Here is a 71617-nt window from a genome sequence, read left to right as displayed (position 1 = left end):
AGTTATTTCTCGACCTCTAATACCCATGACTAAACAAACATGAGATATAAATCCAATTCAACCAAATAGTCTGGAAACAATGTATCCCAAAATTAACAGTACAGTGAATATCAATCCCTCCTTATCCAATCCGTCCAAACAAACAAACCATTATATGAATATTAGTCCAATTGGACTATCAATCCCTCCAAAAGGTGGGATTAGCATATCCATTGCAAAGTTGGGATTGGTAATCTAGTCCCCTTGAATTAAAATATTTTAATTTTTTTTCAAATAATTTATTTGTGAAATAAAAATTTTAAAAACATTATTACCGAAGATTAAGTATATTATTTTTTTTTACTAAAAAAAATATGATCCTTTTTTTAAAAAAATATTTAATGAATTTTCAAATAATTTTTAAGCAAAATTTGTATTTTTGAGTGTCACTAAATTAAGTGTACTTAAAAAGTATTTAAAAAGTAATTATAATATTTAAAAAAATATTAATTTTATATATTAATGCTATTTATATATTATCAATCCAGTTATGTATAAACAAACACTTCTATTTATATTATTACTAATTCGCTTACATATAAATAACTTCTATTTATATTATTATTAATCCGCTTACATATAAAAAAATATTTTTTATCTTATTTATTCAATTTAATACTACTATAAGGAATCGTTTGGTAATGTTGGTTTTTTTTATTTTTTTAGCCTGAAATTTTTTTGTTTATTTGATTTTCTTATTTGACTTTTTTGCATTGCAATGACAAAATTGCCCTCAACTTGAAAATGATACTTTTTTAACTTTTTATTTGTATATAGGCTAGTTTAGTAATTTTGTATCCTAAATTAAGTGTTTTATTATTTTGTAATTTTTTGACTTTTTTTTTTTTTTTTTGTCTTTATATATGTTTATTTAGTCCTAATATGAAAATCAAACTAAGGCGCTTTAAAAAAATAGTTAAAGGTTACATTTTAATTTTTTTATTTATTTATAAGAGAGTGAAGTGAGTTAAAAAGCTTACGAAGCCAAACAAACTTCATTATTTCTCTGGCATCGGATCCTCTGCCGCCTCACCCCTCCCTTTCTCTCTCTCTCTCTCTCTCTCTCTCTCAACTGTGTTAAAGCAAGCAGCAGTGACAGTTCTCACATACCCTATCCGCCATGGCACGTCCATTCCTTGTCTTGCTATTCCTCTCATCTCTCTCCTCATTCCTCACTCCCTCACACTCCCAACAACAACAACAACAACTCACTCTCAACTACTACCAAAACTCATGCCCCAAATTTGATCAAATCATGCAAGACACCATCACCACCAAGCAGATCACTTCCCCCACCACAGCCGCCGCCACTCTTCGCCTCTTCTTCCACGATTGCTTCATCGGCGGCTGCGACGCCTCCGTTCTCGTCTCCTCCACCCCTTTCAACAAGGCCGAGCGTGACGCCGACATCAACCTCTCCCTCCCCGGCGACGCCTTCGACCTCGTCGTCCGCGCCAAGACCGCCCTTGAGCTCTCTTGCCCCTCCGTCGTCTCTTGCTCCGACATCCTCGCCGTCGCTGCTCGCGATCTCGTCACCATGATGGGTGGCCCTTATTACACCGTCAAGTTAGGCCGCAGAGATGGGTTGCTCTCCAAATCTTCTCTAGTTGAAGGTAATCTTCCCAGACCCACCATGTCCATGACTCATCTTATCAAGCTTTTCGCCTCCAATGGCTTCACTCTCTCTGAAATGGTGGCCTTAAGTGGCGCTCATACAATTGGGTTTTCGCACTGCAATGAATTTAGCGCCAACATCTACAATTACAGCAAGAATTCGCAGTCCGATCACAGTTACAACCCTCGATACGCTGACGGATTGAGAAAAGCTTGTGCCGATTACCACAAAAACCCAACATTGTCGGTGTCTAATGATATCATGACTCCGAACAAATTCGACAACATGTATTTCCAGAACTTGCCAAAGGGGTTGGGGCTTCTGTCTTCAGATCGCGGATTGTATTCGGATCCGAGGACTAGGCCTTATGTGGAGATGTACGCAGCGAACCAAAATGCGTTCTTTGAGGCATTTAATCGAGCAATGGAGAAGCTAAGCCTTCACGGTGTCAAGACTGGGCGGGAAGGAGAGATTAGACGCAGGTGTGATGCATTTAATTAGATTACAACTTTCATGGGTTGATGATGATTAGATCGATTGCTTTTAATTATATTTTTTTCTGAGTTGATAATTTGTATACAATAATATAATTATATGTCTCATCAAGCTTGAAATTGAGCTTAGTATACTTAATTATTTCTTATATTCTAAAATACGTTATGGTGGTTCAATTCCATATGTAGAGCTTTGTTCTTTATCCTCTCTCTAATGGTCCCGATGTCTTTCTTGGGTTTTGTTGGAAATTGAAGTAATTAAGTTAAGAGGTGATTTTTCTTTATAGTAATGATTATAGATGTTATGGGAAAGTGAGTTTTGTATTTTGTTATAAGTTGAAATAAAATTAAAAGAGAAAAAGTAAGGTTAGAGATCTCAAATATTCTATAAAAATTTTATCAAATGTCTCACATGAGTGTGGGACTCACACAATATGAGTCTCATGTAAGTCCCACACCCATGTGAGACATTTGATAAAATTTTTAATAGAATTTTTGAGGCCTCTAGTATTTTTAAAAGAGAAATTTATGGAAAAGGATTGAAAAGATGCTTTGGGTTTTGGATTTTTCATATGGGAACCGTGTATCTTTTCATTTACTGATGATAATAGATGAATTGTTAATGGTGTCACTTGAAATTTTGTCCCTTGTTTTGGAGAGTCTTTGTCAATGAATAGGACGAGACCTTTCCAGTGGCATGGCAACCTCCAACTCATGCCACATTATCACTTCCAGCTGAAAAGCTCACAGATTTTTTTAAAAAAAATTCTACTTATCATATGCTTCAATTTTTTTAAAATTTAATTAAATAAGGTCTAAATTTGATATTTTAGTCTAAGATTAAACCGCTATTAATCACTTAACATGCTAACATTAATGTGTTATTTTATAATAATAACAATAAATGTTATTAGCCCTCTATTTTTTGTTATTCCCAATGCACAGTCTTAAAAGATAGGGCAAATTACATATACACCCCTCGAGGTTTGGTTAAATTACAGATACCTCCCTGAAGTTTCAGAAATTACATCCCGCCACCTGAGGTTTGTATTTTCATAACAATTTACCCCCTGAGGTTTATATTTCATAACAAATTACCCCCTAATTTCTTATGCAAATATAGCATTCAGGGGGGAATTCGTAATTTCTCAAACCTCAGGGGGTATCTGTAATTTAGTCAAACCTCGAGGGGTGTATATGTAATTTGCCCTAAAAGATAACGAGATATAAAGTACACAGGTAACATTTTTGTTTTTTTCATCACATTATTGTATTTTAGAAAAAAGGCAAGATAAGAAGTGCATGTAACATAAATAGTAAATTTGAGTGTCTTAAATTTTCATATTTTTTGATGTTACATAGTTTGTGAGTAATCGTAAAATTATTAATGACTAATGCAAGATAAACAAAAAACAAAAAAAAAAAATCACCATAGCAGGATGCTGCCAGATTGTATCAATGTCATCAGTCTCCAACAAGACTAAATTCACTGTCAAACTGACCGACCTAGGCCCCATCCACCAGAGCTTCTGAAATAATATTCTTGCTGGAGCGCAGCAGCATGGATGATGATTTGTAATTATTATGCAAAATAATAGAGTGTTTCAGATGAATTAAATTTACTCTGTACTTGGTTGATTCATATACAAATTAACATCTATTTTTCATAGGTAACTCTATAACTGGACTATTGTATGATATGTTAATCAAGACTGATACAAAATCAGATTTGTAAAGGAGGGTGTTCAAGAGATTTTACTAACCAATGTAGGATCATAACAAAGATGCAGGGACTTAAAAAATGATAAAGGAAATGAATATTAAGCACTACTTACAGGCGTTGGCATCTGGAGTAGTACTAGTTGTTCAGCAACTGCTTCACCGATCCTGGAGGGTATATTTCATTATCTGCAAATCAGCTGATTTGAATGCCACATCCTTTGCCAAGTGATCGATACATGATGCAGACTCCACTCCCAATCTCTGGCCAAAGCCATTTGAATCCCCAAAATCACATCATAGTTCGGATGATGTGCCACAGGTCCCTCCAGCAATTGACACCATGATCGAACTAGAATATGTAACGCATTACATAGAATATTAGAAACCATGCTGAGATTTCTCATTTTGCACCAATTTTCTTCTGCCCAAAAAAAAAGGCGCCCCAAACAAAACCTTTTCTGAGGCCTTGGTGCCAACAACTCCCCAACTTAACACTCCTATAGCTTCTTGTCCTATCTTCCTAAGCAGGTAAAAGTCATTGTGAATGTTTTGTTGTGCTTCATTAAAATAAGTTTCCAAACTACTATAAAAATTGAAAGTTCTGCTCACTACTTGAGCAAGAATTGCAGAGGTTTGAGAAAGGGGCAAACACAAAAAATACACATTGACATAAAAAGCCAGTCACTTTACTTTTATTTTATTTTATTTTTATTTTCCTGGGTAAGTAACAGAAAAATGCAACAGTTAGTGAATTAAAATGCCATGAACTGAAGAGAAACGGCAACTATGCAAGCTCCAAACAAAGCATTTCTTCTTGTTTGAGAAAAGAAAATCAAACCATCCGATTTAAGCTTTAATCAAAAGGTAACTCTCCCAAAATCATCCATATTTACATTGTCACGAGACCAAACTTCATTACCCAACAATAAGCCCATTGTGTCATTAGTGAACATGAGACAAGAACAACCCTAACGAGAAAACAACGAAAATAAGCCAAACCAACAACGCATTTATGTAAAACCCACCACAAGCCCAACTAATTTAAACGAGCAAGGATCCTCTAGAGTGATTTTTTCCTAAAGTTTTCTAGAGTGCTGCATTGTGCCAGTAAATCTCAACCACACAATGTAACACTCTAAGAAACTTTAGGAAAATTTCACTCTAGAGGATCCTTGGTGAATTTAAACAGCTTCAAAATGGCTCAAACTACCGCCGAGTTAAAATGTTCGACTCACCTCCCCCGAGTTGAGTAACTCTTCCCAATCCACCTCCTCCTCTCCATCCCTCCCTTTCATCGTTTCCAAAATCCGCCCCGCCTTCTCCCTTGCCCGCTCACTCCCCACTTGCTCCACCCTCCTCAACACCTCCTCCGCCCCAGCCTCCTTTGCCAGCCCCTTGAACCTCAACCCTCCGAGACTCAACCCATACAATGCTGCCACACAACTATCCCTAGTTGACTCGGATTCAAACTTGTCCCGACTCAACAGCCCCACAAAACACTCCACCGCACCCGAATCCAGCATGGCCGCTCTTCCATCCCCACACAGGGCCAAATTACATAGTATCAACATAGCCCGGCCCGTCATATGACCCGATCTCACCATACCCAGTAAAGCCTGAACCGACCCGAGTTTGACCATCTTAGACCGGTTACTCCGAACGATTGAGAGGTGGTACAAGGCCAGGGCCGAGTCTTGCCTGGCTCGCTCTGAGTCCGATCGGAGCGCGTGGAGAAGCGGTGGCAACGCGCCGAGCACTCCGATGGCGGTCTTGTTCTGATCATCAAGGGCTAGGCTGAAGAGTGCACCGGCAGCGTGATCCTGCGCCTCAGGGAATCCCCCCTTCAGAACGTCGATCAAGGGTGGGACTATCCCCGACCGTACGATCTTCACCTTGTTTTGATTCTCTAAGGACAGGTTCACCAAAACAGCTACGGCATTCACCTGAAGGGTCGAGTATCTGGATACGATGAGAGATCGGAGGGCTGAGAGCAACCGAGGAGAGCAGAGTTGAACCCTGGAGTCTTCTCTGGTTCTCGAGATCCTTCGCAGTGACATCACAGCCTCCTCTTGTTCAAACACCTGTGAACTGTTTAGCCTACTGATAAGATCGTCCTCTTCGGCCAAATTAGGGATTAGGGTTTCGATATCGGAGGAGGACGACGATGAATAGCAAGAGAGGCGGACGGTGAGAGGGACGGGAGTGGTGGGACCGGAGGTTGCGGCTGGGGGGGCCACCGATTGCTCCGAACTCGAACTGAGTTGACTCGGAGGCCGAGTCAACCCGGACTTGACAGCATTGTTTTCTTGGGATTGAGAGGCCATTAGAGTGCGGATGATCTTCTCTGCAGAGATGGAATCAATGGGTTTGGGGTGGTCTACGAGGTAGGAGTTGCACCAGTTGAGAATGGTGGATTTGAGAGCGAGATTGGGGATAAGGGTGGAGAAATCGGGGGTAGAGCCGTCGGAGAGAATGGGTTTGAATCGAAGAGTCTTGCACGCATGAACGCAATTGCGATCGAAGGTATGGCCAGAGGAGACGATAACAGGATCGGCCATGAGAGAGCCAGAAAGTGGGCAAGTGAACTCAGTTGGGGGTTTCTTTTTGATGAGGGATGGAAACCGGTGAAAGGAAATCTTCTTCCACCTGTGTTTGCCAGTGCCCATGTATTTTTTAATTGTCTGTTTTCTATCCCAAAACCTTTGAAATACTAGGCTCGAGCTTTAACGTAGAAAGGGTTTATGGGGATTCTGATGAACTCCATAAGTTGAGGATAGATTGGAGATGTGGTGTTGTTGGGAGCAACGGAAAACATGACCAAGTATCGGCGAACAAAATGTGAGTTGGTTATAGTAGTAGTAGTAGCAGCAGCAGCAGTAGTAGGGCAAGTGAGAGAATGTGGTTGATGAACAAATGCTCGTCACCATAGACCAGGTCCTCTCCGAGGGGAGAGAGAGAGACAGAGAGAGATATGATGAAACGATTTTGGTAGTGTGAGAATCTGAGTAAAGGTTGTTTGGGAAATAGATTGGTTTTTTGATTTTTTAATTATTTTTATTTGGGATTAAAAAATTTGAATTGGGAAAATTTTTTGATTTTTTTAAAAGAAAGTATGTAATGATTATGAATTAGATATAATATTTTATTTTATTAAGTTAAAAAATTTATTTTATATTTTATGACTAAAATAACAAAAAAAAAATGTTGTTTGGTAACGTTTACGTTTTCAGATTATATTTACAAAAATTTTATAAATTGGTTTTTGTTTATTTTTAGAAAAACATAAACTATAAATGCGTTTGATAATTGACAAAATATTTTTAAAAAATTTAAAATATAAAAAAGAGTGAGAAATGACAAGTAGTGGCAAGTGGCAACGAAAGACGGTGGTGGAAAGTGGTAACGGTGGATGGTGGGTAGCTGGGGGTGGTGGGTGGTGGCGAGGGATAGGTTGTGGTGGTGAGTGGGTGGTGGCGAGTGGGTGGTGGCTGGCGGGTGGTGGTGGCAGGTGGGTGGTGAGTGGTGGTGGCAGGTGGGGGTGGGTGGTGGGTGGTGGTGGTGGCGGAAGACGGTGGTGGAAAATGGTGGCGGGTAGTGACTAGTGTTGGTAGTAAAAAAAAAAAAAACTAAAAATTCAAAATGAAAACACATTTTTTATGTTTTTATTTTTGAGACCACTGATTTATAAATTAAAAATTTTACCAAACAAATTTTTATTTAAATTTTTTAAAATTTTATAAATATAAATAAAAAATTAAAAACGTAGTATTAACAAACGACACTTTAGTTTTTGGCTTCCGGCTTCCTTCTCAAACGAAGCCTAAGTAGCGATTGCTGATATTCGCTCGGTTGTGATTTTTCGAGCTCTTCAAGGTGGCTTCCGCAAAGGAAGATATGGCGCTTTTTATTTATTTATTTATCTTTATGGAAAATGTCTCGTAACTCAAATTTTGTGACTCAAAAGTGGCTCAAATGGCCAAAACGACGTCGTTTTGGCCATTTTTATGTTGTTCTGTACTCAAAACGACGTCGTTTTGGTCATTTGAACTACTTTTGAGCCACAAAATTTGAGCTACGTAGCATTGTCGTATCTTTATTTATATTAGCAGTTGGATACAATTTAAATAAATAAAAATAAAATAAGATATTTATTATATATTATGAATTAATTATGCGATAAGAGTTTTTTTCATTAAACATGATGATGCAGTTCGTCCTAGGTGGATGGGTCGGGCTAGTCCAAGCACTTCGAGTTCCGATCCAGGGGGATGGTTCCACCAGATGACCTGCAAGCAAGTCCAAAGGGGAACGGGGTAGTCCCCCAGTGAACCCTCCGGCGAGCAAATCAGTAGTGGAAGAAAGAAAAGTATAGAGAGAGAAAGAGATAGAAAAGCTTAACCTTTCTCTTGTCTTTGATTCTTGCTTATATCCTTTGGTAATCATTTCACTGTCCTTTGCGACGTGCCCCCTTCCGCCGAAAGCCTATGCCGTAGCTTACCTAGTTCAGGGTGAGGGGGCTCTGTTCCGATGGGAAGGTGTTGTCGTAATAAATGCTGTGATGGGCTGCATTAATGGTGATGTGTTGTGGCAATAACTCTACAGATCTTTGTCTGCTGATGTGGCCTGTGTTTCACCTACCATGTGCCCGAATGTCATTGGCCCTCCATGCCCAGATGGCCTCCAGCTGTCTTGGGCTTTACCAACTGGGTTATGCTATGGGTTCCAAGCGATGGGTTTGGGGTTGTTTGTTGTGGGCTGTAAGCCTTATGGGCCTATCCATGTCAGTAGTCCCCCATTTCCGAGTGCAGCTTTAGTCCAATGAAGGGAATAGTAATAAGGAAGAAAAGTGCAAACCAAGTGGAGAGGCCGACCGTTAGGCGTGCTGACCGCGAGGCGTGCCGACCGCAAGGGTGGCCGAGCGGGGGGAGCTGACCGTGAGGGTGGCCGAGCGGGAGGGGTCGACCGTTAGGCATGCCGACCGCAAGGGTGGCCGAGCAGGAAGGATCGACCGTTAGGCGTGCCGACTGCAACGGTGGCCGAGCGGGAGGGGTCGGCCGTTAGGCGAGCCGACTGCAAGGGTGGCCGAGCAGGGGGAGCCGACCGTGAAGGTGGCCGAGCGGGAGGGGTCGACCGTTAGGCGTGCCGACTGCAAGGGTGGCCGAGCGGGGAGAGCCGACCGTGAGGGTGGCCGAGCGGGAGGGGTCGACCGTTAGACGTGCCGACCGCAAGGGTGGCCGAGCGGGAAGGGTCGACCGTGAGACGTGCCGACCAGGACGGCGCGGGGCTCAAAAAATGGGGGGCGTGCCATGTAATGATGTGAAATGGAAAGGACAAGGTAAGGGGAGGGGACAGTGCATCGTGGCCATACACGTGGCAATATCGTGGGGGAAGTGAAGCGTTGGAGCAGAAATGAAACGATAGGTCACGAGGGGGGTTTTGAAAAGGTGGTTTTGGCGGTTGATTTGAAAGGTTTTTAAACGGGCGAAAATTAATGTGGATCCATGGAATACGGGTAAACCGTGGGTTTTTGGTATAATTCGTTTCACCTACCTTTTTACAAAACTCAAAATACCCAAGTGTTAATTCCTTTATTGCGCACGACACACCTATGTAACATTTTCTCAACTTCCTTTCTCCTGCGTCAGAAGTGATTCGTAAGCAAACCCTAGAAATGGCACAAGAAGAAGTGGTGAATGTGAGGGTGGACCCTCTAGGAGACAATGATGCAGAGAAGCTAGCAGCGCGATATAGGACGGAGACACGAATGGTGGGGGTGGGGGAACCGGTGGGACAAGCGCGGGCGTTGGCCCTGATATTGGCTCCAAGGCCAATAAGCCAGGTAGAACCGGATCAGTGGCACACTAAGGCTGACAAATCCACAATTACTGCGGCGGATTTGGAGGCTATCAGGGAAAAATACCAGATTCCGGCTGAGGTGGAGTTATTGCTGCCAACATCAAGGGAAAAGCCGTCTGATGCCAGGCTAGGGGAGTTTTCCCTTTACGAGGAGGCGCTAAAAGGTGGGTTGAGGTTGCCACTGCCCCAAGTGGTGGTTGACGTACTGAACCGTCTGGCGGTAGCGCCGGGGCAATTGATGCCCAATGCATGGAAGATTCTGCTGGTCTGTGCTAGCGCGTGGCCCAAGGCGAATGGAGGGGAAGCCATGGTGGTAGACGAGTTCTTTTCCTGTTATAAGGCTTCGGGGCAACAAGAGACGTGGGTCACCCTTCAGGCAGTGATGGGGAGGGGATTGGTGGCGGGGCTGTCGACATCGATCAAGGGGTGGCGGCCACGGTGGTTCTACGTGTCTGCCAATGGGGGATTGGGAGTGCGCACCATCTGGAGGTGCCCATTAGGTCGATGGAGTCAAGACTGGGGGCAGCGGCGGAAGAGAGGGTGAAGGAGTGGAGGGAGAGAGAGAAGGCCAAATGGGACGAGCTTATTCAACCGTCCGCATTGTTTGAGGCAAGGTTGGGACCGCAGCCAAGGGGTGGGGACCTCGACCGAGCAGAATTGGAGGCGAGAAGAGAAGTTCAGGAGGCAGAGGATCAGGCCATACTTGCCAAGGCCACGAAGTTGAAGGAAACGCGAGGAGACCGACCACCTCAACCGATCGCGCGGGAAAGGATCCGACCACGCCCAAGGCCGCTGGGGGGGAAGGCCTTAAGCAGTTTTGAGCCACGACCGCCCCTAGTAGATCCTGTAAAAGAACAGGTCAGAAAGAAGGGGGAGGCTCTGAAGAAGAAGAAGAAGAAGAAGATGAGTGTCCCAGAGGGAGCTGCAGATGAGCCTGGGGCCAAGAGGGCTAAGGTGGCCCCAGCTGAGGTGGAGGTCCCTGTGGCCAAGGATAACCCAGAGGTGGTGGAGGTCACCCCAACACTGGAGGTTGTGGAGACTGCCCCAACAGTGCAAGTAGGAGTTGGGTTGACTGAGGTTGCGCCGAGCGGGAGGGAGCAGACCCAAAAGGGCCCTGCCCCCCAAGAAGGAGGGGTCCGTCTGGCCACGGCAATCTATCACGCTCGCGCGGTAGTTGGAAGGTTGGAGGGAGAAGAAGGCCCAGCCAGGGCGGGGACAGACCGCTTGGTGAAGATTGTGGAGGAGACAGCCCTGCGCTCGGCATCGGGATTCAATAAGGCTGACCTGCTGAGGGGGTTATGCTCCGCCCAAATGGAGGTAACCACCTTGGCAGGGGCCCTTCTAAGGAAAGTAGGGGCTGCCAAGCTAAAGGCTGAAGAGGCCAAGGCCCAGTTGGCCAAGTTGAAGAAGGAGAGTGCCGACTGGAAGACTGCCCATGCTGAGCTGCAAGCAGTCAAGTTGGAGCTGGAGGACACACGCCGTAAGGTCGTGTCGCTTGAGTTCCAACTGGCTTGCGAACAGAAAAAGTTGGAGGAGTCTGAAAGAGCCTGCGCCGTTGCGATCGAGCGGCATGAAGAGGCCATGAGCAGCAATGAAGAGCTGGTCAGGCAAAAAGATGAGGCAGATGCCAGAATTGGAGATCTGTTGAAGGAGTTGGAGGATGAGCGCGTCAAAGCAGAGGAGGAGAAGGGAGGCTCGCGAGGGAGTTGGAAACAGAGAAGGCGAAGGCGATGGCGGAGATGGAGAGCCTGAGGAAGGGAATGGAAGAGGAAAGGGCGACGGCGGCTGCTGAAAGGGGGGCCCTGCAGAGAGAGCTGGACGAAGAGAGGGCGAAGGCAGCTTTTGAGAGGGCGGCCTACCCTGATCTGTGCGTTGCAGCAGTGGAGCAATACAAAGGGTCTCCCGAATTTCAGATGGCGGTAGATGCCGCAGTCGCCAGGAATCTGGCTGGGCAAGAATCTGGGGGGGTGGGCCCATCAAGGACGACTGCTGGAGGTAGGACAGAGGCAGAAGTTATTGAGAGCTTCCAGCAGTCAGACTTCTACAAGTACGAAATGGCTGAGTTCTGGGACAGCGGTTGGAAGATGTTCAAACGCAGAGCTGAAGAGCTGTTCACAGACTTGGACTTGAGTAGTGTAACGATTGGTGAAGATGATGTGGCCCAGACCCCCCTGGACGAGGACATTGAAGAAAAAGAGCTTGTATCCAGGAAGGATGAATAACCAAGGGAGATGAAGAGCCCCCTCTCTGTGTTTGTTTTTTTTTTTTTTTTGGTTGTAATGAACTTGTGTACACATTGTAAATGAATAAAATTTCGTTTATGTTGTCAGTTGATTGTGTTAGCCTGTATTGTCTAAAATGAATAAAGTTTTGTCACAAAAACTGGTCATAAAAATTGTGCAATAAAAATTTCGTACAAAGTTAAGTTAAAAGGGGAACGGGGTAGTCCCCCAGTGAACCCTCCGGCGAGCAACTCAATAGTGGAAGAAAAAAAAGTATAGAGAGAGAAAGAGATAGAAAAGCTTAACCTTCCTCTTGTCTTTGATTCTTACTTATATCATTTGGTAATCATTTCACTGTCCCTTGCGACGTGCCCCCTTTCGCCGAAAGCCTGTGCCGTAGCTTACCTTGTTCAGGGTGAGGGGGTTCTGTTCCGACGGAGAGGTGTTGTCGTAATAAATGCTGCGATGGGCTGTATTAATGGTGATGTGTTGTGGCAATAACTCTGCAGATCTTTGTCTGCTGATGTGGCCTATGTTTCACCTGCCATGTGCCCGAATGTCATTGACCCTCCATGCCCAGATGGCCTCCAGCTGTCTTAGGCTTTGCCAACCGGGTTATGCTATGGGTCCCAAGCGATGGGTTTGGGGTTGTTTGCTGTGGGCTGTAAGCCTTATGGGCCTATCCATGTCAAAACATTAATTCAAGATTTAAGTCTCCTCCTTTTATCTATTTAATTTTTTCTTTAAATAAAAAACTAGACACGCGACAACATAAGAAATCAAGACTTCAAGAGACTATAAGAGATGTACAATTTATATATAGTATAAATTATTTATAACTATCACCTTGCTAGTTCAAATTTAAATTTATCTGAATCACTCGAATTTTGATTTATCAATAGTTCGGCTGGTCATATAACAATAAGGTGACAATCGTAATCAATAAAGATAACAACTGTAATAGATAAGTATTGCATTGATCATTCGGACGATCGATTAATATGCACAAATTCAAATGATTCGGTCAAATTCAAAGTCAAACTATCAATATTTTTGTTATAACTAAACGGCTTAGAATTTCTCATTTTAAATTTATAAATTTACTTAGAAGAGCATGGCAAGAGAATTACTCCAGCCGAAATTATTTGGTGATCCCATAATATGGTGAGCGTGAGACTCACCATCTTACCGTAGATGATGGAAAAATAACACAAAGCATAATATTTGATGATAAGTGAGAATATTATCACTTGCCGTCTCAACACCATTTAATAAATTTTCGTTGGCCGAATGTGATTGGATGTGTGAATAAATATGGAGAACTTTTTTTAGTAGTTGGAAACAAATTTTTTATTTTTTTAAAACTTTTAAGATGGTTATGGCCCAATTATTTATTTATTTATTTATTTTTATTTACATTTTTTAATACATTGAATTGGGAAAGTAAGACAAATCAAAAAAATTGACCAAACCAATTGAATCGGATCAAATCGGTTATATTTAGTTTGTTTTTTAATAAGAATCGATTTGTGCGGTTTTAAAATTTGATTTTTTTCGATTTTCGATTCGGTATCGGTTTAAGCACATTTGTATCGATTTAAATCGAAACTGACTGCTTTAACAAATATTGTATTTATAATATATATATAAAATCTAATAATATAATGATATTAATAAGTATAATAAATTATTAATCTTAATTAATTAACCTTATCATCTTTATAACTTAAGTTTGTAAATTCTTATTATATATAATCTTAACTCTAACTCATTATTCTTGAAACCTTATTATTTTTAAACTTTTTTTTGTTTTTATTTTTGTCAATTTAGGAATTGAAAAGTTTGTATTAAATGGATAGATTGGATACGTTTGAAATGGTAGACAAATAACTAATTTAATGTTTTTTGATATATGTTAATGATTATATTTAAAAGTGATTCAAGTTTAAAAAATCTTAAATCTATTAAACCGCACCAAACCGAACTTTTTCTTCGGTTCAATGCGGTTTCATGGGAGAAGCGATCTGTATTGGCGTTTAAAATAATAAAATCGACATTATCAATTTGATGAAATTTTTTACGATACCAATCGTACCGAACCGATTACATCCCTACACTGAATGGAAGAAACATTAAAAAGTTGAATGTACTAACCAAATCAAATCAAATTAAATCAAGTTTTAAGTCTCATCAAATAAGATCGATTACATAAATTATTCTTCTCCACTTAATTCTATTCAAGACCATTTCGTTAGTCAAATTAAAAAAAAAAAAAAAAAAAAAAGCTCATATCCCTATTTATTAGATGAAAAGTTAAATATACTTTTGTGAAAAAATTACTAATCAGTGGAATAGAAAAAATTATTTACAAATAGATAAAAGGAAAATTATAATTCTAATTATTAATATTTATTATTTTTTTATAAATAAAATTTCTGACCTCCACTGATTAGTGATTTTTCTTACTTCGTTTTACCCACCATAAAAATGAGTGCACAAAAATATTTGGCACAGACTTCGTGGGGATGTTGGTTGGGTTGGCTTTTTGGCTTAAGCCTCATTTGGGGTTAATATTTTAATAAAAAAATAAAAAAATTATTAAAATAATTTATTTCCTAATGAGGTCTAAGTCATCAAAAGAAAATAAATTAAAAAATTAATAAAATATTATATTTAAATCATAATATATATATATATATATATATTTGTATAAAAGTAAAAAAAAAACTAATCCAAATAAATTTTTTAGCCAGAACAAAAAGTCGAAAAACTTAACCCACATGCCAAAAGGCATCTATGTTAAAGCATTTTCTTTACTATATTGTGTCTAATAAAGTCCTGTAAAATACTATTGTTTAATGGATTATTTAGACCAAAACCCTTTAATTAACTAACTACTTTTAAACATTCCCAGGGTAATTTTCTCAAATTGATATTTTAGACTGTCAAATTGCATTTTTAAACGTCTTTATTGAAACAAGTTACTCAAATTTATCTTTTCCAGTTACACTTTTAATCACCTTTATAGGCCATACTGTCAAACAGAAAACTTTTCCTTTTTGTGATTGGCATTAGGAACCGGGGTTGAAACTTCACTTCTGCTCACCCTTTTAAGTCCTTTGTTTATCAATAGATTAGATGACATAAAAATAAAAAATCTCAATCATCAGCACATGCCAATACAAATTTGAGATAAACACATTTGCCTTTTTGGTCAAACATCTCACTAATTTTAACACTAAACATTATTTATTTATTTATTTAATTTTTTTTTTTTTTGGTGCAAATGAAAATTATGATCTTGTATCAAAAGCACAAACTCTACTTACATTCTTTTCTTTTTTTTTTTCACAATTTATTTTAAATCTTTTCACTGAAATGTAATTCCCTTTAAAATTGAATGTAATTTGTTAGAATGTTACTAACTTAACATATCATATCTTTTAAAAATGCTAAAAATCTCAAATATTTTATTAAAACTTTTACTAAACACTCGTACACATGTAAATCCCACATGTAAATGTTATGTCAAAATTTTAATACGTAGAATATTTTGTATCTCTAATATTTCTCAATATCTTTTCATAAAAATAGATTTATCACTAATAAAAAAAAATATATATATATATATTTATTGGTTGGTAGAAGGTCATGTGGTTTTATCAAGATCTCCGATGTTGTTGATGTAAGTCCACTCTTAACTGCTTTCTTTTGAGTCCCAGGTTTACTAAAGGTTAAAAGCTAATCTTATCTCCCTTTTTATATGTTTTTAAAATTTTTGTAACTAAAATGTTCCGACTTCTTTTCTTTTGCATGGAATTGGAGAGAAGTAAAACCAATGAGCCACAAACAAGTACATTATTGGTGCGTGGCTTTCTTCAGAGCTAAGTTTGAAAGCACCAGCGAGAAGTCATGGTGTTGAAATGTTGGGGCTGTTCTAGGCTGGAACTGTATGCGTTGTATCATATGTCATCTTATCTCTCTCTCTCTCTCTCTCTCTCTCTCTCTCTCTCTCTCTGCTTTGCTTTGTCAAAAGTGATGATTCCCTTACCTTGTGATGAACACAAAGGGCCCCACCCCCAGCCAATTCCCCCATATTCTCAACCCACTTTTCCCCCTTTCTTTTTAATTTTTATAAATCATTTAATTTTGTGGTACTTTCCTTAGTAAGAGTTCACATTTGGCACTTGTTCCCAAGCTTAGTAAGTATTTTCTTCCTTTTCTTTTATTTAAATCTTGGCTTGAAGTTGGTCAATGTTAGAATGACACATAATCCTTATATGTCTTATCACATTGATCCATTTTAAGCTACCTTTCCATATCATTTTTTGAGCTAATATGTCAATAAATTGAATCTATGCAAATTCAAAAAATTTGTCATTTTGTTCAAATCCTAATCTATCAAATTGATTGGATTAGTAATCCAAATTTTATAGATTTTAAATATCTTATTGAAAATGTGACAAGATCTTATTCAATTTTTTTATTTAAAAAAAAAATTATTTGATTTAAGAGATAATTACACTGACATTGTGTCAATGTAAATTAATTACAAATTAATAAAAAATAATTATAATTATAATTATAATTATTAATTTTAATAATGTATTTCACCAATTTGTAATTAATTTTTCCTAACTCCACAATCAGGTTATTTCCCCTTGATTTAATGATGCAAATAATTTCATATGAAGCATGAAGACCAACCAAAACAATAATTACATATCAGATGCGGGTCTACCGGGTTATTTGGTTGAAGTTACCTAACGGTTTCTGATTTTTGAATCAATCAAATGTTGTTTAATCCAGACCGATTACATATTTGATTTATTATATTCAGATCTATCAAATTGTCAGCCTTACCAGACTTCGATATTTTGGATCAAATTTAGATCAAATTTGATCTGTTAACAGGCCTAAGTGATATAATAAGCTACCAACAACAAAGGTAGGGTAGGGGCCATGCTCTAGCACTCTCCGCGTCGCAAACAATACTTTACAATGGGATGATCTAGACATTTCGTTTGTAGATTAATAGTTGCACTCATTGAATTATGTTGATGTTTTGGTACTCGTTGAATTATGTTGATGTTTTGGTACTCGTTGAATTATGTTGATGTTTTGGCACTTAAACCTTTTTTAATATAGGACCCATTAAACAGCAACACCATGCTTGTGTTCATGCTGTAAATTTTTCGCTTTAGAGAAAGGTATCCAACATGAGCATCAAGAAGGATCTTTGGTTGCAATAATTTCTATGGAAATTGGAAATTAGGAGTTTTTGGCTCAGGAGGTGGCCTCCTTTTTAAGTCTTTACAATAAAGTATATAGTTATGCATTTATGCTTTTAACTTTATGAAAGAAGATTATTCCTGCTTTACAAATTGGCATATATGTACCTTTTTGTTTGCTATAGTCAATGACTCTCAACAAATGACCTCATAACAGCAACTCTAACTGTTACACATTGGAGCTGTTATTGTTATAAAATAATATGAAATTCACCTTTTTCATCTTCAACGGTGAACTATCAGAGCTATTAAATTATATCTTTACTATATTTTTTGTTAAATTTGGCACCCATTTTACTTATAGTTAAAGCTACCAGCGCAACAATTTTAAAAGGCCGGTGGTCAACCAGGTGGATGACCGAATCGTCGACCACTTAGTGGAAGTTGTAGAAGGTGCTAAGCTGAAGAATTTTGAAATCCGTTGGTCGTCCGATCATCCAGTCAGTCGTCTGGTTAAACTAAAAAAATAATTTCATCATTGAAATAACATTGTTATTGTATAACCTTTTTGTACTATTCATTATTAAATTATAATTTTAGCTATCGTTTTTATTAATTAACTGTTGGAGTTGCTATAATTCAATCACCCCTACCAACACTTTGATTTAAAAGGTTGTCAGGTTGAACAAGTTTTAAGAGTGATAAAACAGCACTAATTAACGTCCATCAAACTTGTCAATCATTGCACAAAATACTATTAATTCAACATAATACCAAGAACAATTGACAAGACTACATGAGCATCTTCAGCTTGCTCGCAGTACTTCTTGGACCAACTCGGAACAACTCAAATTGAGCATACTTATCTAGAGGAAAACAAATGTGCAACCATCCTAGCCAATGAAGGGTTTAACAGAAATTTCCGGCTCTCTATCTTTCATTCTATGCCGAATTGTCTTTCTTTTTAACTTTTTGATGATGCTAGGGGTACTAAATAGCCCAGGATTGTTAACTGTTAATTTCTTTTAGTGCTAGGTCTACCCAAAAACAAACAAACAAACAAACAAATATTTGGACAATCCAAAAATCTTTTAACAAGATTTGAATAGATACATAACATTTTCATCTGAGCTATACATCAAGTTTTCACGGGTTTTTCTCACCCTAATAAAAAAGAATTGGGACCACAAATTATGCATATGATTACCATGGACACAAGCTGAAGTATGTAATGACTCATCATGTTGGACTAGTCTAGCTCACTACTGGTCTCATTTTTACGAACTAATCCATTCATTTTGGCTTATGCGTAAATTATTCACACACACAATATATATATATATATATATATCTATATCTAATAAGTTAATTTAATAATCATAATTATTTTATTTTATTTTTAAAAAATAGACTTACATTTTAAAAAATAATGCTTATCATTTTTTTTAAGTGATGAAAGAATATAATTATAATTATGAGACCAATCTCATCTTTTATAGACAATTTACATAGTGGATGAATGGAATCATTACAGTGGTGACTGAACGGTTCGATCGACCTTGATAGACATGTTGAGTATCTACACTATGTGAAATTGGCTTTGAAAGCTAGAGATTTTCTGGAGTTTTTCAACCTAGTTGGTTATATTGATGGCTTGCCATTTATTTTGGTGGTTGGTTATTGGTAGGCAAGTGTAATTGTTAGCTCTCCCGCTTGTGAGAGAGATGTGAGCTGAGTTGATATAAAGATCAGGATTGTGAAGAAAAGAGAGACAGAGAGTTGTGAGAAGTGTATGTGAGATGTAAGTTGAGTTGAGAGAGTGAGAGACTCCTCCTCTTCTGTTTTGTATTTGTTTTTTGTTCATAGTAAAGCTTTCTCTCTTTCTTTCTTGTGGACGTAGGCATTGGGCCGAACCACGTAAATTTTTGTGTCTCATTTGTGATTGTGATTGTTTGTTGATTGATTGTTGGATATGTATAATCCCAACAAGTGAAATTGAAATTTTCAAGTTGCTCGAAATCACATTTTGAGCACACCAGGAGGAAAGTATCAACGAGAGGAGTCTAGACCCAAAAAAATCAACCCAAGAAGATACTGCATGCATCCTTATGTGTTGCCGAAAATTACCGAAGACACGCCATAAAGTACAGTCCGATAAGGAAGCAGAAGTTGAAGACGACCCTTCTATTTTTATATAATAAATATTTATTTGTGAAGACATACAACACAAGCCTTATGTTGGCAATGAAGCTAAAGGTTTGCCTTTGCTCTTGGTGGTTAAGGGTTCAAAACCCATTGGAAGCAAGTTTACAAGTTTTTTTTTGTAGTGCCACGTCAGCAGTGCCACGTCATCAGAGTGGGCCCACTACACCATGTGTCATAGTCACGCCAACGATTTTGCCACGTCAGCAGGCGACACATGTCACCGTTGTGTCAACATCTAGTCAACAGCATAGTCAGTAGGAAACAAAATATTCCCTATAACAGAATATTCCTTCAGATAACAGAATATTCCCTGAAGTTCAAAAAATTGCATTTCAGTTCCTGATCTCTTTGAAATTATAGTTTGGCCCCTTAAGTTGTAAGAAATTTCATTCAAATCCCCGAAGAGGTGGAGAAAGTGCTTTTCTAACTAATTTGACTATTTTGGACTCCATGATGCAATCCTTTTTGTTTTCAAAATTCAGGCTTTCTTTGAAAGCAAAAAGACAATTGAGGAATCAACATCGACATTGGGGTCTATGATAAAGTTTAATGCTTCCAATTATGCAATCTAAAAGCCCAAAATGGAGGGCGTTTTGTACTGCCAAGATTTATTTGATCCTATCGAGCTTAAATGAGTCAAACCAGCAACGGAGAAAGACGAAGACTGGAAATGAACAAATCTGAAAACCATTGGCCAGATCAGACAATAGATTGACCATAGTGTATTCTACCATGTTTCCTAGGAAACTGATACCTATGCTCTCTGGACGAAATTAGAAGGCATGTACCAGTCGAAGACTGCTCAGAATAAAGCCCTCCTAATGAGAAGGTGTGTAAATTTGAAGCTGAAGGTGTCTCTGTAGTTGAACACAACAGTAAGTTTCAAAATCTGGTAAACCGACGAGCAATTATCAAAATGGAGTTAGATGATAAGATGCAGGCCCTATTACTGCTCAGTTACTTACCAGATAGTTGGGAAAAATTAGTAGTATCCTTCACCAACTCTGCACCAGAAAAAGGTAACGATGAGCATGGTCACAGATGCTCTATTCAATAAAGAGGTAATAAAGAAAGACATGGGTAGAAATCAGTCTCATGCCCTCGTCATAGAAAACAGAGAAAAAAGTACAGCCAGAGACAGAAACAACAGAAGAAGCAAAAGCAGAGGACGCAGCAGAGAAAAATCTCAAGACAGAGGGACGTCCAAAGAAGGTAAGAGTCGACCATGGTTTAAGTGTTACCACTATGGTCAGGAGGATCACATAAATAAATATTGCTATGCATTGAAGGGGAAACAGAAACAAGAAAATAGTCAGCCGAAGACGGGAATGCCACAGTTATTATCTCAACGGATATTACATTATTCTCTGTTGGATAAGAAGAATGCCTCCATATGTCAGACAATGATACCAAGTGGGTGGTAGAGGCAACAGCCTCCTACTATGCCACACCTCGGAAAGAGTTTTTCAGTACATATCAAACTGGAGATTTTGGTACAGTAAGGATGAGTAACTCCAGTTTTTTTAAAATTGTGGGAATCAGTGATGTTTGCAACCAAACCAAAGTTGGGTGCACAATGGTATTGAGAGATGTCAGGCATGTTCCCAATTTATGCCTAAAACTTATCTCAGGAATAACCTTACATTGACAAGACTATGAGAACTACTTCAGCAAAGGCATGTGGAAGTTGAATAAGGGACCTCTAGTGGTAACCAGAGGACAAGCAATTGGTATGTTGTACAAAACTCATGTGAAGGTGAGTTCAGACAGCCTCAATGCAGCAGAAGATAAGGCACCACCAAATTTGTGGCACAAAAGGCTAGGTCACATGAGCGAAAAAAGGTTGCATATTCTGGCAAAGAAATCTTTTATTCACTTTGCCACAGATGCAAAGTTGAACACTTGTGATAGTTGTTTATTTGGCAAGCATCACAGAGTTGCTTTCCAAACATCTTTTAGAAGACAATCAGAGTTGTTGAGCAAAGTATACTCTGATGTACGTAGTCCCATAGGAACAAAATCCTTGGGTGGTAGAAAGTATTTCGTGACATTTATTGACGATGCATCACAAAAAATGTGGGTAAATTTCCTCTAAACCAAAGATGAAATGTTTCAGCATTTCTAGATATTCTATGCCATGGTGGAAAATGAGACCGGAAGAAATTGAAGTGTCTCCTAACAGATAATGGAAGTGAGTACACGTCAAATGAGTTTGAAGCCTACTATGCTACTCGCGACATCCAACATGAGAAGACTGTTCTTAGAACTCCACAACACAATGGTGTAGTCGAGAGATGAATTGGACCATTGTGGAGAAGGTCAGATGTATACTCAAAATGGCAAAGCTGCCAAAGCCATTTTGGAAAGAAATTGTTCGTGTTGCTTGCTATCTGATAAATAGATCGCCATCAATTCCACTAAATTTTGAGATTCCAGAAAAGGTGTGGTTTGGAAGGGAGGTTTCTTACTCTCACTTGAGAGTGTTCGGGTGCAAAGCATTTGCATATGCATCCAAGGAACATAGGCAAAAGATGGATGATAAAGTCACTCCATACATTTTTATTGGCTATGGAGATGAAGAATTTGGATACAGATTGTGGGATTCAAAAAACAAAAAGGTCATTTGAAGCCGAGATGTAGTGTTTCAAGAAAGCTAGACCTTAAAAGACTTTAGGCAACCAGCTAAACCCAAAGTTGATGATGTTTTAAAAATTGTTCCAAATCCTACACCATCACAGTATGCCACTAATGAAAAAGTGCTATTGTAGCATGCAGCCAATGATGTAGAGTTGCAGGATGGATTTCCCAAAGAAGAAAATCCAGAAGAAGAGGGTGTTGAGTAGGGAGAGCCACAACCCCCTCCACCAGAGACTGTTGATCCACGGTTACGAAGATCAACAAGAGAACCTAAGCCATCAACAAAATATCATGCTTTTGAGTATATTTTGCTTACTGATAAAGAGGGGCCAAAAAGTTTTCAAGAAGCTCAAAATCATAAGAAGAAGAGTAGTTGGCAACAAGCTATGCAAGAAAAGATGAATTCCTTGCAGAAAAATCAGACTTACGATTTAGTAAAACTTTCCCTAGGCCAGAAAGCACTGAAGAATAAGTGGGTGTTCAAACTAAAGAAAGATGGCATTGGAAAGTTAGTAAAGTATAAGGCTCGATTGGTTATCAAAGGTTTTGGCCAGAAGAAAGGTGTTGATTTTGATGAAATCTTTTCACCAGTTGTAAAGATGACATCCATTCGAGTAGTTTTGGGACTAGCAAACAGTGTGAACTTGGAACTTGAACAAATGGATGTGAAGATGGCATTTCTCCATGGTAATCTGAAGGAAGAAATTTACAAAGCACAACCAGAAGGTTTTGAAGTCAATGGGCAAGAGAATTTGGCCTGCAGATGGAAAAAGAGTCTTTACGGCCTAAAACAAGTGTCAAGACAGTGGTACAAGAAGTTTGAGTCATTCATAGTGAGCCATAAGTACAAGAGAACCGCTGCAGACCAGTGTGTATATGTCAGGAAATTTCCCAAGGGAAACTTCATCATACTCTTGCTCTATGTTGATCACATGTTGATTGTTGGTCAGGATGTTGCGACAATTAGGTCACTGAAAAAGAAGTTGTCATAGTCCTTTGACATGAAGGACCTAGGCCCTGCCCAACAAATTTTGGGCATGAAAATTATGCGTGACAGGAAAGCTAAGAAGTTGTAGTTGTCACAGGATAAATATGTTGAACGAGTGATTGAAAAACTCAACATGAAAGATGCCAAGCTAGTCAATATTTCGTTGGCTAACCATTTCAAGCTGAGAAAGAGGTCTTGTTCCTCCTCTACAAAAGAAAGAGAAGAGATGGAGGCAATTCTCTATTCATCTGTAGTAGGGAGTTTGATGTATGTAATGGTATCCACCTGACCAAATATTGCTCATGTTGTTGGAGTAATGAGCAGATTTCTTTCCAATCTAAGGAAAGAGCATTGAGAAACAATCAAGTGGATTATGAGATATCTTAAGGGTACATCTAAAATGGGTTTGTGCTTTGGAGGAGCTAGTCCAATCTTGGAAGGTTATACAAGTTCAGATATTGCAGGTGATCTTGATGGTAGAAAATCTACATCAGGATTTTTGTTTACTTTTGCAAGGGGAGCTGTGTCTTAGCAGTCCAAGCTACAGAAGTGTGTTGCTTTATACACAACCAAGGTAGAGTATATTGCCACAACGAAAGCTGGAAAAGAGATGTTATGGTTGAAGCGATTTCTCCAAGAACTTAGACTAGAATAGGAAAAGTTCACATTACATTGTGCTAGCCAGAGTGTCATAGACCTGAGCAAGAATTCTATGTATCATTCTCATACAAAGCACATTGATGTTCAGTATCATTGGATACGCGAAGTGATGGAGAAATAGTTATTGGAACTAATCAAGATCCACACAAATAAGAATCCAGCCGACATGCTTACAAAAGTGGTCTCGAGAGACAAACTCGAAATATGCAGAGGCATTTCTGTGATGGACATCCAGTAAGGATACTCACCATGGGTGTAGAGTGAGAGAATTGTTGAGTATCCAAACCATGTGAAGTTGGCTTTGGAAATCAAGAATAGAGACTACAAATTTGGGCTAGAGTTTTTTCAGCCTAGTTACCCTATTGTAGGGTGGCTGTATTGATGGCTTGCCATTTATTTTGGTGGTTGGTAATTGGTAGGCAAGTGTAATTATTAGCTTTTCCATTTGTGTATAAATAGGGAGAGATGTGAGCTGAGTTGATATAGAGATCAGGAGAGTGAAGAAAATAGAGAGAGTTGTGAAAAGTGTATGTGAGTTGAGTTAAGAGAATGAGAGACTCCTTCTCCTCTGTTTTGTATTTATTTTTTATTCATAGTAAAGCTTTCTCTCTTTCTCTCCCATAGACGTAGGCATTAGGTCAAATCACATAAATATTTATGTCTTATTTGTGATTGTGATTGTGTGTTGATTGATTGCTAGATGTGTATAATCCCAACAAGACAGGCGACAACATGCTTCTTAGAATTTTTTATTTATTATTTTTTTCAAGTTCTTGAAAAATATAAGCTTGGAAGCATCCACTACTTCACTAGATATATGAAACAAGGGAAATGCCCTCAAAAAGTGTGTACTATATGCATTATGTTATGTATTTTTATTAGGTATATTACGTATTTTTGTAATAAATATTAATTAATTTATGGTAGAGTTACGATAATTTGTGGTTCAAAAATGATGTTATGTATTTTTGTAGTAATGTTAAGCATTTTTTCATCCAAATATTTTTTGATCAGAAAATGTGTAACAACACCATTATAAAATGCGTAACTTTATTTTTGAATTACAAATTGATGTAACCCTACCAAAAAAAATACGTTACATATATTACAAAAGGGCATAACTAAGAGTGCATGCGCACACATCCCATAACACTACCCTGAAAACGTAACTTATACATATATTGTACAAGGGTATAGGTGGAGTTGGGAATCATCCTCTAGAGAGAGAGAGAGAGAGAGAGAGAGAGAGAGAAACAGATTAAATTAATTCGTTTCAAATAGAAACAAATGGGAGGAACAGAAGCTTTTACCTGATTTAGGAATGCACTTTTTTAGAGTAAACATCCACTCAATGCAATCAACTCGATTTTCTTCCCTTCAAATCCGACTCCTGTCGGAAGGTAATAAAAACATGAATTTAGGTTTTGTTTCTTCAAATCCTTAATCATTCTATTAAAACTTTCAATTCAATTGATATTCAATTTGAATGATTTATGCGCAGGCATTAGGTTTGGAGCACAGATCACAAAAGCAGAAAGGTTGTGGTCCACCGGACACGATGGGGACGACGAGAAGATGATGTTGGAGAAGCATTGTGAGTCTGGGGACTGCCCCTGCCAGTGTCACCCCCAAAGAGTAAGAAGCAAAAGTGCCCTGTGCTGTGAGGCGGTGCAGAGAGGTTTTGAAAACGTTGACATTAATTTCATTATATTACAATGAATTCTTAACAAATAAATAAATAAATAATCTTTGTTATTTCCAATAAACAATTTTCCCTTTTTTTTTTTGGTTATTTTATATATTTGTTTTTTACAAAAGAAAACAAAAGGTAACATTAAAAAATAATAGAAAGAAAAAACAAACAAACAAAAAAAAACATAAAATCATATATAGAATGATGTCATATGAAAAAAGAAAAAGAAAAATTCAAACCAAAATATTACTTAAATACAAATAAGAGAGGCCGCTTGCAAAATACTCTAAATAAAATTATGTAAAAATACAATATTATAACACAAACACAACTTATAAAAGGTTTTGAGAATCAAAATTATATGCACGAATTTAAATTGCACAAACTGTGATAGATAAAAATTAATTTTTACATATAGATCACAAAAAATAGATAAAATTGGTGGTGCATCTCCTTACCTCCGTTCTATGAATTATTAAATTTTTTGTTGTTTTTGGCGTATCTAAACTTTCTCATAATTCTAGAAATATGACCTGGATAAATTATAGTAGAAACAGTTTCACTTTCACATCCTGCTAGTGCACATTATGCAACTCCCGGATGCAGACAAACAAAATAGCAGAATTTACAATGATTGGATCTCAAAGATTCAAAACATACCTACATTTCAGCTCATATTTTACAATAAGTACGCAATATAATCATTTTCAGAAGGCATTTAAGCACAAAACTACCATATATTTTACATAATATATGTAACCGGGAAAAAAAATCGATACAACATTCATCCACTGCTTGATTATCACGTCATGTCAACCCCCCCACATCCACCCCTCAAAACAATCAAATATTATGAGAATCAAAGTATTACAATGCATTACAATTGCAACAAAATATGCTAGTAACACCCCTCGAGCAATCAACGAGGGTTGTACCTACCACTTTTGCTGTTTAGAACGCGGTAAGAGTGCAAGGAGAATCTTTTTCCTAGGTCCCTGCAAATCAAAAGGTATTTGTAAGTAGCCGTTTCAAATGGAGGCAGACACAACGAAGAACAAACCACAAAACTTGAAGCATGCATATTATTCTTTTCGCAAAAAATTCTTGACGACCATTGCTAAAGCACAACCACCACAAAATTTGGACCTCCTCTAGAGACTACAACATAGAATAACACACATAAATGCCCAAAACACACTTACAATCCTTGGTTCCGGACCCCAACCCAACCACGCACAAAAAGAAAAATAAAATTTAGATACACAATTCAAGAGACACAATAGAAACCAATAGAATTCAGTAAGAAATACAAGCATGGTGCCAAGGGAAGTGTCAAATGATTAAGGGAACATCACTCAGGCCTCGTTTGGGAACAGACTAATTTAGTAATTTTTTGGTTATTTGGCTAAAATATGAGCTAAAAAAAATTAGTATGTTTGGGATAACTTTTTGACTTTTTACGAAAAGATGTGCAAAAAGTAGAGAGAAAAGAGAATCTTTGACTTTTTGGTATAGGTTGTTGGCTTTTTGGCTAATTTAGTAATTTTTTGATTTTTTGACTAAAAGGGAGGGTTCCCAAACGAGGCCTCAATTACCAAACAAGATTAAGTAGTATGGAACTAGCAGGCAGGCCAATGAGTTGACTGTTGGTGCACAGAGTTCAACCCAAAGACAAGCTTCCAGGGGTTACTGAATTCAAAACACTTTTAACTGAAATCAGAAGACTTTTTCACCTATTTTCACTACATTTTTTACTCCAATCTCAATACTAAACAATGCCACAGGAGCACTCGTTAGCATTTTGCTCTTGTAATGAGATGAAACAAAAGCATCTTAGGCTATTTCTTACCTAGTTGCATAAGAAAGAACTGCATTACATTTTAAGCAAGTAAATGCACCATGGGATCTATGAAATTGAAACTGATTGACATCAAGCATGCTATATAAAAGAATAAAATCACTATACCATGGGTATTCCCAACTCTTTCAGGTCTTTGTCCCCCATTTGCTTCAGTGCTGCCATGTCCACCTGCAATTTAGATAAAACATGTTCAAAGTCGGATAGTTTAATACGGCAAAAAATTGCCTAAACATGCGCATAATGTACAAGCTACCCTCAAAAACTCCAAAAGAATTCAATATTTCCTTTTCTGCAGTTTGAAAGTGCACTGTAAATACATCATTCTATTTAGTAAGATTGTAAACCCACAAAGGGCAATGAGTTGTGCCCGTCTTTGCCCTGTAGACCAACCAAAATGGGGAAATCCTGACACGTGCAAGGTCATTGAGATGCCACAGCAGACCTACTTTCCTGCTTCAATATAAATGTTAGAATTTCCCATCTTTACCTTCACCTACTCCACTACACACTCCACTTCACCTACCTCCACTTCACCACACACTCCACTTCACCTAACCCACTATCACCTCCACTACACCTACTACCACATTTTCTTCTATATATAGATTGTATAGGAATTGTAATTAATCAATCTTGTAATACATCAGATATCAATCAATAATATATCATTTTTAACATGGTATCAGAGCAAGGTTGACAATCTAGTAATTCCACTTCACCGGCGGGTGGCAGCCTCACTTTGGCCGCCCGCCGGACCTCAACCTATTCCGCTTATTTTCTACACATACCTTGAATTTTTTTTTTTACTATAACCAAGCACAATTTTATTTATCAGCCACAAGAGGGCCTCCGAAATCACCACCACCTGTTGTCACAGAAACATCACCACAAAATATGATCATAAAACAATTCAAAAACCACCACGGAGACGCAGCATAAGGTGAAGAGTCGATTCCTTCTGGATATTGTAATCGGCTAGGGTTCGGCCGTCCTCAAGCTGTTTCCCGGCGAAGATCAGACGCTGCTGGTCCGGCGGAATACCTTCCTTGGCCTTTACGTTGTCAATCGTGTCGGAGCTTTCGACCTCGAGAGTGATGGTCTTTCCGGTGAGAGTCTTCACGAAGATCTGCATTCCACAATGACCTGAAGATCTCGGACGTACAGCCGGAAATCCTGATGGGCATCCTCAACGTCTATTGCCTCCTCGGTTCCGTCGCCGCGGGCCGAACCTCCGATTGGGTGGGGCGCCAGTATACCATCGTTGTCGCCTCCGCCATCCACTTCTTGGGAGCCATTCTCATGGGCTTCGCCACCAACTACGCCTTCCTCATGGTCGGTCGCTTCGTAGCCGGCATCGGCGATGGCTACGCCATCATGATCGCCCCCGTCTACACCGCCGAGCTCTCCCCCGGTTAAACATTTGGCCAGAACAAAAGCCACGTGCATTATACGCAGCAGGCCTTGTAATCACAAACAACACCCAGTCATCGGCTCTAAGTGGCCCAGACAGTAAAGCTAATGTTCTTGTACTCCACAGTCTCCACGTTAAATCCAATGACGGCCACCCACCGACCTACTCTGTCGCCGGCCTTTTCTTCTTGCCTCCGTCCTGGGCGGCCCTTGCCGGTGTTGCCTCCGTGTTTCCCACTCCACTGGGCATGATCACTCCCCCATACTCCTCCACTGCAGCATATGGAGGACCTCCAAATCGGAACATCACGGTGGCCTTCCGCTTCAGCTCCTTGTTTTCTGCCCTTAGAACGCTTATCTCTGCTCGCGCATCCTTATACATGCGTTGGAGCAGAGCCAGTTGGGCGTTTACATGCTGCACCTCATTTGTCCTACTCTGCAGCCGGTTCGACAAATTTGTGACCGCCGTCATGCTTTCCACACATGCCTTCAAAGTATACTGATTGGCCTCCACATCTGACTGCACCGCCATTTTTTGCTCCACCGACCGCATCGGAAAGTTCAATGGAGCAAAACCAGAGGTGTTTGGTTGAGGTTCACTGGCCACCGCACCAGTTATTTCTCTTGTGGGCTCGTTCAGTTCTGGAAAGAGCGTGAGCAGATTCTGGGTAGCTGGACGGGAAGAAGATGCCATGTTTTGGGTTGCTCAGTGTTTCAGCGCAGGGTTTACAGAGTGTTTCAGACTGCCAAAATTCAGAGGTTTCCAACTGGTTTGCACAGCCTCTGCCTCAACCTTGGTTAAATAGCCAGGGCCGATCCGCGCATCACGCGCCACTTGCCGACAGACGACACACGGGCGCGCAAGCCAAGGCGCCCACGTGCCTCGCCATCATGTCCGGCACACCTTTTGATGAATTGGGCACGCCTTTTGATGGCACGCCTTTTTAAAAAATTGAGCGCACCTTTTGAGGATGCGATTTTTTACAAGGGTCCGACAAGACTCTGTAAACTGTCCCGACATTGATTCCGGTTAGCTCCTTTATGGGTCCGACAAGACTCTGTAAACTGTCCCGACATAGATTCCGGTTAGTTTCTATAAGGGTCCGACAAGACTCTGTAAACTGTCCCGACATTGATTCCGGTTAGTTTCTACAAGGGTCCAGCAAGACTCCGTAAACTGTCACCACAACTGTCACAACATTGTCTGCTACAACGGTCCGACATGACCCCATAAACTGTCTTCTACAACGGTCCGACATGACCCCATAAACTGTCTTCTACATCGGTCTGACACCACCATACCGTGTCCTCTACAACGTTATGACACCCCCATACAGTGTCCTCTACAACGTTATGACACCCCCATACAGTGTCCTCTACAACGTTATGACACCACCATTCAGTGTCTTCACCAACGGTCTAACACGACCATACAGTGTCTCCTATCCTTTTTTATTTTTATGTATTTTCTTGTTTTGTTACTCTCTCCAAACTCAAGTTGGTTAGTTTCTCTCCTCCTTGAGTTTGCGGGGGGCTGTTAGAATTTCCCATCTTTACCTTCACCTACTCCACTACACACTCCACTTCACCTACCTCCACTTCACCACACACTCCACTTCACCTAACCCACTATCACCTCCACTACACCTACTACCACATTTTCTTCTATATATAGATTGTATAGGAATTGTAATTAATCAATCTTGTAATACATCAGATATCAATCAATAATATATCATTTTTAACAATAAATATAAATTTCTCTTTGTATACACCTTGAGGTCAAGTTTTTTCTTTTTTTAAGGCGGCAGATTTTGAGGTCAACTGTTTAAGCTTACAAATGTTTCCCATCAGACTGACATTCCATGTCCAACTCTACAAGGCATTTGTTTTATGAAAAATGCTAAAAACCGACCTGAGGGCTGTTGTCAATGTTGAAAAAGTGTATTGAAATGTGTGAAAGTGTTTTGTGATATGTGAAGAGTGTATTGAGATTACAAATATTTGGCACTTTGTGCTTCTTAGGGCTGTCATTAGCAGAACCCTTGTTTTATTAGCAAAAATTATGATATATAAAGAAGCTTAAGAAAAGCCCGAAGTCAACACCCCTCTAGAGGACGACATATGCCTAGCCTACATAACATAAACCTCTCATAGCCTGAGAGACACAACCCTACAGGGAAAAAAAAACAAGAAACACGTCCAAAGACAACAAAATCTCTTAACCAAGAAGCACATATAGACAACCTAGACCCTAAGGATAAACTATCATAACCGAGAGAATAGGTAATCAAAAGACCCTCTCACAACTTGAGAGACTAGGGCATAAACTATGTAACATTACCACTTCCGTGACCTTGCACTTGAACAATTTCTCTTATTTTGAGTTCTTTGACGGAAAATAATCATTCTAGGCTAGACATTTGCTTGACACAAATAATCAATTTCCCACATTTTATTTGTTCTTTGATGCATCAAAACAACGAAATCCATGACCTCATATATACTATATATTCTCAAAAAACATGGGATATACCCAAAAACTCAACATCAAGAAAACCCTTGCAAGAGAGGGAGGATATTTCTCGTAGAAATAGCACTTTAACTTACCTCCTCAGCCTGAAACCAAATAGCATATTTCCCCAAACCAAGTGAATGCAACAAGCCACTGACAGTGAGAGGTTGGTCACCCTACAAAATCCAACGGGGAGAGAGAGAGAGAGAGAGACAATAATATCAATAAGTAGTCAAAAGACAGAAGGTGATAGTATAAAACATAAATATAGCAGGCCGACACATTTCTAGTAGAATGTGATTAACTTTAAGAGTTAGTGAAGAATCATCAGGTCATCATTTTATAAAACAAATAAAGTATCTGAACTGAGCATAACATATGATAAACAAGCTTATACTTGGTCAAATAGAAAGTTAGCCTACCACTGTTGTTGATTCAACAGAGAAATAACAGAGATCATGTTTACATTATTAGTGATTATCACTAGCAATAAGTCATTGATGTTCAAGATATATTATAAAAAAATATAAGGCAAAAGTATGTACAGTATATGAAGCGTTTGGCAAGGCACTTGCTGGTGGAGGTCCCGTGACTGGCTTGCCAGCGTCGTGGGTAGCTCCCATTGTAACAGATGCAGGGCCAATTATCCTAGATGGGTACAAAACATAGTCCAAATGTTGCCCATTTCTTGAAGTATCACTTGGCCTTCTTGAGGGAAATCGCTGCAGTTCATCAATATGTCTAGGCGGTGAGGTTTCACGAGAAACTTTCAGTACTCTCTCCGGGAATCTAGGTTTTAATGGGTCCCCATTGTAAGAAGGGTAAGGTTTTCTTAATGACTCCGCCTGCAGCATTTCACCTGATCTTTTTATGGGGGAAGTGTGCCTCAATTGTCTCCTATCTGTAGACCAGATTGACATTTTTTCATGTAGGTACATCTTCTTCCGCGCTTCAACCTCACTCTGTATTCGCTTCAATCGTTCTTTACGCATCAATTTCAATCTCAGATCATTTCGCCCAACTCGTGCATCTTTATAAGCCAATACAAGAAAGTAGTTAAGAACTACTGATCAAGAAATCAGAAGTAAGGCTTGTAAAATGTACACAATAAGCCATTACCATGCACTCTATTGTAATCTGGACTGCATGCACCAAAATCCCCTCGCAGCCTGAAAACACACCATTCAATCTGGCATGATCATATTAAGACAAGAACAAATATCCCATGAACTAGTTCAGAATTTCCACTCTGAAATAATTTGGCTATAAAATTAAACCCCCCAAAAAAATGCATTTCCTTTAGACAAATGAGGATTTTCTTTGCAAAGTCAAAATATGGTCCAACTTTCAATAGCATTACTCGAACACTATTTATCCTATAGCTGGATTTTGGGAGGACGCCACTAAAACGGAGTGACATGAATCCGCATAGACATTATTGATTTCAGTTATGGGGTGCACTATACATGGATAGAACCAAGCGTTACAAAAGCAACGAAAATCCCTACCTACCCCAGTCCATCCCTTCACCCAAATAATGAACTATTTAAACACCTAAAACACCAAGATAAAATACTACTCTCATGATTAATGCAAAACAAAATCCACAAAAGTTTGGCATGGGATAACACTAGAAAGTGTACACAATTCAAAACTACATCTGCTCCCCCGACAAAATGAAGGAATAATAATAATAAATAAATAAATAAGCGTAAGATTAGAACCCACTCTTAATTATTTTGTTTCTTTTTCCCTCGTCCTCTCCTCTCCCAGTAACAAATAGGATCTAGCAAAACTCGGGAAATAGTTTAGAGACAGAAAAGGCAAACTACACACCGTTTGTTTGAAGCCAACAAAGAACCACCAGTATTACTCCTGAATCTCTGGCTGGCAGATCGTTTGCCTCCTGATAATGACTGATAGTCAGTCCGTGAGCCACCAGAACCTGTTTGCTGCGTCTTCACCACCTTCTGAACAATGTAGACAAAAAAAGGGTACACATTTCAAAACAGAGCATCAGCTACTTTCTAATATCTAAATTGTTCTTAGCAAGCATTTTACTTTCTTTAATGCGCTTCAGAAGCAAGGAAAACCACTAGTTCAAAAATGCTAAACCAATATTAAATTCCAAACAATTCAGAAAAAAATCGATTGATTCAACAGATACAGAGCCAAATGGAATAAATTATCTCGGTTTTTGAAGCTCGAATGATGGACAATAAAAAAGGAAAGTTTAAACCAAACAAAAATCAAATGATTAAAATTGAAGTTGAAGCTCAAAATACTATTCAAAACCCTAACCGTAGCTTACAAACACACGTTTCATCCATATAAAATTCAAACTGTTAAAAAAAAAATCCATATAAAATACATACAAAAAAAAAAAAGAAAGTGGAGAATGCATATTATACCTGACCAGAGCGCCCCAGGGTGATGATCACGCGGGGCTCTGACATTTCAATCCGAAATCCGAGATGAACCAGAGCTTCAGAACAGAAGCTGCCAGAGAAGCTGTGTGTAGTAAACTTGCCTGGTTAACCAAGGTGGGAGGAGAGGCATCACCGTCTTCACAACATCTCTTTAAAACCCTAATAATTGTGAGAGAAGAGAAGAGAAGAGGAAGGAATCGAAATCGTAGAGGAGAAGAAAAAGGAATCGCGCAAGTGAATTTGTAGTACAAGGGCAGATCAAATCAACCTTACTCGGCCGCGCCACGCGCTTCCTGCTCGATACGATACGACTCTTTTCTCTCCCGTTTCGTTTTCCCTTTTTGCGTTTTTTATTATTACTATAATTATTTATTCTTTAAGCCAATAAATAAATAAACTAATGAAATTTTATTCTGTGACAGATATTAGTATTTATTTATCTCACACAAATAAAATAAAAAAAATATTATTAAAATTAGGTCTTTAGTATTTTTATTTCTATCAATTGCGAATTTTAATGGATGTTTTAATCAGAGTACCCATAGCAAAAAGAAATGAGACCCTTTTTCCAACTCTTTTTATTTTCTCTTTGCTCAACTATCCACTTTTCTAATAGGGGACATAATTTGACAAGGTAAAACAAGAACTGAAAGAGAAAATGACATTTATCCTCCTCTTTATTAACCTTTCACACCTTTTCTAATAAAAATAAGATTGTAATCAAAGAATAAAAATAAAAAAAAAAAAATAGAAAAAGAAAAAGGGCATGCAAGAAACCAAAAAGAGATTGTGAATTAGAGCCTAAACTTAATTTATTTTGTCATAATTATGTCAACATCCATTTTTAAATAAAAAAATGCACAAGTCTTTAGGTCTTTTTCTCCCATTTTTTAGAGCTATAATTTTCTTCTGATATATCCAAAAAATTAAATATTTAAGTATGCAATCGTTTTCAGTATATGAATATTCAACTACACATCTTCCAATTGAGGGGGACAAAAAAAAAACCGTGTGTTCGGTATAGGAATAAAAATTAATTCATCCAAACACACCCCAAGAAACAATAACATACACAAAATAGAGTGCACAAGAAATTAAGCAATAATATTGTACAAGAGGTAGAACAGCACGTTACAAAATAACCCACTCCAAAAATCCTCTTTGTGCCCTCTTCTCCTTAGGCACGGGTATTCAGAATGACCCCAAAACAAAGGTACCAATGCGAATGTCCAGCAGGAGCCACAAAAGCAAGAACCCAGTTGTGGGTCATACACAGAAAATCGGCAAACATGACCCAAGGAAGACAATATTAATAGGAACATAACCAAAATAGTTTCTTACTAAAGTACAAAAATATACATATAAGCAAATTCAAAACACAAGAGCACTACATCTTAGCCTTTGATTCTCTGATTTCTTCCAAGGAAATGGTCTGTATGTCAAGCCAATAGTGAGGATATGAGGAAGTGGTAAAAAACTCCAAAAATAACATGCCTAAGTACACGTACACTGTGTGGGCAAACCACAACAATTAAGTTAGAAGCTCTCTCTCTCTCTCTCTCTCTCTCTCTCTCTCTCTCTCTAGTGTAACTTGAATGCGTAAAGTCTAGCAGTAAAACAGAAAAGTTTGGGAAATGAACAAACTGGATACAGTGTTTACCTGTTCTTTGCCAACAAAATCATTATCAGGGGTGAGAAAAAGCATGCCGTGACACTCCTTGCTAAGCCAAGTTCCCAATTAGATATGGATAACTGGTCACAAGGATAACAACGATGACATTTTGAACCAGAGACAGGAAATAAACTGCAGAAACTCAAAACTTCAATAGCATAATATAATTCTAATTCTCAGACCGTATTCAAGCCACCAAAATGTCATCTTCTACATGTGGGTACTTGTATCAAGCTCAATACGTGGCAAGCCCTACAGGTGCCACATCACCAAAACCCACCAATGTGGCAGACCAATAAGGCACCACGTCTGGCACGTCGTATGTTTGATACATGGCGAGCCCTATAGGCGCCATGTGCCAAGGCAACCAAAACTATATGCTTAGCCTAAGCGGGAGCATATATACAAACCCAAATATATCTAGATATGAAGAGCCCTGCAATAGGCTGCATGGCCCCGCCGGGCCCATGGTCCTTCATACCTAGCTCCAAGGCCAAACAACAATACAATCAGCCCCCGGCTCACTTGTACTTGGATTGATAAACAATGGCTCTCCTAAACATTGAGATAGGCCTGCGGCCCATTCTCTTACTTGATCGCTCAGAAGCAAGCCCCTCTCTTTAACATTGAGCTAAGCCCGCGGCCCATTCTCCTACTTGGTCACTTGGAAGCGAGCCCTTGGCTCTCTTAAACACTAAAGTGGGCCCTGGCCCATTTGTCTACTTGGATGCCTGGGTTGGGAGCAGGACCAAGGCACCACTGCTCGGGATCATCAGAGGATACTGGACTGGCGGCTGAGGTCATGGGATCGTCGAGATAGTTGTCTTCTTGCTAAGACAACTCTATCTCGACCAGGCTTGGAGAAGAGGCAACAATGACCTTACATTCATGTCATCCGATGCATATACGAAACGTTACTTTCTGCCTGCCACGACACGTTGCTCTCCGTCTGCCGGCAAGCCACAGACAGCAGAAGGGCTTATATCACTTCTGGCAGAGTTGAGGAGAACGAGCCACCTGTCCAACAGTTTGCTTGGGCTCCAATACTCCTGCAGCCTATATAACGTATCGTATATGCAGCAAGACATAACAACAACAATACAACCAAGTCTCATGCTAAAACACTCTCTCATACTTTACATTAGTGTTCAAAGGTCTATCACTGCCAACCTCTCCCTTTCCAAGCTTGCCTTGACCTCCTCTCTCCACCTCCGGTGATCCCAAGCCATTGAAGTGCCCACCATCTTCCCGGACTACCTCAAACCACACCTCTCACCCACACTACATAAAAAAAATGGTAATCAATTAAATAGAAAACTAGTAATGCTCCAAATCATAAGAACCATCAAACTCTTAGTTGCAGGAATTGCATACTGAGGGTGACATTTCAGCTCTACAACCACAATTTCGTGGTTCAAAGCAAGAATCGAGTTAGAACCACATTCCTGTCAGAATAGAATCATAGTTCCAACTCAGACGGGACCTCTCAACCATATGAATCCCATATAAACAAAAGAAAAGTTATAATATATGCAGTGAAAAATGATGAATGTATCAATCTAAACAATGGAATAAGGGCACCAAAAAAAAAAAAAAAAAAATCAAAATAGGGACAAGGACAAGAACACATACTAGACAATGCAACAAGAATTTACTATATTTATGTTTTAAAGTGATTACTATGGACATTTAGCATATACATTACAACTAAACGAAAAATACATACTTCTTCAAATATATTTATGTGAGGAAGTGGTTTGGAAATACTCTTCAGATCCTGGGGGACGTTCGTGATCCCCAGCTAGTCAATCATGATATCCATGAAGGCTTGTGTTGGCCAATCATGATATCCACGAAGGGCGTTCCGAATCCGGAGGCTTAATCGGCCCAAAGGTGTCATGCACTGATGGGGCTCCGAATCCGGAGGCTTGTGTTGGCCAATCGTGATATCCATGAAGGGCGTTCCGGATCCGGAGGCTTAATCGGCCCAAAGGTGTCATGCACCGATGGGACTCCGAATCCGGAGACTTGTATTAGCCAATCGTGATATCCACGAAAAGCACTCTGAATCCGGAGGCTTAATCGGCCCAAAGGTGTCATGCACCGATGGGTCTCCAAATCCGGAGGCTTGTGTTGCCCAATCGTGATATCCACGAAGGGCGCTCCGAATCCGAAGGCTTAATTGGCCCAAAGGTGTCATGCTCCAATGGGGCTCCGAATCCAAAGACTTGTATTGGCCAATCATGATATCCACGAAGGGCGCTCCGAATCCAGAGGCTTAATCGGCCCAAAGGTGTCATGCACCGATGGGGCATTGAATCTGGAGGCTTGTGTTGGCCAATCGTGATATCCATGAAGGGCGCTCCGAATCAGGAGGCTTAATCGGCCCAGAGGTGTCATGCACCGATGGGGCTCCGAATCCGGAGACTTTTGTACTAAATTGAGCGATGAGGAAACGGGAAACTTTGCATTGCAAAAGTGGAATATGTACATGGTGAACCATTCAAAACCAGTATCATTCCCCACAGGTCGGGTTTAATGATAGAATTTACGCAAGTGCGTTGAATTTCAAGGCCGTGGCAGACTCTTTCCAGACATGTCCTTCAGCTGATATGCCCTTACTCCCGCGATCGAATCGATCTGATAGGGGCCGTCCCAGTTAGGGCCCAATTTTCCATCAGCCGGTTTCCTGGCAACTGGAAGTACTTTCTTCAGGACCAACTCTCTTGGTGTGTAGCGGCGCAGCTGAACACGTTGATTATACGGCTTAGCAAGCTGCTGCTGATACCGTGCCATGGATGCAAGGTCACGGTCTCTTCGTTCTTCAATCAAAATCAAATCTAAGGCCAGCATCATGTCGTTTTGGCCCATATCAAAAACTTTCGATTTCAAGGTTGGGAGGCCGATCTCCAGGGGTATGATTGCCAAGGTTCCAAAGCATAAAGCAAACAGCGTTTCCCCAGTGGATCACCTCGGCGTAGTTCGATGAGCCCATAACACACTCAGCAATTCTTTGACCCATTTGCCTTTGGCTTTCTCCAGCCTCTTCTTGATGTCGTCCAAGATGGATTTGTTAGAGGCTTCAGCTTAACCATTGCTTTGTGGGTAAGCCGGCGTGGAAAAGTAAGGTCGAATACCATACTTGCTGCATAGCTTTCGGTAGACGCCACAATCAAATTGAGTGTCATTGTTTGAGATAAGTGCTCTTGGAATGCCGAATCATGTTATGATATTTCTCCATACAAAGCGCTTAACATCAACATCTCGAATGTGCGTTAATGCCTCCGCTTCGACTCATTTTGTGAAGTAATCTATTGCGACAATCAAGTGTGACTTGTTCCCTGGGGCCCTTAGCAATGATCCGACGATATCAAGTCCCCACTGGGCGAACGGCCAGGGGCTGGTGATAGAGCTTAACTCTTCAGCAGACAGATGGGTTAAGGGGGAGAACTTCTGGCATTGTTCACATTTTTTCACATAACATTCGACATCTGCTCTCATTGTCGACCAATAATACCTGTGTTACAGCTCGGTGAGCAAAAGAGCGCCCGCCAGAATGTGCGCCACAACTGCCTTCATGTATTTTAGCCAAAAGCTCTTCGACTTTGTCCGGATGCACGCATTCCAGGTATGGACCAGAAAAGGATTTTTTATAAAGCTTTCCTTGCGGATCCAAGTAGTATCGCAGGGTTTTGTTTCGCAGTTTGTGCGCTTCTTTCTTGTCCGCTGGAAGCTGTTCGGAAGACAAGAATGCAGCAATGGGGTCCATCCAACTCCGTCCTGACTCTATGACATTAACTTGGACTTCCTCTGAAGGGCAAATGCTCGGCTTCGGGATGAAACCTACTTCGATGGTTCGTTTAAGCTCTGAGTTAATGGCGGAGGCTAGGCAAGCCAGGACATCTGCATGTGTGTTCTGATCTCGTGTTATTTGATTCAATTCATGATGGTCAAGTTTTGCCAGCAAGGAGTTAGCCGTTTTTATGTAAACCGCCATACGATCATTTTTGGTCGCGTACTCCCCCTTTAACTAATTGATCACCAGTTTTGAATCGCAAAATACAAGCTAACGCCGAGCACCCAGAAGATGTGCATTCCGCAAACCAGTTAGAAGGGCTTCGTATACGGCTTCGTTATTTGATGCATCGAAGCCGAGTTTGACGGGCTGCTCAATTATTGCGCCGTCGGGGGCCATGATTACTACTCCGACTCCACTGCCCCGTTGATTGAATGATCCATCACAGTACAACTACCAAATGTCCCCAACATAAATTCTCCAGTTTGGCTTAGGTCGAATTTCATCAGACTTGAAGTCGGTAAGACCCCCAGTGAATTCGACCACAAAGTCTGCAAGTACCTGTCCCTTGATTGAGGTTCTAGGCAGAAACTGAATATCGTATTGGCCGAGTTCAAGAGCCCACTTTGAAACGCGCCCAGATGCTTCTGCACTACGGAGTACCGACCGGAGGGCGTGGTCCATTAGTACCCCGATGGTATGCCCCTGAAAGTAATACATCAGCTTTCTTGCTGCCATGACGAGGGCCAGAATGAGTTTTTTCAACGAAAGATAGCGTTTTTCGGCGTCAACCATTGCCTTGCTCACATAGTACACTGACCGCTGCTCCCCCAGCTCTTCCTTTATCAGTACGGCGCTGACGGCCCGGTTGGAAACTGCCAGATACAGAATGAGCAGGTCACCTGCCGAAGGTGTTGTCAAGAGTGAAACTGGTCGAAGGTAGGTCTTGAGGCCGTTGAAAGCAACTTCGCACTCGACGGACCATTAAAAAGTCTTGCCTTGCCGTAGTGTATAAAAGAATTGTTGGTAGCGGTCCGTGGAACGACTGATGAATCTGTTGAGTGCGGCGGCCATCCCCATTAACTTCTGAACCTCCTTGACCGATCGAGGGGAGCCGAGTTCCAGGATTGCTGTGATTTGCCTTAGGTTGGCTTCGATTCTTCGGTGGTTGACAATGTAACCCAAGAATTTGCCAGAGCCGGTCCCAAACGCACATTTGAAAGCATTCAGCTTCATTCTATATTTGCGTAGAATGTCGAATGTCTCTTCCAGATCGACTATATGATTCTGCTCTTCCTTAGACTTGACCACCATATCGTCAATGTACACTTCCATAGTGTGGCCGAGTTGCTCCTTGAACATGGCGGTGACTAGTCGCTGGTAAGTTGCCTTGCATTCTTCAGTCCAAAAGACATAACCTTATTGCAATAGGTTCCTCTTGGGGTGAGGAATGTAGTTTTGTCTTAGTCCTCCGGATGCATGGCAATTTGATGGTAGTCTCTGTAGGCATCGAAGAAGCTCATACGCTGATGACGTGCCGTAACATCTACAAGTTGGTCTATCCTGGGGAGGGGAAAACAATCTTTGGGGCAGGCTTTGTTTAGGTCCGTGAAATCAACGCAGACTCGCCAAGTCCCATTTTTCTTCTTCACAACCACAGTATTTGAGAGCCATGTAGGGTAGGCCATTTCCCTGATTGCTCCGGCATCAAGCAACCGGTCAACCTCTTCAACAACAGCAACATCGTGCTCTGCAGCTGACCGCCGGCTTTTTTGAATAATCGGCTTGCATTTAAGGTCAACATTTAAACGGTGCTGCGAAACAAACAGATCTATACCCGGCATCTCATATGGAGTCCACGCAAATACATCAAGATTGCCAAGCAGGAAGGAAATTAGCTACTGTCTGTCGGCTTGATTCAGGAAGGCGCCGACCATAAAGAACCTGTCTGGGTTTCCGTCAATTTCAACTTGATCTAGGACTTCTGTGGCCTTTTCACTTGGGAGCCGCCCAACATCGTCGAGGCTCTCTCGATCCGACACCTCAATAGAATTCACTTGCAACTCTTTTGGCGTCTTTCCAGCAAGGAGATAACATGTTTTCTGGGAGCCACGGATCTGCTCAATGTCGCGTTCTGTCGGGAAGCGTAGCAGCTGATGATAGGTGCTTGGCACGGCCTGCATAGTGTGCAACCAAGTTCGCCCCATGATGAGATTATACGGCGATGGCAGCTTGACGACCAAGAATTCCACTTCCACTGTCCGGGAACCCGCTCGAACGGGTAGTGTGATTTTCCCCAATGGGTATTTTGGATTGGCATTGAAGCCGAATAGTAGATAAGGTGCCCGAGAAAGATCCGGTTCGGAGAAGCCGAGTTTGGTGAATGTCTTGTAATACATAACTTCCGATGTGCTCCCCGGATCAATGAGTACGCGCTCAATGATGAATCGGTTTACGCGTAACTCGATTACCAAGGGATCGATGTGAGGAAGTGTCACTCCGGCCAAATCTGAATCATCAAAAGCAATGCTCGCAGCTTCATGGGGCCGCTTAGCTGGAGTGAGTTGATTTTGAGGGTCAGGATTCGACTGAATTGTATGCACCGCGGATGACATTGACAGGCTGTATATCATGTGGATCACGCCGAGTGGAGGTGAATCTTGTCGTAAGGCTATTGCTTTGGTTGAGTTGCCTTTGCGGACATACTGTTGCAGCTAACCATCTTGTACCAGTTCCTCCAGGTGATCCTTCAATGCGTAACAACTCTTAGTATCATGGCCGTGATCCTTGTGATACTCGCACCGCCTATTCCGCCTTCTTGTTTCGGGAGGGCCCACCATTTTGGACGGCCATTTGAAGAACAGAAGGTGTTGGACATTGGACATAGTGCCTGTTTAGCAGAAATTATAATCAGCTTATTTCAGCTTTCAGCTTAATTTAAGCTATTTTGATGTGTTTGGTTTAGCTTATAGCTTATAGCTTTTTGGAAGTCAGAAATCAGCTTATTCTTTGAGTGGGGCATGAGATACTTTAAGAATAAGTCAGAAATCAGCTTATGTTCATAGTTATAAGCTATAAGCTGTTTAGGCATAAGCTATAAGCACTTTCTCACAGCTCTACCAAACAGGGCTATGACCGCGTTGATCGACTCTGACAACTCCGTGTATTTCTTGTCTGAGCGCCTTGTGCGCCTGCCATCGACTTGCAGTTGTTCATTTGCTCGGTGGGGGCATTGGTCGCTTGAGGGGCGAGAATCCCGTCTCTTGTCTCGTTTAGCCCGATGCCGTGGTTCAGGGCTCTGTGGTGGTACAGAATTTAACGGCTGAGCAATTTCAGAAGGAGCTGTCTTGTTGGTCACGTTTCCGGCTTTAACCCGCAAGGCATCATCTTCCACTTTGCAGTATTCCTCAACTTTCTTCATCAACGACCAGACTGTTTTGGAGGGTCTTCTAGTCAAAGAGCTGCGGAGAGCACTGTCAGGATGCAAACCCATTTTAAAGGCAGTGACGGCCATGGAATCGTTGCAAGCGTCATCAACAAGATTGAAGCACTCCCAATAGCGCGCCAAATACACTCTTAGTGTTTCTCCTGGCTGGATCTGCATTGCCTAGAGAGAGTCGGCTTGTTTCGGCTGGACCTCGTTGGTGATGAATCTTGCCCTGAAGGATTTTTGTAATTGATGAAAATTCTTAATCGACGTCAGCTCTAACTTATAATACCATCTGACTGCCAACGGTCCCAAACTGCTCGAAAATATTCTGCATATGAGAGCTTCGTAGTCTGCTTGCAACGTCATGGCTTGTTTATAGTGACGGATATGATCCGTGGGATCCGATTTCCCGTCGTACAAGGTGAACGACGGGGCTTTAAACTTCTTGGGTAATACTGCCTTTGCGATCCGTTGCACAAAGGGATCGTGCTGGTCCTCTTCGTCTGAACCATTTCGTCTTCGCTTATGTCTTGTACGTGGACTCTCTTCAGAGGAACTAGTAGTTACGGGTCGTCCCTTCTTTCTGGGCTCCGGGGATAATGAGTCGGAGTCGCTGTCAGTGTCTTGTTGTCGGGCTCGAGGTCGTCGCCCAACTGCCCTCAGAGGTCGTTCCGGATCTTGGCGTACAACTTATTTGGACTTCGCCACTTCCAAGGCCAAATCCTGACGGAGACGTTCGTTTTGCTTTGTTTTGCTTGTTCCATGATCGCTTGCATTGTCTCATGCGCTGAAGTTGAGGGTGAGGCGAAGTTCAAGGTGCATCTTGCGGCGATAGTCTCCGATCCAAGAATGTTTGTTGGAGTGAGGTCGTCTCTCTGTGTGGTCTCATCAGTGACTATCGGAGGGTCTTTCGTTACGCCCGCCATAGATGAATTTGAGTATTCCCACAGATGGCGCCAATTGTGGGGAAGTGGTTTTGAAATACTCTTCAGATCTTGGGGGACGTTCGTGATCCTCAGCTAGTCACCTGAAAGGGAATGAACACTTCGATCGGGGGTGCCGGGATTAGCACTCCGACGTATAAGTCAGTGTATACTCTCTTGATCGCTTGTATCTTAAGTTAAGCACACTAATTCTCACATATCTCTTTCTGACTGGTGTTCTTTTATTTATATCTTTTCTTTCTTGGGCCTCCGGGCTGGGACCACTTTCAATTCGCCGTATAACTATTTACTCGGCTTCTTTTGTTACAAACCGCTTTTCACTCAGCCCCTTACTCAACCGGCTATTTGGCCGAAAAGGGTAGGATTTGAATGTGCAAAACGGAGCCGAATGCGATGTATATATTTCGACTCTCCGGGTCCAATTATTCGGCCTCTCTACGACTCATGATATTCGGCCCCCACAATTTATATAATTATATACAAAATATATAAAAACACTCCCCTAGGTGGTCCCAACCTTAGTCTCTTTTATGCTCCCTCACTCCCCTGCTCCCACTTTGTGCAACTAAGGTATACTTCACATTCCTAAAATTTACCAAGAACAATATGCCTTTTTACTCGAAAAATAATAATATTGATAAAACAATAGAGCTTGAATTCATTCCAACTAACATGGTACGTAGTAGTTGCAGCTAAAGAATTGATGGGGACACCTGCATGCAGTGATCATTACCACACTGTTTATCCCTTTGTTTGCAATTATTTTGCATTCTCTCTTTTAGTTTCTTCCACTTATCAGAATTCATCTAAGTTGCAATATGGCAGCATTAAAAAAAACTAAAAAGACAAGCAAGCAAACAAACAAACCGAAAGAGATCCTGCTAGATATGATAGGATAGATTAAACATTTATTATGGTCAAATTATTGTGGGTATAAAAAATCCTACTTGATACATTATCTCAAACCATAGAGCTCAGCAACAAAAATTGTTTTCAGCAGTTCAGGTTTCAAGTGAATTTTTTCAGCAGTTGTCAATAAGACAATAAGATTTATGAAGATGACCCACATCCTGGATTCGACAGGCAATATGCTGCTACTAGCTTCAAATGGTACAAAGTGTCCTAGGTTCCTAGCCTTGACAATTACTTTATCTATTTCTTACAATTTCCACAACCCACAATATCAAACCCACAAATGTTCCAACTACAAAGCCTGAATATAGTTGTTTCTAAGATTTGAATACAGAAGACAAATGAAAGTAGGTAATAAATAGATTTGTTATGACAAAACCTGGAAGGAAAATATCTCCATCATTTTCATTTTTTTATCTCCAGAATGTGAAAAGGAACCTTCTACATCCCTACTGTAAGATGCAACTGAATGCTATCTGAATTCAAGGCAATATAGTCCAGAATAATGAAGATACGTTTACCTCTCTCTCATAGGAACACATGGACAGTTCCAAAAGCCTTGCCCTGCCTCAGCAGTTTTGTCATCATAGTGCCTGAAAAAAAATGGCCCCAACATAGGATATTTATATAACATGAGTATACGGCAGAACAAACAAGAATAACAACTTCGATGAGATTTTATTTCACCATCTAGCAGAATAGACTGTCCCGTGCATCAATTCATGCAAGTTCAATTGATCAAGCAATTTAAGGAATCAAAATTCCAATTTATGCAGGTTTAATTAGGATACCCAAAAGTAAAACAACTACATCAATTTAGCGACAGTCATACGATTAAGCTGATGATTAATGATAAGTACTTAAACTATCAATCCATCATGACAAATCCATAGAAACCAGAAACATGTGAAAAGCCTGTGACTATCAAATGCTCCAATTTTCAAATATGTAACCATAGGATAAAAAAAATTCAAAACCCAACCAAAATTGATGCCCTTATCCATATATATCAATTCTATATTTCTATTCCACTTCAGCACTTATTCCATCATGCAAACTTAACTAAGTACTTGTTAAAATCCACCTACTCTCCACCTACTTCACCCACTTAAACCTACTCCACTAAACATAACCCACTACACCACTACCACCTCACCTACTCCACTAAACCTAACCCACTACACCACTACCACCTCACCTACTCCACTAAACCTAACCCACTACACCACTACCACCTCCACTTCACCTACTCCTTACCTACTACACACTCACCCTCTTCTATATATAGGAATCATGAATCATTGTAATTGATATCAATATATCAATCAATAATAATACATACAATTTATTCTCTCTCTTTCTCTATACATTATTTCTTACATGGTATCAGAGCTGGTTTAAAACCTAGTATTTTCGCTTCCCCGGCGGGCGGCAACCTCACCTTAGCCGCCCGCCGGACCTCAACCTATTCCGCTGATAAAATCAACAAAGATTTGTGCAACTGTAGTCATGTGTGAGGCTGATGGAGAAGAATTCTTCACCTCATATGACGAGACAGTCTGGAACTAGAAACACTGCAACATTCTGCTCTGGAATTCTGCAGCAGCTAGATTATAGCTTGGTTGAGTGCCAAGCTTTGGTTCTTCCACCCACTCTTGAACTTGCCCAGCAAAGTGTGAAGGTTCATGCTTGTGTTGGAGGGACTAGTGTGCGCGAAGATCAGCGCATTCTCTCCAGTGGGGTTCATGTTGTTGTTGGTACTCCTGGTCGTGTGTTTGACATGTTGCGGAGACAATCACTTCGCCCTGTTTACATCAAAATGTTTGTCTTGGATGAAGCTGATGAAATGCTGTCACGAGGTTTTTAAAAATCAGATCTATGATATTTTCCAGTTGCTGCCACCCAAAATCCAGGTTGGGGTGTTCTCAGTTGCTGCCACCCAAAATCCAGGTTGGGGTGTTCTCTGCCACAATGCCACCAGAGGCTCTTGAAATCACCAGGAAATTCATGAATAAGCCTGGAAAGAGAAAAAGCTCATGCTAGGATTTGCGAAGTGATTCGCTGCAGGAATTTTGGCTTTGGATGAAACCCTTACCATACTCCACTCATTCTCTCCAACTGTTCTAACTTTTTATTTTTATTATTATTATTATTATTATTATATCAAATAATCAATGCACTCATGTTCCCCACTAACAGTGTCCACTTTTGACCCAAACCATTTTCAATCCATCATTTCTCCTTCACCTTTTGCACCTCACTCACCGACTCTCTCTCCACTTTATCACATGGGTTTGTCCCTCTCTCTCCTCCATTTGATTTCAAAAATCACTTATTTTTATTTATTTTTTCCAAGTCACTTTTCCTCTTTTTTAAATACCCCACTTTATTTTGAAACAATCGCACTGATGTTTTTCATATAATCCATCTATAAATATTTTTTATCTATTTTCTTTCTCCCTTGTTTTCTTTCATTTTATTTTTATTTTTTCAACAAAACACTCCCAAAACAAAAAAAAAAAAAAAACAACATTTTACAAACTTGTCATTTCTTCATGCCGGGGATCAACCCCGATCAGCATTTTACACCATAAAAAAAAAATAAAATAAAAAAAAATAAAAATAAAAAAACACAAAACAAAACAAAACACAACCAACACAAATCGGAACAGTGGGATTTTTCTTCTCGCCTATTCCGCCGGTCTTTTCTTCTTGCCACCGTCTTGGGCGGCCCTTGCCGGTGTTGCCTCCGTGTTTCCCACTCCACTGGGCATGATCACTACTCCCTGCTCCTCCACTGCAGCATATGGCGGCCCTCCAAATCGGAACATAAAACTAGCCTTCCGCTTCAGCTCCTTGTTTTCCGCCTTTAGCACACTTATCTCTGCTCGCGCATCCTTATACATGCGTTGGAGCAGAGCCAGTTGGGCGTTTAACTGCTGCACCTCATTTGTCCTACTCTGCAGCCGGTTCGACAAATTTGTAACCGCAGTCATGGTTTCCACACATGACTTCAAGGTATACTGATTGGCCTCCACATCCGACTGCACCGCCATTTTTTGCTCCACCGACCGCATCGGAAAGTTCAACGGAGCAAAACCAGAGGTGTTTGGTTGAGGTTCACTGGCCACCGCACCAGTTATTTCTCTTGTGGACTCGTTCAGTTCTGGAAAGAGCGTGAGCAGACCACGGGAAGAGGAGGCCATGTTCTGGGTAGCTGGACGGGAAGAAGAGGCCATGTTGCTGAGTGTTTCAGAGACGGGTTGGTTACAGAGTATTACAGAGTTTCTTTCTCAGCAAAGGAAGAATTGTTTTCAGAGGATTTTCAGAAGTTTTTTTGTCTGCCTCAGCCTCAGCATCAACCTTGGTTAAATAGCGAGGCAGCCACGCGTATCGCGCGCCACTTGACGCCAGACGACAAACGGGCGCGCCAGTCAAGGCTCTCACGTGCCTCGCCATCATGTCCGGCACATCTTTTTATGACTTGGGCTCGCCTTTTGATGGCACGTCTTTTTATGGATTGGGCACGCCTTTTGATGGCATGCCTTTTTATGGATTGGGCACGCCTTTTGAAAGATTGGGCACACCTTTTGAGGGTGCGACTTTTTAGGGGTCCGACAAGACTCTGTAAACTGTCCCGACATTTGATTCCGGTTAGCTTTTCCAAGGGTCCGACAAGACTCTGTAAACTGTCCCGACATTGATTCCGGTTAGCTCCTTCATGGGTCCGACAAGACTCTGTAAACTGTCCCGACATTGATTTCGGTTAGTTTCTACAAGGGTCCAGCAAGACCCCGTAAACTGTCCTGCTACAACGGTCCGACATGACCCCATAAACTGTCTTCTACAACGGTCTGACACGACCACACAGTGTCTGCTACAACGGTCCGACATGACCCCGTAAACTGTCTGCTACAACGGTCCGACATGACCCCATAAACTGTCTTCTACATTGGTCTGACACCGCCATCCAGTGTCCTCTACACCGTTATGACACCACCATACAGTGTCCTCTACATGGTTATGACACCCCCATACAGTGTCCTCTACAACATTATGACACCACCATCCAGTGTCTTCACCAATGGTCTGACACGACCATACAGTGTCTCTTATCCTCTTTTATTTTTATGTACTTTCTTGTTTTGTTACTCTCTCCAAACTCAAGTTGGTTAGTTCCTATCCCCCTTGAGTTTGCGGGGGACTGTTAAAATCCACCTACTCTCCACCTACTTCACCCACTTAAACCTACTCCACTAAACATAACCCACTACACCACTACCACCTCACCTACTCCACTAAACCTAACCCACTACACCACTACCACCTCACCTACTCCACTAAACCTAACCCACTACACCACTACCACCTCCACTTCACCTACTCCTTACCTACTACACACTCACCCTCTTCTATATATAGGAATCATGAATCATTGTAATTGATATCAATATATCAATCAATAATAATACATACAATTTATTCTCTCTCTTTCTCTATACATTATTTCTTACAGTACTACTAATATTGACTATTAAGTAGTGCACTACATGCACCTTCAGCTTTCAAGAGCATTTGTTTAGGAGGAAGGAAAAATAAAAAGTATACTTACCTAAATAAAAATAAATAAAACGCAGCCAAATTAAACTATAATTTGTTATTTAACATCTTCAACATTATACTAACATGTCGAGTGCTTCCACATGGATGCATGGATGCTAAAAGGGAAGAAAAATTAAACATGGTACTACAGAAACATAGGCGATTATATGCAGAAAGCCTCCAGCCAACTACATAATATTGAAGATAAGAATCTATTTTTACCATTGCACTATACATGGCCATCACATGTTTCTTCTCCTATCTGAGTCTATATCATTTTCTTTGGTTTTGCCTCTACTCCTTTGATACTTCTATTTGAAACAGACCATTCCTTCCAATGACTGCAAAGGTACCACTAATGACTTCCCCCAATCACACTAATTTATACATATAGCCTTTCTTGCCTTTGAGTTTTTCCCCTCATAATCATGTTTCTGTCAATTACACGCATTTATGGACATGGTACTTCTTAGCAGTTCATAATCAACATATTGGAATCTTGTAATTATATTCTAGGAGATACCCTTCATTTTGTTGAATACTGGTCCATAATTACTGAAGTAGCAAAACTGTCCACCTATGAAGCACGGACACGGACACGCGACCCGACACGGACACGCGAAAATGCAAATTTTCAAAAAAATAGGGGACACAACACACTGGGGACAGGTTCAATATATATAATTAATTTTATTTATTATATGTCATAAAATTATAAAAAAAAATCATTAAAAATTGGTTCCTATAATAAAATTAATAAACATACATTATTAAAATTATATACTCAAATAATAGAAAAGAAAAAATAAAAGAAAAGAAAAAATTAAATTAAATTAAAATCAGAATAAAAGAAAAAAAAATAAAAGAAAAAAATGAAATCAGAATAAAAGAAGGGCGAAAATCGACTGAGGAAAGAAGACAGAGTCTGAGAGAGAGAGAGAGAGCAACTGAAGGAAATCGAAGAAAAATGAAGATCGAAGATCGAAGAAGAAGAGGAGTATCTTAACGACGAAGGGCGAGACACGAGAGACGACTGACGAGAGACGACCGACGAGGAGCGACGACCGACGAGAAGAGAAGACGAACGACGAACGACGAAGTCAGGTCCTCTCTTTCTCACCCTTTCTCTGCTGTTTCTCTTCTATTCGAAGTAGGTTATTTTGATTTGTTTTTACTTATTTACAAATCGACCCCAAAAAAATTTAGTAAATTGTGAAATTACCCCCGAACGTGTCTATAACGTGTCCTGAACGTGTCCGGATGTGAAAAAATTAAAAAAAAAAGGGGACACTCTCTGCTGCGTGTTGGACACGTGTCCACCACGTGTCCGACGCGTGTCCATGTCCGACACGTGTCCAACATTGGTACGGAGCCCTCGGAGAGGTGTCCGTGCTTCATAGCTGTCCACTTCATCCACTCTCACCTACTTCTACTAGCCTTAGTTCCAACAATTTCTAGTACTAGAAGATGTTCATCCACAGTTTATAATTCTCTTGGAATGCAATATTGTTGCTTGTTATCAAACCTCCAAAGCAAATTTGAATTTTCTTGGAACTTGAGATTTTCATTCTCCGAATATGTTGGCCTACTTGTATGAAAGAACCTTTTAGGTTGCCTCCCGTGCATGAAAGAACCTTCTCGGAAAAGTATTTTTAGTGTTTTAGTAACACCATTATTTATAACATTTTGCATCAATTTGATGGCAGCTGTGACTTGTGCATGTAAATGTATTATTTTGCTGACAATGTTCTTGACATCCCAAAGCAGAAGCACCAGGGGGTACATGCCACAGCCATTGTCCCACACCCACACATGTGCTTCTAAGCTATGATCAATTTTCTCCTCAATCTCCTCCAAACGATCTCACCAAGATAAAAGACATGGTTTCTGTTTGGCAGCACCTTGGTCATCAATTTTCACTATTCTCTCATTATCATATAGCCCTAGTTTGGGGTGAATCACATACATCTTGATTCATTCGTGTGTGCATGTGATGTGATTATCTTTTTTGTGCATTTGTTCATTTTTGTGTTTCATGTTTCACTGATCCTAATTAGGTGTTGCAGATTCGTAACATAATAAACTTGAAAGACAACAGTGTTCACATCTCCATGTGTATATTTAGCCATAGCACAAAAACTAAATAATTTTTTTTAAGCAACCCCTCTTTCTGATGCGTTTCTAGTGTGAAAACCATCCACTACAATGGCATGGTAGTGACACTTACAGTAATTCCTTAAAATTCCAATACATGACTTATTAAAATATTTGTTTTAAATAATAAGAAAACCAGGAGTATACATATACAGTATACTAGCTTCCTACTAATTAGAGCTAACATACCAGTGAACAACTGCTAACAGATGTGTGGTATAGTGATTGATGAAAACAATACAGGTAGCCATCAAATTTCTACAGTAACATTAACTTACAATCTAATTTGAACATCAAAACTTAAATCAGATTGGGACAAGGAAAAAAAAAAACAACCATACAAAATCAATCTGAATTACATTGTGAAAAAGGACAATACCTTGATAACAACGGATGTAACTCCCTTGTCTACACAAAAATATGTGCCGGACTTATGAGCATACAGCTCTGAGAACTTCCTCATTATTTCAACAGACTTGTCCGAGGGTTCCACTGAAAGAGAATAGACAAAAAAATGAAATGAAATCAATGCTCACATCAATGAAACAATTCCAACATGTAGTGTAATGTAACTCTTCAATTTGGTCCACGTTACTGCAATTCAAGAGATTAAAGTACAAAATGCCAGCTGATAAGATACTAGTAATTGCAACTTCTGACCTACATAGACGACTAATCTAACAAAGCCGAGGCAGATTAAAATTAAAAAAACATATATAAAAAAAAATAAAAAACAAGTTCGAGGACAAACAAGCATGAAATCAACATTAAACATCAAAAGTGTTAGCAAAAATGCAACCGAAATAGTATTTCATATATAAAACATTGAAGTTAGGGTTAAGAAAGCAGAAATTGAATTATGCGAAATAGAGAGAGGGTGTATGGGGGCGAATAATGTGATTACCTTTTGCTAAGATTACATGGTGGTGACGGAGACGAAGCCGCCGAGGAGCAGCAGAAGCGAAGGAGGAAATGCCGACGCCATATGAGGAGGAGGTTGAGGCCTGAAGTGCTCTCATGGCTATTCGATTCGATTTGAGAGAGAAAGAGAGGGAGATTGCTAGCTAGTATTCCACCAATGCAATTGAAACAGAACCACTGTCTGAGATGGATTTTTCGATTATTTGGTCCTTGTTTGGTTTGTTTTTCCCAAAATTTTTTGGGAAAAATTCTTTGCAAATAAATTTTTAAGGTAATCAAATCAAACAAATTTTTCAAAAAATATTTAAAAAATTTGTTTGGTTACCTGTTTTCCAAAATCACTCTCTCTCTCGTACCCATCAAATCAATAACTTTTTTTAAAACTCTTTCCCAAAAATAATTTTTCAAAATAATTTTTGAAAAAAGACAAATCAAACAAGTTTTCATATTTTTTTACCTCAAAAACTACTCTACAAACATAAACCAAATACACCATTGTTTGACGTGATTTTTAATATTAATTTTTCTGCACAAATTTGATTTCTGTTTTTTTTTTTTGGTAAATTACATTGACACCCCTAAGGTTTATATTTATTACAGTTATCCCCTTTACCTTTTGAAAATTACATTCCCCTCTCTGAGATTTAAAGTTTCATTACAAATTGTCCCCTGAAGTTTAAAGTTTCATAACAGTTTTCCCTCATCGTAATGATCATCATGCATAAAATCAAATTAACAAGGTGGTCAGTGTAATTTTTCAAATGTAAGGGAGTGAATTGTAATAAATATAAACCTTAGGAGGTGTCAGTGTAATTTACCCTCTCTTTTTTTAACGCCTTGGGAGAAAGTTAGGTAAAATAAGATAAAATAGTTAATAAGATAAAATCTTAGGGTTTTTTTTTTTAGGGTCCCTAGTATTAAGACTTTATAGTATAAAGGACATCTAATATTTTCATAATGTCTAAGGTCCCTCAATTTGATCCAGAGGAATTCTGCTCCAGAAAAATTCTGGTCCAAAGAAATTCTGTCCAAAGAAATTTCAACCTAGAGAAATTTCCATCCAGAGAAAATTTCTCTGTTTTGTTCAATTTTTTTGATTTTCTATGTTTTGAAAATTCTCTATGATTGAATTTTCTCTAATTTTCTCACAAATAACTCTGTGATTTGCTACTTTGCTTGCCGTCACTCTTGGTGTCAAGCAAATTATGTGAATTTCTCTGGCCTTTTCCAGAACCAATCCAGAGAAAATCCAGAAAATTCAGTTCAAAAACCAGAGAATTTCTCAAGTTTCAACCTAGAAAAAATTTAGTTAAAAAACCAGAGAATTTCTCTAGTTTCAACCCAGAGAAAATTCAGTTCAGATGATCGTGATTTAGGGGTTGTTTGGAGTGTCCTAAATAAGTGCACTTTTTATCTTTTTGGACAAAAAAGTTGAGGGAAAAAACATGGATGTTTGGGTTAACTTTTTGACTTTTTATGAAAAAACGTGTAACAAAAAATTGTAAAAATTGGTTTGTAGAGAAAAATTAGGATTGGGGGTTGTGCAGCCGTATTTGTTGACTTTTGGTGAATAGTGTTAACTTTTTAACTTTTTGAGTAACTTTTTGACTTTTTGGATTTTTTCATATTACCCGAACTTGGCCTTACCGTTTCTTTCTGATTTTTTTCTTTTTTTTAAACAGCCACCCCCTCCTTCGTCTACCATCAAACTACAAATAAAACTGCAAACTCATTTACTATGATCTTGTAGAAAGCCAGTCTTGCATGGTAAGATATAAGTAATCAGTTGTCTGATTTATATCTTACAAGAAAAGAAGCAAAAAACTATCATAGAATGAATATAAAACCCCACTTTGACTAGTCACCACAACCTCCCAACAATATTAACAAATAGAGCAAGTACAATTGATGGAGCACACACCCTGTTGATATAATTTATTTAAAAAAAAATTATTGCACAACATATAATGGTGACGAAGATGCAATTTCAGTCAATTGATAAAGTCTTTAACTCAATACCTGAACAATAAGCTATTTGTAATTTCAGTCATATAATAAACTGAAGGCATACCTAAACAATACCAGCATCAGACAAATTTACATCCCAAAATTGGCATTCGGTGTTCTCTCTCTTCTTCTTTGACACAAATCTCAACCAAATTTGATCTTCGAACCTACTAGAAAATCCTAATTGCAGAAATCAATCAGAAACTGGACAAAACCGTATCTGTGCAGTTCCCACAGCAGATCTACGAAGCAATGCGCTACTCTATTCTCGCGCCATGCTGCCAAACGTGCTCCTCCGGTGATGCTCCGACGACGACTCCTAAATCGGCTCCTGGTCCTCCGATCGCAAACACGGCTTCGGCGAGAAACACTACGCTAATGGCGATGTCTATGTTGGTTCATGGAGGTCGAATTTGCAGGATGGTGATGGCAGGTATGTTTGAAGGAATGGGAATGAGTAAATTGGGGAGTAGAGGAATGGGGTTATTTCGAGTAAGGGGACTGAATTTCTCTGTGATAGATGGAGAGATCTTAGACATCAAAAAATAATATTGTAGATGTCTTCCATTACTAAAAATGGAAGAGGGACTTTAGACTAATTTTCCCAAAATGTTATATCTAATTCATAATTCTTTTATTTTTTCTCTCACAATTATCAAATCAACTACAAAACACAAACCAATCAACTTTTCAAACATAATTTTTTTAGCCAAATTGAAATAACTAAAAAATCAAATAGTCAACTGAAATAATCAACTTGCCAAACAATACCTTAGGCACATTTTTTGGGAAGTCAAGGTTGTGTTGTGTTTGGACAATTTAAAAAAAAAAAATTGAAAAATGAAAAATAAACTAATGCACATTATTCACCTTGTTCAATTCTAATTTTCTAAAAATCAAATTTTTTTATTTTTAATAATTTTATTTTAATATATTTAAATATTTTTTTAATTTTTAGATACACTTAATATAAATACAATTAAAAAGTATAATATTTTTGAAGAAAAAAAAAGCTATAAAACATTTACTAAATATCAAAAATAAATATATTCAGTGCATTTTTATATTATTGTGTATTTAAATATTTTATTATAAATATTTTACTTTTTAAATATATCTAAAAAGTAAAATATTTGCTTAAAATATTTAAAAAACTAACTAAAAACACACAAAATTAAATTCAAAAAATTAAAACCAAACAAAGTGATTAATTCTTATTATTATCTAGTTCCCTTTCAATTTTATATATTTTCTTCCAGACTTCGTTCTTCTTCTTTTTCTTATTTAAATTTTGTTCTTAATGTGTGTAATATTCTCTAAATATTTAAATAGGATTACAAAACAACAACTTGCCTTCACAATTAAAGCACAACAAGAAACTCAACTTTGCTGGCTTTTATGCATAATTTGCTCAATAATGTTACATAATCCGAAAAAGTGATCAGCTTAATTAAATGGATTGATTATGTTAGTGGATTATATAAATTCCATTCACACACCATCCAAACACTGGCTTAGAGCACATCACAACTGCCACAATTGTGGAAAATGCAAAGGCGACGAATTTAAAGGACATTTGAGACATCCTGTTGCTGTATGATCAATAGTTCTCTACACCATTCTTTGTTATTGTTAAAGAGCGCAAACACAAATCCCTTAAAATACACATAAATAAACAATACTGAGCCCTTCCTCGGCCTCTTATTTGCATGTGTCGTTTATGATTTTCTATTTTCCCAAACAATAGGGCTGGAGAGTTGCATGATACAATTATAAACATACAGAGTAGCCCTGTAAGTGGACCAGAATCAGCATAATCCGATGTAGGCCTGTATTAACAGAGGTATATCATGTGTTTATTAACAAAGGAAAAACACAGGACACCTTCAAGTTCAACACAAGTACATCAGAGGGAGATGGAGTTCAGAAAGGTATTCATGCAGCGAAGGAGAACCTGTTCCTGTAAATGGAAGACACCCATGTGTGGAACAAATAAAAAAATAATGCATCAGGCAACAAGAAATAGGCTGCTTTGAGAAGCACAGTCATGTTTATTCATTCTCAAGGAGAAATTGATAATTACGGAATTACATTCCTTTTGGGATACTCTTTGTTACATGACAACTATATGTGGAGCACTGCTACCAATCTAATACTCACAATTTAGCATGCAGGTACTGATCCACTGTTAGAGGTTTAGGGCCACCAAACCAGTTAATCAAAAATATATCTTCAATTTCTAACTTGAACAACTGAAAATTGTGATCCTTGGGCCAATCTGTCAACCACCAAAAAAATGAAGATAATGAAGGGAAGAAAGAATGGTAGTGTTAGTGAACAAAAGCATACTGAAAAAAGAAAGCTACAGCTAATGTACAAAATATTTGCAATTACCCTTCATCTCGGGATGCTTTGTGAACAAGGAAATTCGAGCAAATTTAGCTTCACTGGAGTTCCCATCAACTACCTTCAACTAAAATATCATGGCGAAAATATTTTACCCAAGTTAGCCATGAATATTGATAGAATTATCAGGTAAACTCAGAAAATCTTATTCCAATTTTTTTTAATATATAGATGAAGCTGCATTGCATGAAAATTTAACGGCATTTTTTGCACATATTTAGAGACAATTTCTGCTTGTCAGACCCAGTAAAATAATAAGATGAAAATCTTGTCTAGTGGCCTCCAAAAACAAATTCATCATGAACTTGCATAATCAGCCAAACCAAAAATCACAAGATGCCTAGAAATAGGTCAAGCAGTGTCGTGTTGGTCTCTCAAACTTGATGCCAGGGAAAGATGTCCTCTTGTACACCAGCTAAACAAGAAGGGACTGCGAGAGATAAGAAAGGGGAAATATGCGCTGGTTACGGGATTCAGGGGTGTCCTCTTGGTAATGACATGCATTTAGCAAAAATTAACCGTATAAAATGCACAAGTGGAATAACCACAGAATCACAAAAGTACTGAGTAAAGAGTGAAAATTGTAAACTTGCAAGTCAAGAGGCCACAAATGCTATGCCCTTGTAGTAACAGCTGATTGTGTAACACACCTTTCCCGTGAGTGTAATTTTTGAACAAGTGGGGTTCTCAGGGTCTATCTTGCCACAAGTTCCAACTGGGTATTCACTGATTGCAAAAGAAGACCTCTCGTCTTTCAATGCATTACTTGCTGTTGGATCAAGAGTTGTCAAATAGAAGTATGGGATTCCATGGCCATGGTCAGGTAGCCCATCACTAAATGAAACCACATTCCTGCACGGAAATTAAATGTTTCTGTTGAGCGAAAAGTATTGTAGCAAGAAAGTAGTAAAATAAATTCTACTAATAGCCTTGAAAACAAGGAGGGGGCTAAAACAGTAAAAAAAATCTGAAGTATATTTAAATGCATGGTCCATGCAGCTCTAAAAATTATGAAGGGAGTAGATTATCAACGTTGCATGAAAATTACATATCTGTCGAATGCAAATTATTGGAGTAAGAGAACAGTAAATCAATTATCCTAATAGCCTTGAAAATAAAGAGAACAGAAAAACTTTGTACTGAATTGTAAGGCAATGAATGGTCGATGCATCTCCCTAAAAAATAAGAAGGGTATGGATGTTCAAGGCTGTGTTTGTAATTGTGTTGCTAACTAGTCTCAGGAACTGTAGTTTTTTTAGTCAATAAGCACAAAAATTTCTGCCTCATTGGCATGCCATGCTTTATGGTACAAATCTCAAGGAATGTGATCCCCAGCATTCCTCTTAAACCTGCAGGCATGGTTTTAAATTGACGTATCAAACACAAAGCGGTAGTGGTAACGGTCAGGGTGAAATGGTATTGGGAGTTTTGAATCGAGAATTGAGTGACGTGATCGTAAATTTTTTAAAATATCAATAACTCTCTAAAACTCATTCATATGCCTTTTTGTCTCTCTCAAGTTTAATTTATCATATTTTATTCAATATTTTAATACATAGAAACATTTTTTACCTTCAAAACTCTTTAAAAAATTACCTGGAACGTTGAAAAAGATAATATTGTATGTTTTCCCGCAACAAAACAGATGTATAAAGTCTTTTGGTATTGTAAATAATCAAAATTATATTGGGATTAAGGAAATATAACAATAACTTGGTTTTGATTAATTTTTCTGGACTCATTTTCACATGATATCTTTTCAGAACCACAGCCATAACAAGATAAAACTTAATTGCCAATACAACTTGTTATATCATTTTTATGATCTAATCATAAATCACAAAGGTAAGTCGACAGAACATGAGAACAGTCATTCCAAAGGCAGCAGGCGGATCAGAAATCAATTAGATGCGGGAAGAGAACGCAAAATAATAAGGTAAAACATACCCAAAAGGTGCTCCTCCCAAATCACTTGAAATGGTACTGCAAAAATAAAAACGACCACATCAGCTTTGTGTTTGAAAATGTTTAAGCTTAAATGCATGCATCTCATCACATATTCAAGATTTTCTAAAGTATTGTAAAGCTTTGAATAAAAATCAGGCAAATTAGTAGGCAACATATAATACAATCCCAAAACCTCTATAATGACATGTTTTTATGAGGGAATAAAAGAATTGAGTAAAAAAATATCAGATTTCCAAATGAGGCAGAATCTAATATGAACCAGTAGTGACACTGGTGGGCATAGTAATCATCCTGATGCATATGACATCGGATTTAAAATGTGAAAAGTTTCCTCTCTCTTCCTTCATTATTCTTTAGAAGTCCCACATACAATCATACGTGATTATGCCTCCTTATTACAAATATTATTTTGTAAAACTTGGGGTGGGTACACCGCTCTTAACCCTATATTATCCGAGCTGCATTTGTTAGTTACAAAGAAGAGTGCTACTAAAAGCATATGATTTGAATGCCCATATTTCTAAGCAAGTTCTATCACCAGCTTATCTAAGTTCTATTTTGATCCTTAAACCTTTCAAATCCCACTGTCCGTTCCACAGTATCTAAATAATGAAGCCTTTGCTCCTTATACCTCTCTCTCTCTCTCTCTCTCAGTAAACATGAGAGATAGTTCAGGAACTTTCATTCATTACCCATCAACCTCAGCAAACAATATAATAAGGGTCATCTTCAAATCAAAACAAATGTTTACACAACCAAATGTTGTCCTCAAAACAAAGAGTGCTCCCAATACAAAAAAGTGGTGAAATGATGACATGAGATGATTCTACATCTATTCCCAGAAAAAGTTTCAGTTGAAAGAAAACAAAATGGTGAATGAAAACCCTAACACGTTGAGAATTGAACTCCAAACCCAAAATCAAAGAAGAATGCTACAAGTACACAACAAATTACAATAAAGCATCAGATGAATCATGAGTTCTATTTGCTTCAATTTCATGTGTAGACACAACACAAGTGAACCCAATTAAACCCTCATCACAACAACATGGATGCAGAAGATGCAATAATCGCATAATCCAAATAACCAATCAATCAATCAAAACAAACAGCTGAACTAAAGATTGAATATGCACACATGTAGATATCTAAGAGAGAGAGAGAGAGAGAGAGAGAGAGAGAGAGGAGAAATACTTTAGAACCCCCCAAGAACTCTGAGAGACCAACCACCGAGCGAAGGCAGCAACATTGTCTGGTTGGGGTTTGGATAGAGAGAGAAGGCGTCCTCCTTCGACGGGATTTCGATATACCAATAAACACAAAACCACACAAACAAAAAAGTAATCAAAAAAGCCTTTCATATTCCTGAGAAAGATCAGAGAACAAGTATGAGGACCAAGTATACCATACACACAACCTATCTATAGTATACCATACACACAACCTATCTATATGTATATATATGCGTATTATGTACAGCAAAGCTAGAGGTATTGCAGTGTTTTGAAGTTTCTCTCACCTACCAATCAGAAAAAAAGGGAGGATAAATTCCAAATACATCTTTGGGTATTAGATTAAAGAATAATGTTTGGTGGCCTGAAAAATTCTGTCCCGAATGGCTGAAACGATGTTGTTTCAGCCATTCAAATTTTTTATTTTTTATTTTCTTCTTCCTCGGTCTGATACGCAGTGAGGGAGGAGAGAAAGAGAAAGAGAAAAATTGGGAGGGGGAGAGGCCGTCGCCGTCGCCGTCGCCGCTAGCCGATCGCCGCGCCTCCGCCGTCGCCGCCTCGCTGCTCTGCTCTGATCGTTGCCGTCGCTGCTCTGATCGTCTCCTCCGCCCCTCGTCGGCTTTGCCCCGCTCGTCGCCTCCGCCGCCTCCTCCTCCATTTTTTAGGCTCCCTCCATTCCTTCCTCCCCCTCCCCCTCCCCCTCCCCCTCCTCCCCCTCCCTCCCCTCCCCTCCCCTTCCTTCCCTTCTTCGTCTTCCTCTTTTCTCCTGCTGAAAAGAAAAAAAAAAAAAAAAAAATTAGGGAAATTTTTTTTGAGCCATTCGAGCCGCTGCCCATTCGGGCTCTGTAGCACCACTGTAGATTAAAATATGAATTGTTTTTTTATGATTTTAAAAATTATAATATTTCATTCTTGATATTTTTAATTTCTTAATAAATCATCCTTTTTATTAATACATTAGTAAATTAATTAATAATTTTTAATGATATTATAAATATATTTTAATTAATAATTTAGATAATTTTATTATTGTATAGAAGAGTAATTATGAATTTTATTTTCAACAATGATTTAGAGCACTAATTTTAGTGCTTTAACGAAACACCAATGACATGGCATGGAGAAAAAAAAAAAAAAACAAATAAACAAACTAAGGGGTTGTTTGGGGTGTCCTAAATAAGTGCATTTTTTATTTTTTTAAACTAAAAAATTGAGAAAGAAAATATGGATGTTTGGGTTAACTTTTTGACTTTTTATGAAAAAATGTGTAATAAAAAATTGTAAAAATTGATTTGTAGGGAAAAATTAGGATTGAGAGTTGTGCAGCCGTAATTGTTGACTTTTGGTGAATAGTGTTAACTTTTTAACTTTTTAAGTAACTTTTTGACTTTTTAACTTTTTTACAAAATACCGAACTTGGCCTAAGACCAAAACATCACATTACAGTGGGTGGGACCCACTACCAGCTCACACATTAGTAAATTAATTAATGATTTTTAATGATATTATAAATATATTTTAATTAATAATTTAGATAATTTTATTATTGTATAAGAGAGTAATTATAAATTTTATTTTCAGCAATGATTCAGAACACTAATTTTGGTGCTTTAACGAAGCACCAATGACATGGCAAAGAGAAAAAAAAAAAAAAAAAAAAACAAAACAAACAAACAAACAAACAAATACCAAAAACATCACATTACAGTGGATGGGACCCACTACCAATTCATTAGAGCTAGCTTTAGAGCTCCAAAACATTTTTCTTTTATTTTTTTAATTAATTCTGTTAAATAAATTTTTTTAATAAGGGAGTGTTTGTAATTTTTCAAATTACAAGAGACAATCTGTACTTTAAATAAATCTCAAAAAGCGCATTTATAATTTATTTAAAAAATAATAATATGGGAGGGTTTCGATTTTCTACCATTGAGTACAAGGAGAGGAAGGGGTTCTGACCGATCAAGGCTGCACTTGGAGAATAGAAGAGTCTTTTTGAATTGAAATGGAAGGGTAAATATGTCTTAAAAAATATAGAGTTGCGGGTGCCTCAATTTACAGACCACATTTTATCTCAAGGCACATCACTACTCAAAGTACACCTTTAGTAATTTGATAAATACAAAATTTGCTCAATACACATCACAATCTTTTATCTTTACCTATATTCACACGCCCCCCCCCACATCTTCCATTTTCACCCTTACTCACCCACACACCTCACCCACGATCTTCCATATCCCCCCTCCATTCTCTGTTTCATCAAAGACGCCTGTGGTGAAAACTCATTCTCCTCCATTCTCTATTTCATCAAAGATGCTGGTGGAAACAACTCCACATTGGAGATACAGTAGGTGGGATTTCTTATTTTGCTTAGATTTGAAGATTTTATGTACGTTTTTTCATTGCCATGAGCATTGTATATGAATGTTTGATTTTGCGAATCAGTGACATTGTATATGAAAGCTTGATTTTGCAAACCGTTCAATACTGGTCTGTGGAACATTAATCTTTTGTCTGGAGTATTTTTATCGAACAAATTCAATATGTTTGATATTTTAGTGTCGAACTTAAGTAAACTATATTCGGACTTAGTCTGTCGAACAATTTCAATATGTTCGAAATTTGAGTGTCAAACAAAATTGAATAGTCCGGCTCTGTACTTCCGAACAGACTTATCTTTCATTGTTTTCTATTTCATTTTCAGAAATGGGTGACCCTTTACGTATTCCACCCACTGCGTATATTTTTGATTATTTCTTTAAGGATTTTTGGTTTTGTCTCAGGGTATTTGGATTCTTGAGAGAGAAGATACGTAAGTAATGTTTGAGATATTTGGTGTGTATTGTATTCATTATTGTCATTTATGGTAATTTTACAAAACATGTGCATTATAAACGTACATCTTTTATAATCATTTTATATAAAATTAATATTGTAATAAAAATTAAGGTCAAGTTTGGCATTCTTAAAATAATCCATCTTTTTATCTTTTTATCTTTTTTCCATCACATCACCTCTCTACTTTTCTGCATATCTTTTTGTAAAAAGACAAAAAATATACTTATTTAACTTATTCCAAACAACCCTAAATCAATTAATAATAGGGCAAATTACATATACACCCCTCCAGGTTTGACAAAATTACAGATACCCCCCTGAGGTTTGAGAAATTACGAATTCCCCCCTGAATGCTATATTTGCATAAGAAATTAGGGGGTAATTTGTTATGAAATATAAACCTCAGGGGGTAAATTGTTATGAAAATACAAACCTCAGGGGGCGGGATGTAATTTCCGAAACCTCAGGGGGGTATCTGTAATTTAACCAAACCTGGAGGGGTGTATATGTAATTTGCCCTTAATAATATGCTTGTGATGAAACATGATATATAAGTACAACAATGATTCATCCCACTAAAAACATCACCACTAATAGCACTAATGCATTAAAAAAGTAAAAAAAAATAAAAAAAAATACAACTCCAAGACCAAAACATCACATCATTAATGACGGGACCCACTGCCACCTAATTAGTGGGAGCACTAATTAGTCCTCCCAAGCATTTTTTATATAAGTAACGGCACCCCGGAATTGCAGAGGACGGACCCGATCGCTTGTGTCATCAACTATGTGTGTTTTGAAGAGATGACGATATACGTTTTGAATTCTTTTCCTGAAGGCTTTAAATGCTTTTTTTTCATTTTTTTTAATCTTATCTTATCTTATCTTATCTTTATTTTTTATTATTATTATTTTTTTTAAATCTTATCTTTTGCTCACATGATTCGCCCAATCTGCCTCTTCATTTGTCTGTACATTGCAACGATCCTCGACTTTTCCTTCTAGTTGTTTGTTTGTATTTTCACATTTTTATCAAAAGTTTTTTTAGGTAGGTAACTTTTTTTATCAAAAAGTTAATTGGTAAAAATTTGATTATATTTATGACATCTTAAAATATATTTATTCAGATCTCGTTTGAGAATATTATATTTTAGTGACTTTTTGATTTTTTAACTAAAATATGAAATAAAAAAATTAGTATGTTTAGGGTGATTTTTTGACTTTTTACGAAAAAATATATAAAAAGTAGAAAGAAAATGAAATTTTTGACTTTTTAGTATATGTTATAGGCTTTTTGACGTTTTGAGTAACTTTTTGACTTTTAACTTGCCAAACGAGGCCTTAATCTTTAATATATATATATATATATAACATTTTTTTGAGTTATAGTAGGAATATGGAGACTTGGGTAAATTATTATTTCAAAAACCTCATGGTTGGCATTAGGGTTGTGCAAAATATCGTTCAATTCGTTAAAATAACACCAATCCGTATCGATCTGTACCGCTCTAATCGCTAACTGTAGTTTAAATTTTAAAATTTATAATCCGCCAACCAAATCGCTCTACTCCGCTATAGTTAATACATATATATATTTTTAACTTCTAATAAAATATCAACGTAAAAATGAGCGCGAGAGAGATTTAAGATATGAAATTTATTACAAATTAGTGGTTGTATAGATGAAACATATTATGTAAAATTATTTTGTATTATACATCTAAAAAATATTATACAAATTAATATTATATATTATCCAAATATATGATAATTAGTTAAAATATTCTTCAATTCGTCAATTCCAAAAAATACCCAAACTGCAATTTGCCAATCCGTTAATTCACTAACCCATCATTTGGTTTGTAATTTTATTCTCAAATTGCTTAAATCGCACCGCGCACACCTTTAGCTGGCGTGGTGAGCCATGTGGTTTCTCCACATGGTGTGCTAGCATAGTGCTGAATAGTAAGGATCTTCTCAATTATAAATAGATGAGTTGTATGGTAACAAAATCACAAAATTAATAAACGAGGGGTATATGAGGGAGTGAGCCAAAGTCAAAAGTGAAAGTAAAGGATCCACTTTGAGGTGAGTTTTATTGTATTTTGACCTACCATAAACTGTTTTATATAAATTATGTTTTACAAATCATATTAGTTTTTAAAGTATTATTTGTTAAATGAACCATATTTGCTTAAAAAGGAAAACCAATGGATATAACTATTTATTAAATGTGTTCTGCACAATTATTTTGTAAGTACCACCAAGGTGGTCCTATGTTTTGGGGAACTTAAATAATCATTGGCCGTTTGTATTATCACTTTAAGTAACCCTTTATTATCATAGATCCATTGACTCTTTGAGTTTTTGTGTGGCGCAAAGTATTATACGGAACTAAGTGGTACACTATTATGGAAGTCACCTCTAGAATTCGAACGAGACACCTCTTAAGTCTATACATCTGTTCTGTTTTGTACCGTAGTTATGATTATTTGCTTATATGATTTATGTGTTATACTTCTGTTATTTGAAATGATTTATGTATTTTGTTACCAAACAAAGCTCTATTTAGCCTAAATAATTATCTATGGTGCTTTTTATATATCCTTATGCTCTCAGTATAATATTTCACACTCTGCCATGTGCTTATAGTTGTTAACTACTTTTAGGTGATAAAGCTTAAAGAGGGACTTGTTCCCTTGTTCATATGTTGGTGTAGCTACACCAGGGCTTGGGTAGACATCGAGCACATTGTAATATAGTCTAGCTTTGTTATTGTATACAATAAAAATAAATATTTGTGTACTTTTTTTATTTTATTCCGCTATGTTTTTAATCTGATACATTATAGTATTGACTTATGTTTTATCATGTCACAACACCTTTGGGTCGTGACAATATTTAAAGAGTGCTTGAAATTATCTAAATAAATATATTTTTTGACTTTTTATATAAAAACGATATAACTTAAAAAAATACACTTTTGTAAGAAATGTCAAATAAGACCCGTTAAAAATATGTGTTAAAAGCTCATTAAAAAAAATTGGCGAAAGTATGTGATATGACATTGAGTTGACCGTATAAGAGCATATCCAGTAAGGATAGTCAAAATAGCTATTCAAAATTCCACTTTACTATTTTAGCTAGTGATTTTTTTAATATACACTCTAACAAGGCTATCTACTTTAGCTATCTTCTATTAAAATTTTCTTACACTTTAACTACCTTCTTTCCCATCTAAAAAAAAAAAAAAACTAACTTCTTTCAAATTATTATTTTTTTCATTCTTTTAAATATAATTATATTTTTGTGAAAGTTAAATTTTTTTACTGTCGTATTTTTCAAACGGTCATATTTTTTCATCAGTCATATATTTGTAACTGTCATATTTTTTCAACGGTCATATATTTGTGTGGGGACATATTTTGTGAATGACAAATACGTAGCAAAGGTGACGCCGAAGTGTTAGGCGAGGTGCCACGTGGTCTGGTCTTGATGCCGAGGTGATCTCGGCTAGGCCGAGATTGTTTGCAGAGATATCAGAATCCGAGATGAGCGGATAAGGGACAAGAGTCCTAGCGTAGGGAAGGATCTCAGTCTAGATGAAGATAAAGCTCTTAGGGAGTTTATCCCTATCTAGCTGAGAGTTTAGGATAGCCGTTAAGCCAGAGTCCACTGAAGTGAGGCTTCTACAAGAATAAGGTCAGCGATGGTTATAAAAGCAGGGAACCCCCATAGGTCCCAGGCAGGTGTGATATACTGTGAGCAATAAGCTATTTCTTGTGAGTTAAGCACAATTTGCAATCTTTGAGAGATATTCGATTACTGACTTGATCGTCGGAGTGCTCCCGGATGGACGAACCATCGCCAGATTCTTTTTTTTTTATGCCAGGTTGTTTGGGCTTAATTTATTCTGCCGGTGATCTCCAGCTGAGTTCCCCCCTTTGGTTGTGTGGTCGGAAATCAATATCCATAATTTGGTGCCGTTTGTGGAAACGTAAGAAGAATAGATGGCCAACAACGAGTAGGGAGAAAAGATTAGGGACAACATCCCAAGTGGAAGTGGTAAACATGCCGATCCAAACATGGAGGAATAAAAATGTAATGAAGGAACATGGGATCAGAATCCTGGGGAGAAAGACGTCGGCTAATAGGGAGAAGCACCGAAAAAAACAGGTGGAGACGAGTATTACAATGAAAGCGACCTCCAGGTATGGAAAGATGGATACCTGAGGAATGATAGCGAGATGAAAGGAATGACAAATAAGTTGGCAGACCTGCAATCGGTTGTCAACTTCATGATACAGAACAACGTCATGCAACCACCGTTTCCATTGAAGGACACGTCGATTCCAGCGGTCAAGAACGACGCCCAAAAAGGGGGGCAGAAAGCAATTCCAGCAATCCCTCAGCATAACAAAGTGAAGGAGTGCTCACATCAGCCTTCACAGGATGCCGGGCAAGCAGAGTCAATAGGAGGAGAGTCTTAGAGGACGCCTCATACCAAGGGAACTTATGCCAAGGAACATCGGCATGTTCAAGAAAATGAACTTTGTTTTGACACGGTGAATGAAGAGAAGTCCAAGAGAACGTATAACGACACTGGGAGCAGCGTATCAAAAAGGCTGAAATCCATTGACAGCCGAGCTTCTGGTCGGACTAAAGAGGATTTGAAGGACTACCTCTAGAGGAAGCAGCAGAATGTTGAGGTCACATCACTTGTCAAGCCGAGAATGCTGTTCTCAGTAGAGTTGGATAGGTTTGAGGCTCCAAAAAGGTTCCATATATCGAGGTTCCAGATATATGACGGTAAGTCGGATCCGAACTTTCACGTTGGCTTATTGTAGACCGCCCGGAACTCCGCTCCGCGCACGAGGGCGCGAATTATGGTTCTTAGCTACTATTGTTCGGACTCATGTCACGGTTCTGAATCTAATCTCACAAAGTGCAATGTAAGATTGATAAATCACCAAAGAGTCCAAATCCGGCAAATAGTTTTGAAAAATCGATTTTAATCAAGAAGTGCCAAACATGGACTGCTTTGCCAGATTTCAAAGTTGCCACCTAAATATTTTATTTTGGAAAATTTAGGAAACCCTAACTCGTGCCTAAGGCCACGTGTCCGTCATCACCAAAGTTGCCTCGGCTCGGGAACTTGGGTACGAGAGGGGAAGGTCATGCAATGAGCACCCCCGCTCGCCCGATCAAAGGATCGGCCTTTACTAACATGATATGTTGTTTTTGAAAACACATGTGTTCTTATTCCGGTTTATTAGCTAACATACTATGTGATGCGCACAACGCACAAGTATAGACTAAATCACTCAAATTGGAACAAAACATCTCATGTTTGTTTGTTTGAAAATGGTTTGAAGTGGCTACTCGCAAGTAGGCTAAGTCGCGGATTTTGCCACCCTCAAGTGGGCTTAAGAAAACATGATTTTGCCACTTCAAGTGGGCTTAAAAACTCACAATCATCGAGTTGTTCCAATTCAGGCAATCAAGCCTCTATCCACAAGCATTCAAGCAGTTATAACAGTTAAGTATATAGCCTCATGGCAAACATGCTAAACATGGCAACACTTACACGCATGCAAAGATGCTAAAGCATAAACACTTACAATGTATTCCGAGCTAAAAAAAGAAGCTAGTTAATAATCAATGCATGATCCTAGCTATGTCAAGAATGCCTAATGCAACACATGCAAAATGCAACTAAGATAGGCTTGGCTATTTTAAGATGTCATGTGAATGCAACTTGATAACATGTATTCAAATAGGAATTGAAATACAATGCAGTTTGTATGATGCGCCGAGCCCGGTGCATGCAAGACAGATGAATAGATGCAAACATGCTAGCATAAGGATACTAATTGAAAATGACCCTAAACTAACCATCGAAAGCGGTTAAGTAAAAGGAAGAAAGAAATGGGGGTTGGAAGACATGCATCACACACACGCACACTTATTACAACAGTTGTGCCCTCTCGATGGAGGGTCCGAATAATAAGCTAACTAGCTAATCTAAGCCAATTAAACAAATTATTACAAAAAACGAAACTAATTAACTAATCCTAGTTAACTAATTATTACAAAATAAATGAATGGCTAAACGCATTAACTAATTAAGTACAAAACCATTAAACTAGCTAATTACGCAAAGCAGCTAAATAAAGCAGTAAGAAGAAGTCCTCAGTACAAGAAGTGCATGCATGCTCGGTCGCCTCATTCGGAAATCCATCGTGATGCCCCAACTTGCATCTGTTTGCATTTGATCTCAGAACTTTGCACAAAGCTCCAGAAAGCTTCTACTCAATCATGGGCACCTCCAGGGACACGGCCGACCACTTTTTGGTGGTGTAGACCACCTGCAGACCAGCCAAGTTTGTTGCAGACCAGAAAAACTAGTCGGCCAGCCACTTTTACTGGTCGGCCGACCAGAAAATCCTACACACTTCCAGTTTGTTGCAACAGAGAGCAAGAAGGGGCATGACAGTGTATTAACAAGGTATGTGTGCACAAACACTCTCCCTATCATTTCTCAAGCTCAAGGGAGTGTGGTTCCCGACTCTAGGACCACCAATTGAGCATCGCAATGCACGATGGCCGAGAAGCTGAGGTTGCACAATTTAATTTCACTGAATGCACACATAACACATAAATGCCTTAAACTCTATCATGCATGATCAAAAGCGTCGGCGACCGAGAATTGAGGTACGTTTCATTACTTCAAGTATGAAACGTCCCTTGTTTCTCGTGTTTGGATCAAGGTCCGATCCAAACATAATGCAATGCATGCAATATGCTCAACCTATCAATGCTAATGGCATGTAAACAATGCTAATGCAACATGAGCATACAAACACAATGCAATACAACATGCAACCACAATGCAAGGTAACAACATGCAATGCCATGCAACAACATGCAAACAAAATGCTCTTCTATGAGTGCTAGAATGGCATGCTCAAGATTCTATCATGCAAACAATGCATGCATGGCAAAGTTGAAAGCTAAGGCCTCAAGGCAAATGAAGTGCAGCATACATGAAGCATGCAAAACAATGCACAAATGGCCAAACCAAACATGGACAAACCTGAGGCACTTCAAAACAGTGGCCAAAACTCAACAAAACCTAGGCACAAAGAGCATGGAATGCTCATTCAACTCATGGCTCGCAAACAAGGCAAAAAGGCACAACTCTTAGATGTAATTAAAGAGTGGCATGCATGCAAATATGGCAATACTACACGCTTTGAAATGAAGTGTTAAATGATGCCAAATCATCCAAACAACATAAATGAGGCATACTCAAAGGCCTAGAGCATAAGGCTAGTTAAGAGCAATACACAAGAGGCATGCAATACTAAGCTTAAACCACTAAACCAGCTCTGGACAGAGCTTAATCATGCCAAGTTAAGGGTCAAGAACATGCTGAAATGGAGCTCAAGAGCTTAGGTAAAGATGCATACACAATGGCTCACTTTTAAGGCATAAAGCACAACTCATCAAAAGCATTGAAATAGTGAAACATGAGAGAGTGTGGCCATATTACACACACTAAAATCATGTTAGAGATGAGGCCAAAGCATGCAAACAACTCAAGTAAGGCATGTTAGAGACCATGAAACTCAAAGCTAGTGAGCAAAAATGCACTAAGGCTATACAAAGCAAGGCATGCATGACCCAAAACACTTAAAACATATCTTAAGCATGGAAAAACATGGACAAAATCATACTGGAGTGTAGTCAAAATAGACTAGAATGATGGTCCAAAGTATAGAGCATGTTGGGCTAGCAATGTAGAATTACACTACAAGTGTATGAGCCACTTAAGAGACAACCAAACCAGCCAAAAATAGAGTCATATCAGGCCCAAAAATTCACAAAAACAAGCTTAAACAAAGCCACAAAGAAATGTAAAAACATACTCATTTCATAGGCCCTCCATGCATACAACAAGACAAGAGGAGAGGGGACCACCCCCTCTCATTTCAGGCCTCAAAACCACATTTCTACCACTGAAAATCCGTTGGATTTCAGTGGTTAAAAGGCCAAGAGAAGATGATCTCAAAGGCTTAAAGAAATGGCTCAAATCAAAACAAAATAAGGCACAAAAGGGGGTGGATCAATCCTAACACTAAAGAGACCTTAAACAAGAATTTCAAACACTGAAAAACAAGGCTTTTTACAGTTGAAAACTAAGCCCAAAAAGCATGCAAAGATGGCTCAAAGAGTAACCAAAACAAAGCTTAAAAGAGGGAAAAAGGGGTTACCCTTGAAGTACTGCAACAACAGCACCTTCTTTAGCCCAAAACTAGCTTTTATGACCCAAATACCACCTTTAAGAATCTCAGCTCAGAGATGGTGGTGTGTGGCTAGGAGTTGTGGTGCAAAAGTGAAGAAACAACACACTTTAAGGCACAAATATATATAGAGAGAGGAATATAGAGAGGGAGATATATGTATAGCTCTAATGGAATTTTTTCTGAACTTGGAAGAGGGAGAGAGAGCCTCCCTCTTATAGAACTCTAAGCTTCAAGCTTCTTGGAGAAGCTAGAAGCTTGGTTAAATCCCTCCATACACATGTATGAAGGATGCAATCTATGCACTCCAACTGGCACAGCTAGCATCCACAAACTCTGTAAAATCTGCAGGAAAGCTGTCGACCACTTGAAGTGGTCAGCCAACTATTTACACTGGTCGGTCGACCAGTGAAAATGGTCTCCCAGAAAGAAAAGTGGTCGGCCAAGGGGAGGAGTGGTCTACACCATGAAAGCAAGTTGGTGGTGTGGTGGGAGACTACTTTTGATGGTCCAAAGACCAAGAAGACCGGTTGGCCAACCAGAAAACTGGTTGGCGGGAAGAAAAGTGGTTTTCAGGGAGAGAAACTGGTCTCCCACCCTTATTCCACCCTCCAAGCAAGGAAAACAAGGTTTATGCCAAAAATAAACCAAAAAGGATGCAAGACAAGAGTCCGGGGGTCAAGGCGCGTAGCCGGAAGCCCCAAAAACTAGTCTACGGGCACCAAAATGGTATTCGACCACAAAAAATGGTCTCCAAGACCTCTACGTCCCTCTAGACCAAGGCAACAAGGTGTGGTTCGAAAATTAGGCCAAAAGGAGAACGTTAAACGGGCTCAAGACAAGGCG

The 71617-nt window shown here is 38.9% G+C and overlaps 5 protein-coding genes and 1 long non-coding RNA gene across 15 annotated transcripts; 2 read left to right on the top strand and 4 right to left on the bottom strand.

The window, feature by feature from the left end:
• The first annotated feature begins 1018 nt into the window (after positions 1 to 1018).
• On the top strand, positions 1019 to 2351 carry LOC114261609 (peroxidase 31). The gene has a single exon (XM_028201891.2). The coding sequence runs from the start codon at positions 1160 to 1162 to the stop codon at positions 2153 to 2155; it is 996 nt and encodes a 331-aa protein (XP_028057692.2). The 5' UTR covers positions 1019 to 1159; the 3' UTR covers positions 2156 to 2351.
• A 2304-nt stretch (positions 2352 to 4655) lies between these two features.
• On the bottom strand, positions 4656 to 6895 carry LOC114261607 (RING/U-box superfamily protein with ARM repeat domain-containing protein). The gene has a single exon (XM_028201889.2). The coding sequence runs from the start codon at positions 6534 to 6536 to the stop codon at positions 5088 to 5090; it is 1449 nt and encodes a 482-aa protein (XP_028057690.2). The 5' UTR covers positions 6537 to 6895; the 3' UTR covers positions 4656 to 5087.
• An 18008-nt stretch (positions 6896 to 24903) lies between these two features.
• LOC145804838 (uncharacterized) lies at positions 24904 to 25435 on the top strand. Its single transcript, XR_014347388.1, has 2 exons — positions 24904 to 25069; positions 25171 to 25435. It is a non-coding gene; the product is annotated as an uncharacterized LOC145804838 (long non-coding RNA).
• Positions 25436 to 26039: 604 nt separating this feature from the next.
• LOC114261606 (uncharacterized) lies at positions 26040 to 34584 on the bottom strand. Of its 3 annotated transcripts, none has more exons than XR_014347340.1 (7): positions 33560 to 34318; positions 32985 to 33118; positions 32268 to 32317; positions 31694 to 32178; positions 30387 to 31324; positions 27329 to 27689; positions 26040 to 26357 (listed from the first exon to the last, which is right to left on the bottom strand). XR_014347340.1 is itself a non-coding variant. In XM_028201887.2 (7 exons), exons 1-7 carry the CDS (start codon positions 33602 to 33604, stop codon positions 26298 to 26300), a joined length of 918 nt encoding a protein of 305 aa, XP_028057688.1. In that variant the 5' UTR covers positions 33605 to 34584; the 3' UTR covers positions 26040 to 26297. The 3 variants fall into 3 exon arrangements, 2 of the variants coding, with proteins under 2 accessions (XP_028057688.1, XP_028057689.1); XM_028201887.2 differs by having other exon boundaries at positions 27329 to 27391; positions 31244 to 31324; positions 33560 to 34584; XM_028201888.2 differs by having other exon boundaries at positions 27329 to 27391; positions 31244 to 31324; positions 32985 to 33115.
• A 62-nt stretch (positions 34585 to 34646) lies between these two features.
• LOC114261603 (ferredoxin-thioredoxin reductase catalytic chain, chloroplastic) lies at positions 34647 to 52238 on the bottom strand. 8 transcript variants are annotated; one of them, XR_003629004.2, is made up of 5 exons: positions 51992 to 52222; positions 51467 to 51579; positions 44853 to 44924; positions 35238 to 35459; positions 34647 to 35086 (listed from the first exon to the last, which is right to left on the bottom strand). XR_003629004.2 is itself a non-coding variant. In XM_082900025.1 (4 exons), exons 1-4 carry the CDS (start codon positions 52104 to 52106, stop codon positions 35017 to 35019), a joined length of 390 nt encoding a protein of 129 aa, XP_082756151.1. In that variant the 5' UTR covers positions 52107 to 52238; the 3' UTR covers positions 34647 to 35016. The 8 variants fall into 8 exon arrangements, 2 of the variants coding, with proteins under 2 accessions (XP_082756151.1, XP_082756154.1); XR_014347368.1 differs by having other exon boundaries at positions 35238 to 35329; XR_003629006.2 differs by having other exon boundaries at positions 34647 to 35009; positions 35238 to 35329.
• Positions 52239 to 55577: 3339 nt separating this feature from the next.
• Positions 55578 to 59975, bottom strand: LOC114261602 (Pyridoxamine 5'-phosphate oxidase family protein). The gene is made up of 6 exons (XM_028201884.2): positions 59584 to 59975; positions 58369 to 58404; positions 57072 to 57273; positions 56410 to 56488; positions 56176 to 56293; positions 55578 to 55975 (listed from the first exon to the last, which is right to left on the bottom strand). The coding sequence occupies exons 1-6, from the start codon at positions 59748 to 59750 to the stop codon at positions 55951 to 55953; spliced, it is 627 nt and encodes a 208-aa protein (XP_028057685.1). The 5' UTR covers positions 59751 to 59975; the 3' UTR covers positions 55578 to 55950.
• Positions 59976 to 71617: the final 11642 nt, after the last annotated feature.

Source organism: Camellia sinensis, chromosome 1, assembly GCF_055761805.1.
Source record: "Camellia sinensis isolate YWXY chromosome 1, ASM5576180v1, whole genome shotgun sequence".
Classification (NCBI taxonomy): domain Eukaryota; kingdom Viridiplantae; phylum Streptophyta; class Magnoliopsida; order Ericales; family Theaceae; genus Camellia; species Camellia sinensis.
The sequence above is the reverse complement of the archived record's forward strand: the minus strand, read 5'-3'. Positions and strand labels throughout refer to the sequence as shown.

Coding starts and splice junctions, on each gene's coding strand:
- LOC114261602 (XM_028201884.2), bottom strand. CDS start 59,750: ATGAAAGGCTTTTTTGATTACTTTTTTGTTTGTGTGGTTTTGTGTTTA. Junction 56,294..56,409: donor AAAGCATCCCGAGATGAAGG/GTAATTGCAAAT, acceptor GGTGGTTGACAG/ATTGGCCCAAGGATCACAAT. Junction 55,976..56,175: donor CAGTACCTGCATGCTAAATT/GTGAGTATTAGA, acceptor TTCCATTTACAG/GAACAGGTTCTCCTTCGCTG.
- LOC114261609 (XM_028201891.2), top strand. CDS start 1,160: ATGGCACGTCCATTCCTTGTCTTGCTATTCCTCTCATCTCTCTCCTCA.
- LOC114261603 (XM_082900025.1), bottom strand. CDS start 52,106: ATGAGAGCACTTCAGGCCTCAACCTCCTCCTCATATGGCGTCGGCATT. Junction 35,330..51,466: donor TTACATCCGTTGTTATCAAG/GTATTGTCCTTT, acceptor CCTTGTGACCAG/TTATCCATATCTAATTGGGA. Junction 35,087..35,237: donor ATTTTGTTGGCAAAGAACAG/GTAAACACTGTA, acceptor TTGCCCACACAG/TGTACGTGTACTTAGGCATG.
- LOC114261606 (XM_028201887.2), bottom strand. CDS start 33,604: ATGTCAGAGCCCCGCGTGATCATCACCCTGGGGCGCTCTGGTCAG. Junction 32,318..32,984: donor TTGTTGGCTTCAAACAAACG/GTGTGTAGTTTG, acceptor GTGTGTTTTCAG/GCTGCGAGGGGATTTTGGTG. Junction 31,325..31,693: donor TGCCAAACGCTTCATATACT/GTACATACTTTT, acceptor TGGATTTTGTAG/GGTGACCAACCTCTCACTGT.
- LOC114261607 (XM_028201889.2), bottom strand. CDS start 6,536: ATGGGCACTGGCAAACACAGGTGGAAGAAGATTTCCTTTCACCGGTTT.